Raw genomic sequence first — 62,362 nt, 5'->3', positions numbered from 1 at the left:
CAATCGGCTGGCTCAAATCTCTAAGCCTCTCGGCGGCCATAGTGAAGAATTAACACGGTGGGCAGTGATAAACCCTAGAAGGTGTACGGCCACCACCTACACCACCAAGCAACAAGCCAAAACCCTAGAGGAGCGTAAGGTTCTAGAGAAAGAAGAAGGGGAAAAGAGAGCAGCTAACGAAATTCCAAAGAGATTTGCAATGAGGGAGAAAAGAAGGGAGGGAGGGTTTAGACTTTATATAGTGAGAGAAAAAAGACAGCTTGAATTTGAAGCAGAGTTGGGGGAAGAGAGAGGGAGAGTTTGAGCGTGTGAGCGAGACGCGAGCCGATACAAACTCGGATGTTTATATACGATGATGGGTTAAAATGAAAAGCATTTGACATTTTTTAGTAAAATTTTCAATTCAAATATCCAAATATTTGAATAAAAAATAAATATCAAAAGAATTTGATTGAGGAGATTGTTTTAAAATTCCCCATGAAAAATTTTATTAATAAAAGGGACTTAAATCAAAGTATATGGGTCCTGTACAAAATACCATCACTTTATGTATATGAAAATTTATCAGCATCAGCAAAAATTTAATATGAGATTTTTCTCTAATTTTTTCAATTTTGTTTTTAATTTAAGAATATCACCTCATCTAAATTTGAATTGGTATCAATATTTTTTTGGTACTGTGAATTAATATCAATGTCAATATTATAAGTAAAAGACAACTTATGACTCTTCATTTTTAGATTCCATGCAATACTAAGTTTAAGGTTTAATTAACTAATTCTCTAGTCATTAATACATGCATTAATTTTTATTTTAAGTATAAGACCTATTTTTTATATTTATCAATTTTTTTAAGTTACCGTTATTAATATTCCCTCAACCATAATCAAGTAGCAGTGTAAGAGGATATTAAAAAGAATGATTATAATATTTTAAGAAAAATATATTATATTTCTTATAATTAACTAACTCACTTAATTTCTTTAATTTAATGAAATGAGTTAAATAAATCTTACATTAAGATTGGAGGAGTATTAACTAACACTGCTACATATTGAATATTCTATTTGGAAAAATATATATTGAATATTCTACGCGGGGAATTAAATTGGTGAAGATATTTTTCAAGAGAAAATATGCTAATAAAAGTAAGATTCACTTTGAAAAGGAAAAAAATCTCCTATTAAAAATTTTATTGGTGAGGATGACCTGATAAATTCTTATCCATAAAAAATACAAGTACTCTCTGAATTTTATGTACACAAAGCATCGCTGCTCTAATTTAAGTCCTCCTCAACAATAAAATTTTTAATGGGAAATTTTTGCCCAATTTTCCCTTCACTTTTTTCCTTGAGCTTGCTATTTTATATTATTCTAATTTGATATAATAAGCACTAGATTCTATCAGAATGGGTTAAAAATTTTGAAACTCTAGATTATAGATTTAAATAAGCAACAGAGGGAACCCTTGCTAATCAAACTAATTAGTTCCACATTTTGTTCCCTCTTTAAACAAGGACAAAATTGTTAACAAGGAAAATTGCTTTGCAGGGACTGCAAATGAATCGAGTAAAGGCATCGTCCAACTTATACTTTTATTATCCTTAATATAAAACCTAATTAAAAAATTGATATTGATAAATATATATAAGACTTATTTCATATGTTTATCAATTTTTTAAATTAATTCTATTAATATTCTCCCAATAATAATTAGTAGAAGCTGGAGGGAACGAATCAAAGAAGATGCTTAGGGTATTTTTTAAAAAATATATTACATTAACTAATTTAACTAAAATGTTAAATCTATTCAAATTAATTAATTAGGTCTTATATTATCATAAAAGTATTAAATTATGATTTTAATTATTTGTTGAGATTTGACATCAGAGTGTATAGTAATGACTTAGTCAAGCCAAAAATACTCCTTAAATAAATTTTAAACTCAAATAAACAAGGTTAGGAGAACTTTACCTTCAATTTAAAAACTTAGTGGACTCAAATTGAAAATTACGCAATAATATATAATCCCAAATAATATAATAGAATTTTTTAAGTGTTTAAGGCTTTATTTTATTTATAAAAAAAAACTACCAAAGGTTGGATCAATAGCCTTTTCTTTAGTTGAATTATTATTTTGGATTATCTATATGGTAGGATCAGAATCATCATTATCAATATCAAATAAACACTACCTCCGGTCCTAATTATAAGAGCTAGTTGACTAATTTGAAAAGATTAAGAAAATAAATTAAGTTAGTTATTTGTAATAAATAGGTATTGATTTTCTTAAAATATCCTTACTAATCAGGTGTGCTAGTTAGAATTTCCATTATTAGAAGGACTACCTTCGAAAAAAATGCATAAATATTATAGATAAAGTGAATTTGAATCTTATATTTAAGACCAAAATAAAAATCAAACAATATTTTATATTAAAGACCGAAGGTAGTATCTGACATATATATAATTGTGTGAGTGTGCGCGCGCGCGCAGAATGAATTTCTCATATTTTAAGCCATGTGCGACCTCAATTCTCTTTTTTGGGTCATCAATATCACTAGGATTAAAATGCAAGTAAACCTATACATACGGTGGCCCAAAAAAAAAAAAACACTTGTACATACATTCTTTTTTTTTTTTTTTTTACCAGCCTTGTACATACATTCATGTTATAAAAATTAGGGGGTAGAAGGATAAAAGCAAATGGCGGGGCAATAAATTGGAAAAGAAGAGAAGATAATGGATTCACTTTATTTTCTTGGCACTAATACTTCATATATGGCCTTACGGGCTATGGCTTCAACTATGAGTCTGGGAACTACAGAGAAGAATAAACCTACAATTTTAGTCCTAATCTTACTTTTCGTATATATCTAACACTCAGATTTTTTTAGCGCGATACAATTTTACTGATAATTTTTTTAGTGCATCTAGCATTGAAATCTTATTTATAGTGCATTCAAGAAAAATTGCACCTTACAATTTTACCCATAACTTAAAATTGTTGGATAAAAAGGATAAACATGCAGTTTTACCCATAACTTAAAATTATTGGATAAAAAGGATAAATGTATAATTTTACCTCGAATCTTATTTATTAGGTGTAATTTTTACTGAATGTAGTATACATAATATTAGGATGTTGGGTGTATCATAAATACCACTAAAGAAATCCAGGTGCTGGGTGTACTTGAAAAATAAGATAAGAAATAAAATTGCAGTTTTACCATTTCCTGTAGGAATCTCCTCCCAGTTTTGTCCTTGGATGAGTTGCCAAATGGAAGTTCAAGGATATTATTTTAATATCTTGTTACTATATTTTTTTTATTTAAAATCCAGATAGATAGCATATCTTTAGAATATATATATTTTTAATCTTTAGAATCTCATTAGGATTAAAAAATTTATCTATTTAAAGAGTCAGTTGTAGGCTTGTAGTAATTAATTTATCAAGTCATGAATGAGAAGTCTTTTTTAGCAAGTATTTACTTGTGAGTTTGTATTCTTGATAGCAAGTATCTGATGTCTTTTATAACTAAGGATCTAGAAATCAGAGTTTTATGTCATCAAATTTTTATTTTTATTTTTTTTAGTGGAATCATCAAAATTTTATTGTTTTCAAGTTATTTCCTAACTTTTTAGGAGAATCCGCATCAATTTTTGTTCTGATACATTAAGGAAAGGGGAAGGAAATTTATAGATTGTTAATCTTAATAAACTCCACTATAATCACAATTTACACGTGGTATCATCAATAATCAATTTCCTAATACATTATAATCGAGAAGACATCCACTTAACCATATTAGAGGGGAATATGACATTACTCTTGAACACGTCATTCTCTTTTTGTCCTTGACTATCTAACACATTCCTTTGGTACGAGGAAAAACGGAAAAAAAGAAAAAAGAGGGAAAGAAAAATTTTAATAAGTTCAATTTAAAAAATTTAAAATGTGGGGTTAAAAATTTTTAATTAATTTTTATTACTCTTTTATATTACTTCTTTTTTTAATTAAAATTTTAAAACCATAATTTTCTAAATTTTTAAATAAAGCTTGTTAAAATGTTTCTCCTCCTCCTCTCCCTTTGATTTTCCTCGTAACAAACAGAAGCTTAGTCTTTTAAATGAATTAGTTAATTAACAATCAGGAGGAGACAAAAACCCAACACTCAAGTGCATCCTGCATAAGAACGATCTCATGGCCATTTCTTGCAAGGTAATCTGCACAACTTCTCAGTGCTTCTCTATTGAGCATAGCGTTATCCAATATCCCAATCTTCATGCGATCAGTGGGTAGACTTGTTGGATTTCTCAAGCCAAAAAGTGTATACTGGGCCCCCCTCTCTCTACATTAAGTCAATGGCTTCAATGGAATCTATGCGATATAGTTGAAATTTTTAATGGAAGATGGCATTCCACCTCTGTTTTGGTCCAAGAAACAGAGATAAACAGAGCCAAAAACTCATTACTCTAAAAATGAATCATATAATCAGATCAACATGCTCCCATATGATCCTTTTCTTGTTGCCATACAATGCAAGGATGACGAAGGCAGGTTTCTTCTTATGCTTTGCCGTTGTCATATATAATCTCATGCACATATTAGCAAGAAATCCTTTTCTTGTTCCAGCAGTGTCCTAGGAATGAATTGAACACAAAGTCTAAAAGGTGGAATCTTTGAGCGGCTATTAAAGCCAAAAGGGTCCTTCTTCGGACAAAAATTATCACAAGTCACAACCCCATTAATCTCCCTCTTCCTACAACATGGAATATTGTGCCCCAGCAATACCACTACTCAGGCCCGTGAACGAAAGGGGTGTATCTGCGCCATGAATCGTGGAGAACATTACAGTCAGGCCCATGAAAGGTGTAGCAATCAAGAACATTATGCTCTGTTTCACTTCTCTTTGCCCTTCCGAATGAACTGATAAGTTTTGTTCTTTTGGGTGATAATTTTCTTTACTTTAGGAAGAAAAGTTCCGCCTTGTCACTGCTTATTCAAATCGAGTCCTTTTCGTTGCTTTCAAAGGCTTCGTTAGAGAATTACACCTCGGAAGAATTCGAAGCAGGGGCTACCAATGGCATGTTCTCATTCTCGTTCTTTTGCATTCAAATTATTTGAATTCTTTTGAGGAAAAATAGATGATGACATGCCGTTATTAATTGTAGGACTCTATCCATATATCCAACTGGTAACAAGAAAAAAGACGGGCAAGATCATGTCTCCGTATATTTGAATCTGGTTGTTTCAAGCTCAAGCTCATTTCCTGCTGGTTGGGAGGTCAATGCCATCGTAAATTTGTTTGTATATGATTTTCTTGATGAAGAGTATTTTTCTTATGAAGGTACTTTACAAGCATGCATGCCAATTGGCCTAGCGTTTTATTAGTATGTTTGATTGATTAGCCTATTTTGAGGTAAACACGTTGTCTCGTAAACTGCACAAGACCTTTTTAGAAGTTACTTTTTAATATATAAAAGTTAGATAATTAATTTAATGATATCAAATAAATTGATTGAGTTGGTTATTTATTGCAAATATGTATTGACTTTTCCAAATTATCATCTTTAATTATTTTTGGAATTACGTTTTGGTTGGAGCTTTTTGTAATTAATAGGGGTATTTTGAAAAAAAAAATTGTATACTTGAATAACAAAATATAAAAAATAATTGAAGGTTTAATTTAATTCTAAATATAAAACCCTAATTCATTTTATTTATAATATTTATTTATTTTGCCCCAAACACGTGTTAAGGAGTTTTTATTAAGAGAAAATTTTAATGCACGTAATTAGTTGGGGTATTTTGAAAAATATAATATTTGTTTATTACATATAACTAACTTAACTAATTTTATTAATATCTTTAAATTAGTTATTTTGCTCTCATATTAAGGATTAAAGGCAGTATTAAATAAGGGGGAGATAGTATTGTGCATATGTTGTTAACTGAGTTACCGAAATGCAGACGCAGGCACAAAGCGTTTTCATAAGCTGCAAACTCAATGGGGCATTCCAAAGTTCATCGACCTCCAGTCGTTCCATAACCCTTTAAACGGATTTTTGAGTGGGGATGCCTGCATTTTGGGAGCCGAAATCTTTGTGATCAAGCCTCCATCCAAACAAGAATGCCTGTCAATTATAGAGGAACCTCCTCTTCTTTCTTATAGGTGGAGATTCGACAATTTTTCAAGAGCTAATCTGGAAAAGTACGAGTCTGCACTTTTCTTTGCTGGGGACTACAAATGGTATGAAACTATGCTTCCTAATCTATTGGCCAATCGCCTACTAACGTTTTTTATGGAATATTGGGTAATGTGCCAATCTTCAAAATGTGTTTTTTTGATTAAATTTTTCATAAAATGAGTTATATTTCGATATCTTGCAATGATAAAATGGTGCAACAATAAACAATTTTTCCAAAAAAAAAAATTGACATATGTACCGCACAATTTCATCAGCATAAAATATTAAAATGTCACTCATTTTATATGAAACATAATTATGAAGGGGAAGATTGAGGTATATTGATGCATTTATTGATTTAATCCTCACCCAAAAGAAAAAAACAATGAGATTAATTAACATAGGTCTTCTTCTCGTGAGTTTCAAAAAGCTTTGGGATTTGCCTGCCATCCTTTAAAGAAGGGTTTACTTACTTACCCTTAATGAGATTTGTTGTCTCTTTTTGTTGATTAATAAAAGTTACATTATCTTCATAATTCCTTTTCCTAAATCATATTTTAAATGCATGAAATATCTTATTTTGGTATTATTGCTGCAGGAAACTCGTTGTCTACCCTAATGGGATATATGAGGGCAAAGGCAATAGTGTCTCATTGTTTCTGACCATAGACACCCCGTCAATTCCACCCAACACTAAAATATATGTGCACTGCAATTTGCGTGTCAAGGATCAGATCAAGGGGCGCCATGCGGAGACAAAATGTGAGGTCCACAACTAAATAAATTTTGTTTTATATTATCTCCAGTCTTTAATATAAGAGTTATATAACTAATTTGAAAATTAGTTAAGTTAGTTATTTGTCGCAAATATGTGTTCATCTTTCTAAACTATTTATTTTTAATCATGTGTATTAGATCGTTAAAATCATTCCTTGACAAGAACCTCTTGTAATATATAGGGATATTTAAAAAAAAAAACAAATAAACAAAGTGAATTAAAGTCTTATCTTTAGAATCAAACCTAATCCCTTAAACCAGTTCTTATATTAACAATCAGAGAGGTAGCGTTGAGATTTTTAGTATAGAATATTTTAAATTAGAAACTTCAATGGAGCACATGTTTAAGATTGATCTCAAGAAGATATGTCCATCTTTTCCCCCATTTTTCAGTCTACAGGCACTTCTCCAGCTCGGATCATACATGGGGATCAAGAACGCTGGTGCCATTGGCTGGCCTGAAGGACCCTGCTGAAGGCTTTTTATATGGAAATAGCTGCATCATGGAAGCGGAGTTTAAAGTCCTGGGCTTACTGAAAGCCCTGTGATCAGCTCATGATATATAATTAAAGAATCCATTGTAACCGTCTGAAATATATATATTTGTATATTGGTATTCGATTCAATAAAAAATTGAAAAAAAGTTTCTTATTAAATATTTTATTGATAAAAATGGTCTGATAATTTTTTATACACAGGAAGTACTGTTATTCTACAGATTACTGGTGCTCTAATTTAGGTTATCCCTATCAATAAAACTTTTGATATTTAGGAGATTTTTTTAATCAAATTTCTCTAAAAAAATTCACAGAGTCGCATAATTTAATAGTTCAAATTTATTGTGGGGACTGCTGGTAAAAAAAAATTATTGTGGGGACATGATGTAACCATATTTAATGAAAAATTCGCCAAGTAAGTGATTAATTTAAATTGGCTTAATGGCCATGATATTTTTATATAATTTGAAAAATTTTATATGTATTTTTGTATAAAAAAACTTATGATGTCGCATACCTATAGCCCAATACTTTATGAAAAATAATTCAGAATATCTTGAAATTATTTTCGACTTGAAATTAATATCTACCTGTTTCCGGGTGTGAAAAGTCAAAGTCAATGTAACTTTGTTGCGTTGTATACCCCTTTGACATAGACTTCATCAAATGTGCGGGTAAGGTGGCGAAATACGGTGCATACGAAGTGGATGGTGGAGATTGAATCTAACGTGAACGACGAATCCACATGCTCAAATCATGGGTGGCGATTCTGTGCTGCGGCCAACAGAGGCAGAGAGATGCTCCTTTTCAAAACTAGCCCTCCGATTGATCATTGGATAGCTATTATGTAATGTCACGGAAAGCCAAGACATATTCCTTCCCTTCTCACCGGAAAGCAGGCAAGAACCTCTGCTGTTGTGGCTGGGGGAATAATTCCTTTTCACGCTATTTATATTCATTTTATTTAATTAGTTAATTATTTTTTTACCAGATTATTTAATTATTGATAAAGACGAAGATTCTGGCAGATTATTAGGCCACATGTTCTATGGCTCTAATTTTATTATTATAATGTATGGAATTTGATTTGAGGATTGAGTGATTTTGAGCGTAATTTCGGTGTTATTTAGTATAGATTTTTTAACAATTATAAATTAAAACTCATTACGTTTCGTTGCCAAAATATTTTTTTGATGCACTGGAAAAAGTTGTCAAAATATCTCATTAAACATTAAAGATTACGTCATTGGACTGAGGTTTTTTTTTATAAAACAAATTTGAAATAACTAAGTTTTATTTTTTGTATTGAAATATTTTAAACACTAAGAAATAAGTTCTTCATTATACAAAACATTAGGTTGAATTTTTCAATTTTTCCACTCTGTCTAACAATAAAAAATTATTCATTCCTATAGGCGCTCTTTGATCCCAGATGCTTGCTTTGGTCCTGATGAAGAGAACAAATGCATAGGTCCAAATATTCTTTCTTTTTTTAAATTACCTTTAGGTTTAATTTTTAACATGTGAAATTAAAATAATTTTTTACGTTTTATAAGTTAAGGTGGTAGATATTTATTTTAAACCTTAAAAATAATTTAACTGTGATCATCACATGATGGCAAGAAAATTAGGACCATAAAATTTTTTAAAGTATTCAAAGCACTTGAAATTTTTTTTTTGAGTATTCGATCAACCTTAATCTTTGCAATTATTTAAATTGATATTTACAATTTATTTTTACTAAAAATTTGTACGACCTGATTTTCATTAAATTTATTTATTTATATATATTTTTAGGAACAAGTTGCTTTGGACACGCTGGGTACCAATATATTTGAAATTTGATGGTGAGGGTATTAGTCATCCAACCCTAAGAGACCCAAAACGTCACACTGTTTGTTTGGAGCAGAAAGGGAGTGGCCCAATGGCTTCATTTAATTGTGATGAATTGGATCATAATTAGCAAGTATTGGGTCAAGTTCAGAAATTAGAAGGACCATCTGATGGTCTGTCGCATGTTAAAAATTGCTCACATTCTTTTAGGTCAGTGCTACCAAAAAAAATTCTTCATCATCAACAAGTATTGATCTAAATAGAAGGAATTTAAGTACTTTAAACATCATGTTTCAAGTTTAATCTTTGAGACAGTGTATATGAAGAAAATGTTATTGGGAGGGGTTTCCACCATGGCACTTATAGTACCTTAAGAGATTAGTTTCTTATCATACAAGTGAAAGATATTTTGGGCAACCCAAAAAAAAAAAAATCTTCTTTTAACGACTAACAGAGTTGGATCTAGTAAAAAAAAAGTAAGTCCATTATAGCTCAATGAATTAAGATTTGAATTCTTATTGGAAGAGTTGACTCAGATTTAATGTCCAACAGTACCTTGAATATGATTGTTTTCAATAAAAGGATACTCATGCCTAGCATTTTTTTTTAAAAAAAAAAGCTTCCTTGAACACATGTAAAACATCCCTATTTACTTAATGAATCAAAATTTGCCGCATCTTAATTAAGAACAATCTCAATAGTTCCATTTAAGAAAAATAATTTCAATAGTTTTCTAACCTAGTGGCATGAAAGCTTTCAAGTGAAAGGTTGTGGGCTCAATCTTACTTTATATACCTTTTATGTTGTTTGTTTTATGGACTTAAAATTTAGGAAAAATCTTAAAAAATTAACTGTTGAATTTTAAAATTTCAAATCAGTATTGATTACTATACTTGTAAAGAAAATAACTACACTAAAAAAATAAATAATAACACATTTTTGTAGTAATTCCTAATCTAGAATTTTAAAATTCAACAATGATTTTTTTGGGGGATTTTTCCTAAAATTTAACACAAATTATTATGCTTTTATATATTATCTTTCACAAAGATGTGTGAAACGTTTTAGCTATTGTTTGCGTCAAATTTGATTATTGTCAGTTCTAATTAGGAATCGCTTTTCAAAGGATTTTTTCTGCATTTTTTTAACAAAAGGCAAAGTAATGAACATATATAATTATAATGTAACAAGTAACAACAAAGCTAGGGCTAATGCAGGAGTTAGTAAAACTCAAATTCGAGATCCGTCTTTAAAAGGCTAAAACTGATGTTTATAACTTGTCCCCCCCCCCCCAAAACACAAAAAAAAAAAATGAATGCTCAGATGAGTACATGGGAGACAGGGGAGAAGAGGTGGTGGGATGAAGGCAATTTCAGGTTAAAACAAAGATAATTTTGTCCCTGAATTTTTCAATCCCAGGATAGCTCCAGCAATTCCTCAGTCCTAGGGTACTTCCAGACCCTCCTACCAAACAAGACCATTTGGGCTGATCCCTGTCTCTATCCTAATGCCACCCTCTCAATCCCATGTATTACCTCCGATTATTAATATAAGATCTCATTTAATTTTTATTTTGATCCTTAATATAAGATCTTAATTCCCTTTGTCTCTTATATTTATACATTTTTTTTCAATATAATCCTTCTAATAATATTAGTTCTAGTCAATATACTTGATTAGTAAGAATATTGTAGAAAAGATAATACGTATTTATTACAAATAACTAACTTAACTTATTTCTTTAATCTCTTCAAATTAGTCAACTAGTTTTTATAAATAAAACTAGAGGTGGTACCAAACAGGGCCGCATAATTCCATGGCTATACTCCTCTACTTTTGTTGAAACAGCGCCACCGCATCCATATTCTGCATATAATTAAATTTGCGCAAATAAAAAAAAATCAACTTCTTGCTTATAAAACAAATTATAAACCGGTATAAAAAATGTTTTCTACAATTATAAGAGTATTACAAAATAGATCTTATATTACATATCAGAGAGTGCTATTAAATTTCTGACACCAATTGTTTTTTTGTTTTCAACACACTCTTCAAACTTATGCAACAAAAAAAATGCACAGGTAGTTTGAACGGATTTTAAGCGGAATAACCTTTATTTAGCAATTTGTTCTTGTATTTGTTTGTTTGTTTGTTTAAATTCGTGAGTGGAGGAAAAAAGTGCAGATACAATTTTCAGGACAGGTGGATCCAGTTTTCCAACCATAATATATGGCACAATGTCAACTTCAAAACCATTCAAAGTGATAATAATAGTTAAAGTGTTGGCAGTCTAATTATAATTAAATTGGGATAACTCAGTTATGATGATCAAAATAGTACTCTACCTCTTGTCTTTTATGAAAGAGTTATTTAATAAATTTAAGCAGATTAAAGCAGTTAGATAAATTCATTAGTTCATTATAATAAATATGACTTGATCTTGAAAACACACTTATATGTAATATTTTATTTTATTTATTAGTTTAGATTAGGTAAATTAGTTTGGAAAACAAATATTTGTGAAAATATTTGGCGGTTTTAACAATAAATTAAAATCGTCAAGTATTGTAACCTATTAATTGTCTTCTTGTATTAAATGCTTAACGATTATTGAGAATAACTATCAAGTATTTGCCAATTAATACTTGACAGTTATTGTCAATAACCGTCAATATAGGTAAACAAATAAAATAAAAAATCTCAAGTTGCTTAATGATTTTTAATCTAATTTATTTTTGTGAATTTTAATTGAAATAGTATACTACCTCTGATCTTTAATATAAAACTTTGTTTGACTTTTATTTTAGTCTTAAATATAAAATATCAATCCACTTTCTCTTTCATATTTATACTTTTTTTCTGAGAAAGTCTTTCTAATAATGATAGTTCTAGCCAATACACTTGATTAACAATGATATTTTAGGAAAGACAACACCTATTCATTATAAATAACTAACTTAACTTATTTTCTTAATCTCTTCAAATTAGTCAACTAGCTCTTATAATTAAAACCGCAGGTAGTATATTCTAATTGCATTTTTTTAAGCACGCATGGATACAAAATTGACCTGAGTTAGAAATTAATGCGCATGGGCAGAAAGATAAGATAACCACTATCTACAGATTACTTTTTGATCTTTTTAATATTTACCACATCAATGGTTTGTGAAAACCAAAGAGCTAGCTTGACAATATTCGCTGTGTTTTAATTTCTTTTTAATGCAAGGGAATATAATGATGGAGAATATAATAGAGTGTAATGCTGATTATCATGGGTTTGTTTAACACTAATTGCCGTATTTAATATAAGAGCTTGTTTAACTTTTATTTTTGATTCTAAGTACAAGACTCTAATATATTTTGTTTTGATTATCATGGTCTGTGGCATGTTAAAAATTGCTCACATTCTTTTAGGTTAATGCTGCCAAAAAAATTCTTTTTTACCAAATAAGTATTGGTCCAAATGTAAGAGGCTTGGACATCTTAAGCATCATATTTTAGATTTGATCTTTGAAACAGTGTGTATGAAGAAAAACACTATTAGAAAAGGTCTCTATTTATATGGCACTTGGCAATAACCCAAAAGATTAATCCCTTAGTACCATTTGGATGGGAAGATACTTTGGGCAATTAAAAAAAAAAACCTTCTTTGAACGACTGATAGAGTTAGATCTAGTAAAAGAGGTTAGTCTTTTATTGCTCAACAAATTAAGATTCAAATTCTTGTTGAAAAAGATGCTTCACATTTAGGTTACGTTTGGTACGGAATATTAAAAATGAGAGACAAGGATTGGGATCGGGGTTCAAAACATATGTTAAAAGGATGCTTAGCATGAGTGATTTCTCATCATATGGAATTAGGTGATCACATGTAGATAAGATTGGAGAATACCAACTCCCTTCATGGTATTCCCCAATCTTATATATATGGGTTTGTCTAATCCCAAGTATCATATAATTACTCATACCAAATACTCTTTTAATATAGTTTTACACTTTCAATCTCCATCCCCATCCCTTATTTTTAATGCTTCGTATCAAACGGGACCTTAGTATCTAATAGTGTCTTGAATATAATTACTTCCAATAAGAGAATACCTGTGCATATATAACATTAAAAAAAATGCTTCTTTGAACAACCAATCAGGTTGGGTTTAACAAAAAGAGTTAGTCACTCAAAACATGCTGAACAAAGGTTTGAATCTCCATTAGAAGAGACGTCCACACTTAGTTCCAAACAATGCTTTAAAAAGGATTAACTCCAATAAGAGAATACATGTACTTAGGGGGAAAAAATGCTTCCTTGAATGCATGTAAAATATCCCTATTTACTTAAATGAATCCAAATGTGCCTCCATAATTAATAATAATCTCAATAGTCCATTAAAAAAAAATAATTTGAATAGTTTTGCAATCTAGTGGCATGAAAGCTTCTTAAGTGGAAGGTTGCGGGCTGAATTCTACTTTATGTAGCCCTTCTACGCTGTTTGTTTTATGGACTTAAAATTTAACACAAATTATTATGTTTTTATATATTATCTTCCACAAAGATGTGTGAAGCGTTTTCTTTATATGGCTATTTGTTTGTGTCAAATTTGATCATTGTCGGATCTAATTAGGAATTGCTTTTCCAAAGGATTTTCCTGCTTTTCTTTTCTTTTCTTTTTTTTTTTGAAGACAAGGCAAAGTAATGAACATATATAATTAGAATATAACAAGTAAGAACAAAGCTAGAGGTAATGCAGGAGTTAGTAAAACTCAAATTCGAGATCCGTCTTTAAAAGGCTAAAGCCTTCCTCACTAGAACTGATGTTTATTAGTTCCTTTCTCCCCCTAATGAATGCTCATATGAGTACTATAATTCCATAGCTATACTCATCTGCTTCTGTTGAAACAACTCCACCACATCTATATTCTGCATATAATTAAATTTACGCAAATAAAAAAAAAATCAAGTTCTTGCTCATAAAACAAATTATAAACCGGGATAAAAAAATGTTTTCTACAAATATCAGAGGGTGCTATTAAATTTCCTACACCATTTTTTTGCTAACAATTTCCTACACCAATTGATTGTATAATGATTGTAAAAACCATTTTCTAACTTCTGTAAAAAGACTTTTTTGTGATCACTACTGATAGAATATGTATTTCCCTTTCGCCACATTTGTTTTGAAGATATACAATTTTGTTTGGCTAAAAAAGAAGCGATATTATTTTTAAACCAATCAATATATAATTATATTAATATATTATAAAACATCTATGAAAATTCATAATTAAAAACCAAACATTAATTTCACCACATTCTTCAAACTCTATGCAACACCAAAAAAAATGCATGCACAGGTAGTTTGAACTGATTTTAAGCGGAATAATCTTTATTTGGCAATTTGTTCTTGTATTTATTTGTTTGTTTGTTTGTTTAAATTCGTGAGTGGAGGAAAAAAGTGCAGATACAATTTTCAGGACAAGTGGATCCAGTTCTCCAACCATAATATATGGCATAATGTCAACTTCAAAACCATTCAAAGTGATAATAATAGTTAAAGTGTTAGCAGTCTCATTATAATTAAATTGGGATAACTCAGTTATGATGATCAAAATAGTACTCTACCTCTTGTCTTTTATGAGAGTTATTTAATAAATTTGAGCAGATTAAAGCAGTTAGATGAATTAATTAGTTCATTATAATAAATATGACTTAATCTTGAAAACACTCCTAGATGTAATATTTTATTTTATTTATTATTTTAGATTAGGAAATTAGTTTGAAAAAAAAAAACAAATATAATAGATATAGACAAAGTGAATTGATGTCTTGTATTTAAAATTAAATTTAACTCCAAACTAGTTCTTATTATTCATATATAAGCTGGCTGAAAAGAATATTATTTAAATAAAAAGTTATTAATTCACAAATACACAAAACATTCAGAACGTATTTATGTATAAAATACACATAATCCAACAAATAAGAGTTATTAAAACACAACTATGACCAACTCTTATTCTTTTTCATTCAAAATGGCATCGATCACTTTAATTAAACCCGGGGAGAGAAGGAAAAAAAAAATTAAAGAAATTCATGTCGATCATAGTCTGTTCAAAACTCTTGCCTGGACCAATCACAACATTGATTCACCGATCACCACCAGTTTTTTAATGTGCTAATTAAGCACCACCACTTTGCTGACCCTATATATATACTCCATTGTTTTTACTTCTTTTCTTCACCAAGCAATCACAAAAATGATAGTTATCAATAAGAGCTTCCTTACTGTGTTCTCCTTATTCCTTCTTGTTATCAACTTCACCTTCACCCATGGCGCTAGGTTTTACGTCACAAACAGATGCCCTTACACCGTTTGGGCCGCAGCTGTGCCAGGCGGCGGCCAGCAGCTGAACTCCGGCCAGACGTGGATCATCGACGTGGCTGCCGGCACTATTCGTGCTCGCATATGGGGCCGAACTAGTTGCAACTTCGACGGGTCGGGCCGTGGAAGGTGCCAGACCGGCGATTGTGTAGGTCTCCTTAGATGCCAAGCCTATGGGACACCCCCAAACACACTTGCAGAATTTGCCCTAAACCAATACATGAATCTGGACTTCTTTGATATCTCACTTGTTGATGGCTTCAATGTTCCCATGGAGTTTAGTCCGACGTCTAATCGGTGCCGTGGAATCCGGTGCGCCGCCAATATCAACCAGCAGTGCTTAAACGAGTTAAGAGCTCCAGGTGGTTGTAACAACCCTTGCACAGTGTTTAAAACAGATCAATATTGTTGCAATTCTGGGAATTGTGGACCCACTAATTATTCAAGATTCTTCAAGAATAAGTGCCCCGATGCTTTTAGTTACCCTAAGGATAATGCTAGCAGCAAGTTCACTTGCCCAGGAGGAACAACCGACTATAAGGTTGTCTTTTGCCCTTGAATTAGAATATGTACGTCGTACGTTACGTTGTATTGTGTTTTCTCACTCCAAATAAAAGACTCTATGTAATCAGACGTGCGTCAATCTTCCATATCTACGGTGCAAGCACTGGTATATTAATTTGGTGATGAGGTTTCACCAAAAAAAAAATTGCTGATGAGGTTATATTAAATTCCCAACCTATGATTACCTTATCATGAAATATAAGAGTTAAATAACTAATTTAATTTATTAAGTTAGTTATTTATATAAAATTTGTGCTAATTTTCCAAAATATCTCTTTGATTCTGGTGCAGTGCTGCATGGGATCATTAAACCATAAATACGATGATTACATCATAAAATCAGACGAACGTTAAAATAGCTTTTGCAAAAATGTATATGAACTACTCTTATTTGAGTTTTAGAAAGGTAAGAAACTTATAATTCATGTAAAAGTTATAATATACTACTTGTTATTTTTCATATAAGAACTAATTGACTAATTTAAAAATTACTTAAGTTAGTTATTGTAAAAAATACATATTGTTTTTTCTCAAAATACCCTTATTAATTATGTGTATTATTAACTATAACTATTATTTGATAAAACCTTTAATATATATAATTACTATAAGAACTACCTTAAAAAGATAAATAAATATGAGAGACAGTGAATTAGGATCTTATATTTAGAACTAATTATTGAATGTCAAATTAGCTCTTATATTAATAATAGAATGTAGTAATTATTTTTTATAGAACAATAATATGAATTAGAACTATTCTCTTGGAATTCAGTCTCTACGATTTTAGGTGTTGGTGAATGAAAAAATTGTTTTTGTTATCACAAAGTTTTTAATTGCTAAAGTAGTACAAGTTGTCAATACTTTAATTAAGAAGTTGTTGTCGTTTCATTGCTAGTGATCTTATATAATGTATTGTTGCTCAAATTCTGGCGACGGACAGTGAAGAGATTTTTTTTTTTTTTTTCAATGGAAGGATAATTAGATCATTTTACCATTTCAAAATAGTTCATAAAAATTTTAAATTTCATAGAAATAAAATTTCGAGGAACCATTTTTGGATTATGATGTTTTAGTGGACCTTGTTAGCGTACCTTTATCCTATGGTTTTTCTATGATTATTAATTAATGCTTCTAGAACCTGAAAATGGAGAGAAATTACTGTGTTTAAAAATGGGTAGGCCAAGAAGGCGGCTTTTAATTACGTCCAAATGTTGGGTTAAAATCCAATCAAATAGTTGTTGCTCCATTCTTGCTCAATCAAGATTTTTTTCCTCCTTTTTGCAACCAGACAACTAGCATATATATATATATATATATATAATTAATTTAAAATAGGATAAAGATGCATCCAACTACTTGTTCTTATTTTCCAAGTATACTCAGCACTCCGATTTTTTATATAGGGTATCCAACACTATGACATATCTTAAATGTTGCATAATTCTCATATCTTATCATATTAGTTTGAGAAAAAATATATTAGGAAATGATTAAAATCATGATTTTGTTATTATCATAACCATTAACCACAAGATCCATCGCACAATCTCAAGCTTAACCATAAGAAAAAAAGTTGCCCATAAGTTTCATGCAAGAAAATTAAACACAAAGAGGTAAAAAAAAAATCATATTTATAAGTTAAACCTGAATAGCGATAACAAGTCAAATTTTCATATTTATAAGTGGAGTTGTGTCTCTTATAAGTCAACTTTTACAAAAATAAATAAATTTTTTTGGGTACCTCTGCCCTGTATTCCTGCCTCAGAACTATATGTAATTTTGCCTAACAATAATTATTCCTTTGGTTCCTCCTTCTTCGTGTCATATGCTGCCGGGGAAATATTACCAAGAAATGGCTTCACCATGTTCCTTTTGGTCATTCATGCAAACTATGAAGAGTGTATTATTAAAAAATTATGCATAGGTATCTCGCAATTAGAGAGGTTAGCATTCTTATTCAAGATACTGTCATGTACTAAATATAGACATCTTTCTTAGTAAGAATTTAAATATTAATTCTTTATGTTGTGACAGACTAGTTTTTTTTGCTAGATCCAATCTTGTTAGTTAGCAAGAAGTTGTCGTTTACCCGCGTTGAAATGTATCTAATTTATATTAAGTTGAATATTTTTCTTCCCTAGGCATTAGTGGATGAGCACTAAAAGAATGCTCAAATAGTAAAACCGATTATATTAAATAAAATTAATTTTTATTAATCGGGACTGTCCACTGCAAATTACTTTTTGCAGCACTACTAGCGCACCAAATTCATGATCATTATAGTCATAATTATAAAGCTAAGTAATTAAGCAGCCTTCGTTATTTGCAATTGTCGATTCTTTGAATTGTTTAAAGTTGTAGTCATTATTCACTTCCATTTTTAAATGTTTAAAGAAGGGGTATTTCTGCATTAATTGGAAGACTTAATTTTGTGAAGTGAAGGATGATTTAATAAACAAATAAATATCTCATTATGTCCATGTACATTAATACCGATAAAATATTAACCTCAATTATGTGACTGACGTAAAACATCCTTTTTTCCCCCCTTCCTTTTCTATGTTGTTTGTCTAACCGATCAACATAAATTTTGGACAAAATTACTACGTTTTTATACAACTATCCTCTACTAATTGATGCAAGAAAGTCTTATCTAATTCCTCTTCCGGTCCTAAATATAAAACTCCTTTTGTAATATAAATTACACTACAAAAAGAGTTTTATATTTAGGACTGGAGGAGTAATATAGAAAGTACCATCTACAGTAATAGTTGCAATATCTTTATTTGTGGCGATGGATTGTTTGCTATGATTATTGTTATCAAACTCACAAATTCACTTTTTGAATTTAACGTTTTTACATAGACTCATGCTAATGTTTACTACTATTACCTCTATTTTTTATTATAAGATCCAATTTTTTGAATGGATTTGTTCCTTTTTATAAGATCTTTTTTGAGTTTGTCTGAATATTTAATGCAGTATTACCTATTTTGCCCATAATTTAATGTATTTAATATATTCTCTTTTTTCATTTATGTCACTATTACTCTCTCACATTTATCCATTTATATATAGAGGTATATTTGGAGAAAAATTTTACATACTAATTATTTTTAACTAATTTTAATTATTTTTTTTAAACTGTATAATTTAATTAAAAAAATCTTATAATAAGGTACGGAGTATATTCTATTATGCTGCAAAGTTATATAGTACAATAAATGTTATTCATTTTCTTTCAACATTATTGATCAAAATAGACTTTAAAACTCACAGAATTCTATTAAAAAGAGTGAAACATCAGAATTTGATCTGTAAACTTATGTAAGAAGCCAACCAACAAGAACATAGTAAAACAAGAATTGAAACCATCAAAAACCAAAAGTCAACTAAAACTCCACAAGTCTCTATGGTTTTATTACGCATCTGGTTCGACCTAGCTAGCTAGTGAAATTATTTGCAAGTAACTCCCGCAAAATTTTGTAGAGATTTATACATGTTCACTCTACACCAAAAATACAAATATTTGATGGTTATTTTTTTTATCATAATTAATGATTATAAACCATCAAATATGTAAGCATCCTATATTCACATGGTAAATAAACCTCAATATTTTGAATATTTGACGGTTTTAACAATAAATTAAAGCCGTCAAGTATTGTAACACATTAATCATCTTCTTGTATTAAATACTTAACGATTATTGAAAATAACCATTAAATATTTGCTAATCACTACTTGACGATTATTGACAACAACTGTCAATATGGGTAAACAGATAAAAAAAAAACATCTCAAGTTCCTTAATGATTTTTAATCTAATTGATTTTTGTGAACTTTAATTGAAATAATATGTATTCTAATTCCTTTTTTTTTACCACGCATGGATACAAAATTGACCTGAGTTAGAAATTAATGCGCACGGGCAGAAAGATAAGATAACCACTATCTACAGATTACCTCATTACCATCACATCATTATAACCACTATCTTTTTAATGTGTACCACATCAATGGTTTGTAAAATATCCGCTGTGTTTTAAATTTTTTTAATGCAAGGGAATATAATTATGGAGAATATAATGGAGTGTAATGCTGATTATCATGGGTTTGTTTGATAATGCCTGCCGTACTTAATATAAGAGCTTGTTTAATTTTTATTTTGGTCTTAAATATAAAATTCTAATTTATTTTGTTTCTCATATTTATTTATTTTTCACAAGATAGTTTTTATAAGAATAGTAGTTTTAATCAATATATTTGATCGATAAAGATATTTTAGAAAAGACAACATCTATTTATTATAAATAATTAATTTAACTAATTTTTTTAATCTATTTAAATTAGTCAACTAGCTCTTATATTAAAAACCGAATGTAATATAACACTGGAAATATTGAAACAAAATTAATTTTTTATATTTATTTTAGCGATCTTAAAAGTGAAAAGACCATAAAGGCCTCACAAAATTTTTTTCCCCTCTTTTCCTTCCATTCGATCTACCATAAAAATTATAGTTTCTTTCCCCTCTTCCCTTCAATCTTCCTTTCCCGAGCTGCCATAACATAATTAACCCCAACCACGCACACTCCGAAATCAATCAATTGAAAAAAAAAAAACAAAAACAAAACACAGAATCATATTGCGAACTAAAAAATAAATTTTTCATAAGATCACATTTGGAATAAATTCATGATGATGAAATCACAATGGGAGAGGAAAGACAAAGGCGGGGCTGGTGGGTCTCACAGATTTTGGTCTAATTAACGACCTTCAAATTTAAGTGGGAGGAAGATGAAGAAAATTTGGGTGGTGATCGATAAAGGCAAAGGGAGGAGTAAGAGCTAGTGGCGGCGATTTGTATGGATGAAAAGGGTGACAACGAAGGCAGAGAGGTGTCAGAGGTAGTTGACGAGGCCGACGACGAAGGCAGAGGGCGGAGGAAGGAGGCGATGAAGGTGAGGTAGAAGGAGAAGGAAGAATAATCACGAAGGTAAGAATTAAGGAATATGAATAAGGATATGAGTGTCTTTTAACATGTGATGTAATCCACATTCATGAGTTTCAAACGTATAATTCTAATGCACACGAGATTATGATTACATATAATTAATGTCGTTTCCTTCCCATTATGTATAAACCCAAGTAAACATACACAATAGAATCGATAAATATATATGTAGAGAAGATCAAACCAAACAGGCTATAAAAGTTTATGTGAGTTAGATCTTGATAATGCAAAAAGGATACAACAAATTGCTTGAGGCCCAAAAAGCATTTACAAACACGGTTTTATCATTGAGTTTCACATCAATAATAGGATCCAAAGCTGTATTATAGATCAATTGTTTCTTTATCAACTAGACTAATTCTACTTAACAATATATGTTAATAGTTCTCATCTCTATAAGGAGGATAACACAAGTTTGAATCCCAAAACACTTCCAGTCCAATAGAGATTAGTCTCAAGTCTAAAGTAACTTAAAAAGACTCTGAGTTCACACAATATATATATATATATATATATATATATTTATACAACTAATAGTTTTTAACCCGTGAAATGACTTTAACATGATGACACATAATTTGTTGCAAGAATTCTTTTTGCAACAAAATCTACCAATATAAATCGATATGTGAAATATTAGGCGATAACCAAAACAAAGTGATGCACCACATTTATTCACACACTATGAGAAGTGAAACTCAATGCAACACATAGAAAAAAAGGTAACATTTATGAATTATAACCTCTGGTTCTTAATATAAGAGCTAATTAACTAATTTGAGTAGATAAAGAATACTAGTTAAGTTAGTTATTTATAATAAATAGTGGTTGTCTTTTCTAAAATATTCTTGCTGATCAAGTGTATTTAATAGAATTATTATTATTACAAAGACTACTAGATAAATATGATAAACAAAATAGATTGAAGTCTTATATTTATGATCAAAATAAAAATTAAATGAGCATTAATGTATTAAGGAGGGGAGGTAGTAGCACTTATTTTCAATATAAATTGCTTATTTATCTTTAATATCGTTTTGCAAGTGAAAAAAATGTAGAAAAACAAGAGTGAATGTCTAGTTATATCGCACGATTATCTTCATCCTCCTCGAGATGGTATTTTATGCATGATTAAGCAAATGGAAGATATTTTAGGGCAATATCGTGACTAGACTAGCACAATATCGAGCCCCACTTCCATGACGTCAGGCCTGTTGCATCACTTTGATAACATCATCATCGTCAAAAATTTCAGAACAACCCAGCCTGATAAACGCTATATATACCCCACGTTGATATCTCTTTTCTTCACAAATCAGTCGCCTTTCCTTAAACCCTAGCTCAAAAAATGACACTCATCATCAAAAGCCACCTCCTGGTTTTACTATTCCTTCCAGCTCTCATCAACTTCACCTTCACCCAGGTCGCATGGTTTGAGGTCACAAACAGTTGCCCCTCCACAGTGTGGGCGGCCGCCATCCCGGCAGGAGGAGGTCGACAGCTAAACCTGGCGAGAGGTGGGGCTTCGGCATAGCATCAGGAACCGGCGGTGCTCGCATATGGGGCCGAACCAACTGCAACTTTGACTGGTCGGGACGTGGGCACTGCGACACCGGTGATTGTGGAGGCCAGCTCTCTTGCCAACTCTCCGGCCAACCGCCGGCCACCCTGGCGGAGTTCTCACTTAACTCAGGGGGTGATATGGACTACTATGATATCTTAGTGATAACTGGCTTTAATGTTCTGATGGAGTTCAGTCCAACCTCTAATTACCCTCTTCTCCGATGCTACGGCGATAAGTGCCCTGACGCTTATCTTTACCCACAGGACAGCAAAACTCGTAGTTGCAAATCAGGAACCAACTATAGGGTCGTCTTTTGCCCTTATTAAGATTAGATGCAAGTATGTAAAGTAGTATGTTTTCATATTCCTACCTTCAAATAAGGCAGTAAATGCAATGAGATTCATTCTCAGAACATCTGCCCATGTAGGATGTCTTTAATGCTATTGTGGTCGTCTTGTCGTCGAAGCTCCTTTGACCCCTCGAGCTTCCACATAAGTAGTATTTTTACGTTAAATTCTTATGCAACCTTTCGGTTGTCACTACATGGAGTGAGAATACGGGGGTCAACTGACATGATGTTGATTGGCTCATGACGGATTGAACCTATGCGGTGCGGGTAAACGGTATGTTTGTAGGTGGGTTGGGTTTTAGCCATCCCTAACCTGCCTTGATGAGTTGGTGGAAGTACTACCGAGAATTTCTACCTACATGTGAACTTGTATCATTGAAAATATACCCACTCCGTCCCTGTTTGTCAGGAACAATCTCTTTCATATAGTGGTTGTCCTTAAATATAAGAAACAAACCATTTTATCTAAAATTTTAAACTTATCTTTTCACTTTTATTTTTATTAAATATATGCCACTTATTATCTAGTTACACTAAATTTTTACTCACGATCTCTTATGTACTCGCTTTATAGACAAATGTATAATTTAAAAAATATGTATTTTACGTATTTATTGCTTTTAATTAAATTTAACATTTTGAAGATTTTGAAAGCTGTTTATTATAATAAGAGACTGAAGGAGAAATTAATTCTCAGCTTATGAGTAATACAATTGGGCTTAATGATATATGTGTTTATCCATAAACTTGGATTGATGTCTTTATTTTTATTGTGGTCGTCTTGTCGTCATAGCTTCTTCGACCCCTTAAGCTTCTACATAAGTAGTATTTTTACGGTAAATTCTTATGCAACCCTTCAGTTATCAGTACGTGGGCTGATAATCACTACTATAAAAAGTTAAATAAGTAGCACATGTTTTGTAGCTCTTTTTCGAACAAGTGCTACAGCTCCTATTTATATTTATATTTTTAACAAATATTAAACATTTGTAGTAGGTTTTTGAGAAAGCGCTACAGCAAACTATAAGTCTTTTGTAGCACTTCTTTAAAAATATACTGCAGGTGTTATATATATTTTTTATTTTTTAAAAACATTAAACAGCTATATATAGCCCTTTTTGAAAAAAACGCTACAACAGGTTATAAATCTTTTGTAGTACTTCTTTAAGAATGTGTTACAGGTGTTATATATATTTTTTAGTATTTTTTAAAAACATTAAATAACTGTAGTGCTTTTTTAAAAAAGTACTACGATAGACTATAAGTCTTCAACGGCTTTAATGCTGACCAATTCATGGGTTGTGAGTTTGTTTGTGACGAGTTGAACCCATACAGCACAAGTTAAAAGGTTCGTTTGTATGAGGGTTGGCTTTTAGCCAACATTGACTTGCCTTAGTGAGATGACTTTACTTTTTTTTTATTTTTTATTTTTAAATATTTTTTCCTTATGTAATATAAAAATATATAACGAAATTTTTGTTTTCCTTCAACATATTTGGTTGAAAGCATCAAATAAATGATATAGATATTTTTTAGTTTTTTATATAAGACATAACATATAATACTACCTCCTGTCTTTAATTAATACAAGACTTCATTTGAATTTTATTTTGGTTCTAAACATAAGACTCCAATCCACTTTGTTTCTTATATTTATATATTTTTTAAGGTAGTCCTTTAAATAATAGTAGTGCTAGCCAAATATACTTTATTAGCAAAGATATTTTAAAAAAGATAGTGCTTATTTATTATAAATAACCAATTTAACTTATTTTCTTAATTTACTTAAATTAGTCAACTAGCTCTTATATTTAAAATTATAGCTAATTCTATAATTATAAATTTATAATCATTAATAAAAATAAAAAATAAAAAATAAAATGCGAGTTAGCTCTTGCGAGCTAACTCATGACAAGTTGCGGGCTTGGTGGTGGGTTAAAAATGCTTACTTATTGCGAGTTGGATTTTAACCAATTCTAACCCCCTAATCTTCGATGGGTTAGACCTGCAGCTCAATTTTCTTCTTGTATACCAGTTAAGGAAGTGGAGCTGAACAAAAACGGGGGGCGATGGGTGCGAAATGAGGGAGGCAACAAATGGCTGATGAGTGACGGAATACATCATGTCTTAATCTCAAGAGTCAAGTTTATGTGTTTTATTAAATTTAATTCATTGTTTGTCCAGTCAATATAATATGTTATGATCAATGGTCAATAGTTATTATACTATAGTTAATAGCTAATATCTGTTAAAGCTAGTGCCTAGCATCAAAATTTTCTTAAACTTGTAACAAAATTGTAAACCAAAAATGAAAAGAATGGATAAATGCTACTACCTCCAGTTCTTAACATAATAACCAGATTAATTTGAGTAGATTAAAAAAATTAGTTAAGTTAGTTATTTATAATAAATAAGTATTGTCATTTTTAAAATACCCTTACTAATCATGTTTATTAGTTAGAACTGTCATTTGATGAAATTTTTAACATGTGTAACTACTATAATGATTACTTTAGAAGAAAATAGATAAATATGAAAGAGAAAGTAGATTGGGGTCTTATAATTAAAACCAAATTAAATTTCAAGCTAACTCTTATATCAAGAAGCAGAGGTAGTAGTCTGTTGTGATTAACACCTATTAAATTGTAGTTAATAATTAATTCATTGTTTGTACAATCAAAGCTTGATAGGCTTCTTATATATTACCACATTCGACTCTTAATATAAGAGTTAGATAAATAATTTATAAATATTAAAAAAATTAATTAAATTAGTTATTTGTAATAATAAATGCTGTCTTTTTTAAAATATTTTTATTAATCATGTGTATTTGAAGTACTTTTTAACAGTAACTTCTTATGCAATCACTATACAGTTACTTGAGAGTAAAATAAATAAATATTAAAGATAAAATAAATTACATTTTATATTTAAAATTAAATTAAATCTCTGATTAGCTCCTATATTTAGGAGGTTATATTTTGTATTATTTTACTAAGATGCTTTAGTGGTTTAACTAACTGCTAAGAAATGCGTGGCAGCTGGTGCTAACTTCGGCCTTGGACTGATTTGGCATTTGTTAAATAGTGGGGATTGATTTGGGGCTTACGCATTTTAAAAAGAGAGATTTTTCTTTCTCTCTCCGTTTTTTTTTTTTTTGCTCATCACAATTCGTTTCATAGTTTCAGAGGCATAATCTAATTATTTCAAATCTTAGCTATCCTCTTTCAATTCTATCCAAACATGTGGACGGATCACACAAGCAGTATAATTTTTTTAAATTGATGTGAATTTTTTACGCTACCCAGACAAAGAATTTTTAATTTTAAATGTGAGATTTTATATATAAAATTCAAATCACGTTACCTAAAAGAATTTATATGAATGCATCATCGCCGATTCATTGAACATGTGACCTTTTTTTTTAAATAAGAAAGCTTTTATGCCCAGGGCATAAATATGAAAGAGTTATTTCTTTCATTCTTTCAAAAACCTGGAGAGAAAGAAAACATATGATAACTAGAGTGGATAATAGGGCACAAAATCCATGATATATTGCACCATTTCCAAACCACATATACAGTATAGCTCATTCATCAAATTTTATACGACGAATATAATGTTTCCGGTTGCATGATAAAAGAGAGAAAATATAGTCAGCGTCGTAGCCAGAAACCAAATCACATACACTAATTATGTGGTTTCTTTTGTGAATCCTAAGCTTCTAATCCTTATAACAAACAAATGCATTATAGAATGAAATAGCTTGAAATATCCATAATTGTGCACAAAAACAAAACACAATGAGGGACTGTAAAAGCAAGTTTTTAGCAAAACGAGCACAACTCAATTGATAAGATTAAATCATACTACTTCCGGTCCTTGATATAAGAGCTAGTTGATTAATTTCAGTAGATTAAAAAAACTAGCTAAGTTAGTTATTTGTAATAAATAAGTGTTGTCTTTCCTAAAATATTCTTACTAATCAAGTGTATTGGCTAAAACTACTATTATTATAAAGACTACCTTGGGAAAAATTAGATAAATATGAGAGATAAAGTAGATTGTGATCTTATATTTAGGAACGAAAATAGTACCTCGTTATTAAAGAACTTACTTTTAAATGTTCTAAATTCATGTTAACCAAATCCAAAAGAACATTCCCAACTATAATAAAGGAGGAGTCAAAAAAGAGCGCAACACGGTGGCCATACACAAGAAAATTAAAAATTGAATACATCAGATCATCCAATTCAGAAACTAGGTTCAGACTACTGAGCATATACTGGACAACCCTAAGTGTTAGCTAAGATTTCCTCCAAATGCTCTCTCAACCTCTTTATTCACTCACAGTTCAAGCTGCATGAGGAGCTGAAGACCAAAGATCCCCTTCTGGGTAAATTGCAGCCCACGCAGGTATACAAGGAGCAAAAGCATTTTCAGCACCAAGCTCGCAAGGCTCGCAAGAATTGAAGAACCAAAACTATGATGCTCCTACAAATTTGTCCAGAGCAGATGTGTCTAAGCCTGCAAACTCCTTTACAGCTGCAGCCACAGAGAGTCCAAGCTTTACAGCGTCATCATTGCTTGGTGCCTAGATGATAATTCCGAATTAGCTGCAATGTTTCAGTACAGTGCATAACAGCTCAAGCAAAGGCTTAAGAACCTTTTACCTCAATGTTAAGGGGAAGGACAGGGTTATGGAGCGAGAGCCTGAGAAGGAGCCATCCGCCATAGCCAGAAACTAGGACCTAATTCATAACCAGAATAAGGGGAGACAAGATAAAATTATATTGAAAACATGACAAGAATACATAAACCAATTAGAGTAGGTAAGCTATTTTTATACTGGATTTGTATTTCATGGTTTCCCATTTCGATATTGAGATGCTTTTTCATAAACGCTTTGCAAAAATTCATTTTAATTACTGCCAACAGATTCAAATCTGTCTACAAATGAGGTCAGGCATACCCCTTCATAGTTTACAGGTGCCTTTTGTAGCTTTGGATCTGCGCCAATTGAGTTCTCCAAGTGCTTCAGCACAGCTTCTCCATAATCCCGAAATGATCTGAAAACTCTAGCTTCTAAGTGAGTTCACAACATCAGAATACAGGTGCACGCAAACAGAGTCTATATACAGCAACTTACCCTCCCTTAAGGTCCGGATGATTTTGGTTGATCTTTAGTCTCAGTTCCACAGCACAAGCTAGTTCCTGGAGTCCTTCTATTAAATCAGTCAAAACCTTGCTTCCCTCACCCTTTCCTGAAGCTCTTGCCGAGGCAAGTTTGTTTAAGATCTTGACCTGCATATCACAGGACCAACTATCATTTCTGTCCTCACAAGACATTTTTTCCTTGAAGTAGCATGCGATTTGCTATTATAATTCATCAAGTATTCAGATAATTTAGTTCTCTTCAATTTCTTCAATTTAATCTTTACAGCCTTGTTTGCTTAAAATGCAATGTGCCAAGGATATATGGAATAAGAATCGAGGCAAATTAATACGTTTTAGGACCAAAATGAGAGCGTACTCAATAGTCAATGATTGACTAGATGACATAGCTTCAATAAAAGCCTACCATGAGGCCTGCGCCATCATCAAGCCAGTGATTCTCCTTGAGAGCTCCGTGTCCACTGGTTTCAATTGCCAGATGTGACTCCTCGTCAATTGAATTCTGTCAGAAATATTGCTTAATGAGGCAGATATCTAGCTTATTACATAGAAATCAGAGATTCCATGTCAAAGCATGCGGAGGTAAAATAAATAAATAAATAAACAAATAAAGAATGACAAATATAAAGAATATAAATTTCTTCTGTGCATAGCTTCAGTTTCCGTTTTATCTGTTGGAAAGAGGAAAGAGGTAGATGCAATTCAACACTTTATTGATGAATATGGAAGCCTATATATAGGCCTACAATGACTTGGAGTCCACTCCATGAAAAAACTGAATATAATAATTAAAACAATGAAAGTGGGAAAGTGGGGGATATGGAATCGGATTACATGCGAGAATATGGGAAACTAACTTGACTTATTCAACTGATAAAATAATAATAAAATAAATCATCTACGTGCATGTGAAGCATCATTCAACACTCCCCTTTGCTTCAAAGCTATAGACACCCATTTGTGTTCTAAAATCTTCAACTTTTCCAATCGAAAGTGACTTGGTCATTATATCTGCAACTTGCTCTTTTGTTCCACAATACTTCAATGCAATAATGCCATCTACTACAAGATCACGAATGAAGTGGTGTCGGATATCAATGTGCTTTATTCTGCCATGAAAAGCTGCATTCTTTGTCATCACAATGGCTGATTTGTTGTCACAATAAATCTCTGTTGCATTTTGTTGTGGTTGAAGAAAATCTACCAATAATCTTCTAAGCCACACAGCTTGACAGGCTACTGAAGTTATTGCTGCATACTCTGCCTCAGATGAGGATAAAGCCACAGTGTCTTGCTTCTTCGAGCTCCATAAAATAGCACCTGAACCAAGGGAAAAAAGATATCCCGAAGTGCTTCTTCTATCATCAATACAACCTGCCCAATCACTATCAGAAAAGCCAAATAATTTGAAATTTGATTTTTTTGAGTACTAAATTCCAAAATCAATAGTGCCGGCAACATAACGAATGATTCTCTTTACAGCACCAAAATGATGTTTTGTGGGATTATGCATGAATCTGGAAACCACACTCATAGAATGTGCAATATTAGGCCTTGTATTAGATAAGTAGTTCAAACCACCTACCATGCTTCTATACCATCTTGCATTAGCAGGTTTAGTACTATCTGCAGCTCTTAATTTCTCATTCACATTCATAGGAGAACGTGCCGTTTTACAGCCCAACATACAAAACCTTTTGAGCAAATCCATAGCATATTTTCTTTGAGAAATGAAAATACCATTAGAGCATTGCTTCACTTCTATCCTAGGAAAATAATGCAATAATCCTAGATCAGACATTTCAAACTTTTGCATCACACTTAACTTAAAATCAGCAATCACCTTTTCAGAAGATCCCATATAAATCATATCATCAACATAGAGGCAAACCACTAAAAAATCAGAATCACCATGCTGTTTAAGATAAAGAGTGGGCTCATTATCACTCCTTTTAAATCCATTTTTATGAAAATAGGAGTCAATTTTATGATATCATGCACGCGGGGCTTGCTTAAGCCCATGCAAAGCCTTTTTCAACTTATAAACTTTACTTTCTTGGCCAGTAATAACAAAACCTTCAGGTTGAGAAACATATACTTCCTCTTTCAACTCACCATTCAAAAAGCCTATTTAATATCAAATTGAAATACAGGCCATTTAAGTTAAGCAGCAAAAGCTAGAAAAGTTCTCACCGTTTCAAAATGAGCCACAGGAGAAAAGGTTTAATCAAAATCAATACCTTGTTGTTGAGCATAGCCTTTAGCTACTAAGCATGCTTTATGCTTTTGCACACTATTATCTGCATTATACTTGATTTGAAACACCTACTTGAGCCCAATTACTCTCTTACCTTTTGGAAGATCAACTAACTCCCATGTATCATTCTTCTTGATACAATTCATCTCTTCAATCATTGTATTTTTCCAAACTTGCTCTTTTTCAGCATCCACATAAGACTCAGGATCTGAAATGAAAAGAGCATAATTACAAGATTCATAAATCTTTATCAAAGATCGAACCTTTCTAGGAGGAGTTTCACTTGAGGAGCTAGTGAATGAACTTGCTGGTGAAGATGTAATTCTGTCAGCACTAGAAGGTGATGACTGTGGTGTTTGTGAGCTACTACCACCTGATGTAGATAACTCTAAACCTGTTTGATCTGGTTCAGAATTCCCTGCTTCAAAACTTGTTGGAACAGAAACAGATTTTTCATCTACCTTGCTACTCCAATTCCAACTAACTTCTTCATTAAAAACAACATCCCTACTAATAATTATCTTGCCACTAACTGGATTATACAGCCTATAAACTTTGGATTGCAGGCTATAACCAACAAAAATGCATTTTTTAGATTTTTCATCAAGTTTTTGATGAGATGATTTTACCAAAGCATAGGCTATACAACCAAAAACTTTTAAGTGGCTTACCCGGGGCTTTACACCTCTCTATGCTTCATAAGGTGTCATGTTAGGGACTGCTTTTGTGGGAGAAAGATTAAGTAGATACACTGCTGTAGCTACTGCTTTTGCCTAAAACTGATTTGGAAGCTCTCTGGCTTTCATCATGCTTCTAGCCATTTCAACCATAGTTTGATTCTTCCATTCAGCAATGCCATTTTGCTCTATCATGTGTGGTGAAGTGAGTTCCTTGTGAATACCATTCTCCTCACAAAAGCTAGCAAATTCGTTAGAACAAAATTCTCCTCTATTTGTACGCAAAACCTTTATGCAACAATCACTTTGCTTCTCTACAAGAACTTTGAATTTCTTAAAATTTTCAAACACTTCATACTTTAATTTCAAGAAATAAACCCAGCTCATTCTGCTATAATCATCAATTAACAACAAAAAATATCGACTGCCATTCAAAGATTCAGTATTCATTGGCCCACACAAATCTGCATGTATCAATTCAAGCCATTGAGAAGCCCTCCAAGACTTCCCTACAGGAAAAGATTTTTTTTACTCTGTTTTTCAAAACACAGCCTTCACAAAAATCAATAGCATCAATATTTGGCAGCCTAAAAACCATATCCTTTTTACTCAACAATTGCAACCCATTAAGATGCAAATGGCCATATCGTAAATGCCACAAATAAGAACTACTAACTTCTTTAACAGCCAAAGATCTTTTTTCAACAGAAGAGATGTCAAGAGGAAACATTCTATTTTTAGTCACGGGAACTTTTGCAACTATTTGACCAGACTTCTTATCAAAAACATCACAACAGAAATCATCAAATGTGACTCTAAAGCCATTTTTCATCATTTTTCCCACATTCAATAAATTATTAGCCAAACTAGGCACAAGCAAAACATCATTCAACAACTTCTTTTTACCATGGTCATTATGAATAGCAATCGTACCTCTACCTCTGACTTGAACTTGCTTATCATCACCAAGTCAAACATCAGATTTGTGTGATTCATCTAGCTCTTCAAGCAGTGAATGTGAGCTAGTCATATGATTGGAGCGTCCGCTGTCAATAAACCATATATCTTTTGAAGATTGAGTGTCTGGGAAATGTGCCATAAACAAGGTCTCTCCCTCTGTCTCTGCAAAGTCAGCATGCTTTTTCTCACCTCTCTGCTTTGCCCAACAGTCTACCTCTTTGTGCCCAAGTTTCTTGGACCAATGACATTGAATAGAGCCTTTTTGAAAAGCTCCATATTGCTTTGGCTCATTCGACCGCGCCTCTGCCATTACCACAGCCTCTGCCTCTACCTCTTCCACGAGAACCACCTCTACCATTGCCTCTACCTGCAGAATCCCCCTTCACCTGAAAAGCCTGCTCTTTACTTTTCTCTTGAAATTGATTAATCTTGTCCTCATGAGGTTGCAAGGAACTCATTAATTCATCAAAAGAATACTTTGACATATCATGTGCCTCCTCAATTGCAGCAACAACAAAAAATGAAGAGTAAGAGTTCATAGAATTTTTGCAACAATTGTTTCATCAGCAATTTTTCCCCCATAGGACCTCATTTTATTAACCACAGAACTGGCTCTAGACAAGTAATCTTGGATAGACTCAACCTTTTGCATTCTGAGATTCTCAAATTCACGACAGAGTGATTGGAGTTTTGCAGAGATTACCTTGTCAGAACCCTGAAACTCAATCTTCAAAATCTGCCATTCCTCTTTAGAAGTCACTGCAGAAGCGATTTTGGAAAAGAGACTGTCGTGCACTGCTTGCTGGAGGAAAAATAAAGCTTTTGCATCACGCTTTCTATTTTCCTTCAAATGTTGAAAGTCTGTATCTGAGTCTGCGAAACCGTCCTCAACCAAATCCCATAAGTCTTGAGAGCAGAAGAGGGTCTTCATTCGGATAGACCAAAACTCATATTTATCACCATATAATATAGGAATGAATGGTTGGGAGATTGTAGAAACCCCGTTGGTTGCTGAAGAAATACCGTTGGTCGCCATATATAGCTGTAGCGGAAGACGCCCAGTACAATGAGAGAACAAAGCTTTAGTGCTGTCAGTTAGTGAAGATGAGGAAGTACGCTGCAATGCGATTTCTGGTTCAGTTCACTCAAGGTATCTCTCACTCACAAGAATTGTATTGCACTCTCACATAGGTCGCTCGCTCACAGGAAGGCTATTTCACTCTTGCACTATGTATATATCTCATAGGCTTAGATACCACGATTGTTGGAAAGAGGAAAGAGGCAGATGCAATTCAACACTTTATTGATGAATATGGAAGCCTATATATAGGCCTACAATGACTTGGAGTCCACTCCATGAAAAAACTGAATATAATAATTAAAACAATGAAAGTGGGAAAGGGGGGATATGGAATCAGATTACATGCAGGAATGTGGGAAACTAACTTGACTTATTCAATTGATAAAATAATAATAAAATAAATCAGCTAGGTGCACGTGAAGCATCATTCAACATTATCTACTTGTCAATGAGCAGCAATAACTAGATAGGATGCGTACTAGGATTCATTGTCGAATAAATTCAATTAAAATTTATGACGTTCAAATCTCAAACAATGGTGAAGTATTCTTGATATGTAATTATGAACTATGATAAGATTTGGTTAAATTTATTACTTATTTAGATTGTTATCAGGATTTATTTATATTAGTGAGATTTGGATAAGATTAGTAGATTTATTTATTCAGATTTATGCCCATAAATAAATGCGGCACACGGACCTGATTTGCCTTGCAATAAGATTCATATTTTCCCAGAGTATTCTCTTACTCTCAAACCCTTATGTTTTCTCGACATCTCTCTTTTCTCTCTCTTTCATGATCAAATTCCATAACAATTCCGCTCCAACGACAGGGGTGCCTCATATGACAAAAATCATCCATATTATCCATGGAAAAGCCATGATAGAGAACTTCTCATCTCACCAGTCGAATAGCTTCATCAATCACATTTTTGTAGCCCCTCCTGAACCGATGATGTTTCCCACCTTAACAGAAAGTGCAGTTAGCATGTTACGGACACCATCTAAAAGCAAAATTACTTTGAAATTCAAAATGAAGCAAGGACAGGTTTGGATTATTCATTCCATAAGTGGTTTTTTTGAAGGCAAAGCTACTTTGAAATTCAACTAACAAAGAATAGGTCCGAGTTATTCTAACACCAAGTCACCAAGGGGGCTGTCAGAGGCTAAAGATCATGCCCAAATTAAATTCGTTCATACCAAGCTTCTTCTCAATAAATGAGGTGAGGCCATCAGACGTCACACTGTCTGTGACAATTGTTGTTAAGGCAAAAGGTTATACTTCCTCCAGAACAATAGCTGACATTCAAGCAATCAAGCGATTCCGGTTCAATTCACGGCCAGTGGAGTCCACAGCAGCAGATCTAGACGAAAGTGATAGATGTTGATTTTGCTTTTAAAAAAAAATAATAAGCACATGAATGAAATAAATAAGAAAAATCTTTACCTGTCAACATCAGTATCAAAGATAATTCCAAGATCAGCTTTATTATCAAGAACCGCCTGTGTTATGGCTTTCATTGCTGTCTTATCTTCTGGGTTAGGGATATGATTTGGAAACAAGCCTGAACACAAAACATTGAGTTAAATTTTGACTACAATACACAGCTCAAATCAATTCCCAAGAGATAGATATTACCATCTGGCTCCAAAAATAGACTTTCAGTAGTAATTGCACCCAGTGGTTCAAGAACTTTAGCCTGGTTAATCATTGATGAAATGTATGAATTTCTTATGTGGATGTTATGCATAAGATAAAAGGAATTTATGTGGATGCTATGCATAAGATTCAAGCTAAGTGGTCATAATGGAGGAAGGCAATGAGAGCCATTTATGATTGCAATGTACCTCCTAAGCTTAAAGGAAGTTTTATTTAATAGCTATAAAGTTAGCAACGTTATATGGCAGTGAATATTGGGCATTAAAAGGATAACAAGATCAAAAAAATTAAGATAGTGGAGAAAAGGATGTTGAGATGGATGTACAATCATACAAGAAAAAAGAAGATCCGCAATGACTGCTTACAAAGAAAAGTTGGCATGGCATCTATACCAAAAAAGATGGAAAGAAATCGTTTAAGGTGGTTTAAACATGTGCAAAGAAGCATGATAGTCAGTGAGGAAAGTTGAGCAAATAGCTTTTAGCCTTATGAAAAGACGTAGAAGGAGACTGGAAAAAATACCAAAGAAATCTCTTGGTGAAAGGTATATATGAAGAGTTGATTTTTGATAGAGCATAATGATGTAATGTAATCCATATAGCCAACTTCATTTAACAAGATAAGGTTTGTTGTGGTTGTTTTTAGCCCTCCTATTGTTTCGTCTGATTTCACTTTGCCAATCTGAAGCTTAGGAGTAATGCAGTTAGTGCTTTGCAAGAGCAGTGATTGTTGTGATCCAACATCCACCCCTTGTCTTCCTCCCGTCAGATTTCAAAAAAGACTGTGTGTGAATGTCATAGGCACTTCTAAACACTATCAATTTGTCCGTAGAAAACTGCATGTTTGTTAATGGTTTAATGAGTATATATTTTGTTCCTTTAGTTTGCAAGTTCATTTTGATGGATCTTTCTGACATAAATGCCTTAATACTCAAAATATTATTTGAAAAAGAACAAGGAGCTAATAAAGACCATTTACCGCAAAAAATCCTCCTGCTCCATTGCCTGCGTCCACAACTATGTGGAATCCCTCCAATGGCTTCTCTGTGGATTGATAATATCATGCGATAGTTAGTGAACAATACATATAGGGAGAAAAAATTGGCAAACCAGAGAAGTACTTACAACACTATAAAGAGTCTCTAGAGGCAAAGAGTCTCTTTTCTTATCTACACTTCATTTAAGAACTTAATATCTATATCTCCTAAATATACTTACTGTCATGCGGTATTTCAGGGAATTCATACCTATATTTCCAGCCGCTTTACGAACTGCCTTCACCAAATCAGATGTATACACAGCCATGTAATCAACTTTCTTAATGGATTTTGAAGCCTTTCCCTCCGTATTCATCAAACTCTCTTTTGTAAATTTTGTGTATATGTCTGCAGCTCGGTCTAAGATGTCTGTAATGTCAGCCTTCCCAAGCCCATCAGAGTTTGTGAAAAATTTAAATCCATTCCTGTTGAAAGGCAGATGACTTGCTGTTCATAAACATGAAAATTTATAATCAGTGGATGTAATAATATTAAAAGGTGATGTGTACATGAAACTACTTTAGTTACCACAATCCAGATAGAAATTTACTCTAGAATGTAGTTTGCACCACACACAGAGTAGTTAACAGGAAAGTGTCAAATCATGCTTGCAGAGTTTGTATTAAATATTCAACCTAACAGCTTGAGTTCTTGTGTTAAAGTAAAAGTTTGTCTTACCATAGTTAATTTTTGTAAGTTTTTAAAAGCTTAACTATTTTTCCTCTTCCTTATTTTCCTTTTGGTGTCAGATCCTTGTTCGTAACCGTCAAAACTTCAACAGAGAGGCAGATGCTGTTGGCTGTGCATCTCTACACTTGAAGCCAAAAAGGATTTCAAGCAACAAAGCATGTTAAAGGTTCTTATGGCATTCTTGCGATTCTGTCTAACAACTCAAACTTTTATGTTTGATGGTTCCTAAACAATAGGACAAGATTTCCATTACCTTGTCCAAAGTTTTAAAAAGTTGAAGAAGATAAAATGCATGTAATTGATTGGGGTATTTTGGGAAATATAATATTTATTTATTACAAATAACTAACTTAATTAATATTGTTAAATTAGTTATCTTGCTCTTATATTAAGGATTGAAGGCAGTATTAAATAAGGGGGAGATAGTATTGTGCATATGTTGTTAACTGAGTTACCGAAATGCAGACGCAGGCACAAAGCGTTTTCATAAGCTGCAAACTCAATGGGGCATTCCAAAGTTCATCGACCTCCAGTCGTTCCATAACCCTTCAAATGGATTTTTGATTGGGGATGCCTGCGTTTTGGGAGCCGAAATCTTTGTGATCAAGCCTCCATCCAAACAAGAATGCCTGTCAATTATAGAAGAACCTCCTCTTCTTTCTTATAGGTGGAGATTCGACAATTTTTCAAGAGCTAATCTAGAAAAGTACGAGTCTGCACTTTTCTTTGCTGGGGACTACAAATGGTATGAAACACTAATGCTTCCTAATCTCTTGGCCAATCGCCTACTAACGTTTTTGATGGAATATTGGTTATTATATGCTCGAGTTTGAGTCCTGAATGTGCTTTCTCCTAATATTTTCTTGTTTTGGGTAAAGTGCCAATCTTCAAAATGTGGTTTTTTTAAAATTAAATTTTAAGTGATATTGCGATATCTGGCGATGATAAAATGGTGGAATTATGAATCTTTAACAATTTTTCAAAGAAATTAAATCGGCATACGTACCGCAAAATTTCATCAGCATAAAATATTAAAATATCACTCATTTCATATGAAACATAATTATGAAGAGAAGATTGAGGTATGTTGGTGCCTTATAAAAAACAAGAGGTTAATTAATATGGGTCCTCTTCTCATGAGTTTCAAAAAGTTCTGGGATTTGCCTGCCATCCCTTAAAGAAGGATTTACTTACTTACCCTTAATGAGATTTGTTGTCTCTTTTTGTTGATTAATAAAAGTTACATTATCTTCATAATTCCTTTTCCTAAATCATATTTTAAATGCATGAAATATCTTATTTTGGTATTATTGCTGCAGGAAACTCGTTGTCTACCCTAATGGGATATATGAGGGCAAAGGCAATAGTATCTCACTGTTTCTGACCATAGACACCTCGTCAATTCCACCCAACACTAAATTATATGTGCACTGCATTTTGCGTGTCAAGGACCAAATCAAGGGGCGCCATGCCGAAACAAAATGTGAGGTCCACAACTAAATAAATTTTGTTTTATACTATTTCCGGTTCTTAATACAATAGTTATATAACTAATTTGAGAATATTAAAAAAATTAGTTAAACTACTTATTTATCAGAAATATGTATTCATCTTCTTAAACTAGCATTTTTAATCATATACATTATATCGTTAGAATCATTTCTTGATAAGAATCTCTTTTAATCGATAGGAATATTTTAGGAAAAGCTAGTAAATAAAGTGAATTAAGATCTTATCTTTAAAATCAAATCCAACCCTCAAACTAGTTTTTATATTAATAATCAGAGAAGTAGCGTTGATATTTTTAGTAAAGAATATTTTGCTAAAGTTTCGTATTAAATATTTTATTGATAAAAAGGGTCTGATAATTTTTTATACACATAAATCACTGTTATTCTACAGAGTACTGGCGCTCTAATTTAGGTTATCCTTATCAATAAAACTTTTGACATGTAGGAGATTTTTAAATCAAATTTCTCTAAAAATTTACAGAGTCGCATGATGTATTTTATTTTAATTTAACTGTTCAAATTTATTGTGGGGACTGCTGGTAAAAAAAGAAATTATTGTGGGGACATGATGTAACCATTTTTAATGAAAAATTTGTAAGTGATTAATTTAAATTGATTTAATGGTTATGATATTTTTATAAAAATTTTATATGTATTTTTGTACAAAAAAACTTATGATGTCGCATACCTATAGCCAAATACCTTATGAAAAATAATTCAGAATATCTTTAAATTATTTTAGACTTGAAATTAATATCTGCCTGTTTTTTAGAGCGTTAAAAGTCAAAGTCAATATAACTTTGTAGCGTTGTCTACCCCTTTGAAATAGACTTCATTAAATGTGCGGGTAAGGTGGCGAAATACGGTGCATAATAAATGGATGGTGGAGATTGAATCTAACGTGAACGAGGAATCCACATGCTCAAATCATGGGTGGCGATTCTGTGCTGCGGCCAACAGAGGCAGAGAGATGCTCCTTTTCAAAACTAGCCCTCCGATTGATCATTGGATAGCTATTATGTAATGTCACGGAAATTCCTGCCCCTCTCACCGGAAAGCAGGCAAGAACCTCTGCTTTTATGGCTGGGGGCATAACTGCTTTTCACGCTATTTATATTCATTTTATTTAATTATTTAATTATTTTTTTACCAGATTATTTAATTATCGATAAAGACGTAGATTCTGGGAGATTATTAGGCCACGTTTTCTGATTTTCTGTGGCTCTAATTTTATTATTATAATGTATGGAATTTGGTTTGAGGATTGAGTGATTTTGTGCGTAATTTCGGTGTTAGTTAGTGTAGATTTTTTAATAATTATAAATTAAAACTCATTACGTTTTGTTGTCAAAATATTTTTTTGATGCATTGGAAAAAATTTTCAAAATATTTTATTAAACATTAAAAATTACGTCATTGGACAAAGGTTTTTTTTAATAAAAAATTTTGAAATAACTAAGTTTTATTTTTGTATTGAAATATTTTAAACACTAAGAAATAAGTTCTTCATTATACAAAACAGTAGGATGAATTTTTCAATTTTTCCACTCTGTCTAACAATAAAAAATTATTCATTCCTATAGGCACTCTTTGATCCCAGATGCTGGCTTTGGTCCTGATGAAGAGAACAAATGCATAGGTCCAAATATTCTTTCTTTTTTAAAATTACCTTTAGGTTTAATTTTTAACACATGAAATTAAAATAATTTTTTACGTTTTATAAGTTAAGGTGATAGATATTTATTTCAAACCTTAAAAATAATTTAAATGTGATCATCACATGATGGCAAGAAAATTAGAACCATAACATTTTTTAAAGTATTCAAAGCACTTGAACAAAAATTTTTTTAGAGTATTCGATGAACGTTAGTGTTTGCAATTCTTTAAAGTGATATTTACAATTTATTTTTACTAAAAATTTGTAAGACCTGATTTTCATTAAATTTATTTATTTATATATTTTTTTTTTCAGAATTGAAGTGCCGTCTCTTATGTTTTTTTTTTTATAATAAAATTTTTGGAAAGAGGTTGAGCTCACCTACGATCCAAGGGTAGGGCGAAATCTCCTTTCCTCCTAGGTCATACCAATGTTGGGCAAGGCGAGCCGTCAATTACTCTCAGGCATTTACCTGAGCACCTAGGAGCTAGGATGCCTCCCCAAGCGTCACGACTGGAACCACAATAAAGTAGTACTCTTCAGGGATCGAACACATACCAACTTAGTTATATGTCTCACCCTTTCACTAACTGAATCCACGGATGATGGGTAAGTGCCGTCTCTTATTTGAAAAGGAACAAGTTGTTGTGGACACTCTGGGGACCAATATATTTGAAATTTGATGGTCAGGATATTAGCCATTCAACTATAAGAGACCCAAAACGTCACACTGTTTGTTTGGAGCAGAAAGGGAGTGGCCCAATGGCTTCATTTAATTCTGATGAATTGGATCATAATTAGCAAGTATTGGGTCAAGTTCAGAAATTAGCAGGACCATCTGACGGTCTGTCGCATGTTAAATTCTTTTAGGTCAATGCTACCAAAAAAAGTCTTCTTTACCAACAAGTATTGATCTAAGTAGAAAGATCTTGAGTACTTTAAAAATCATGTTTCAAGTTTAATCTTTAGAGCAGTGTGTCTGAAGAAAATATTATTGGGAGGGGTTCTCGCCACGACATCTGATAGTACCTTAAGAGATTAGCTTATTATCATTCGGGTAGAAGATATTTTGGACAACCCAGAAAAAAATCTTCTTTTAACGACTAATAAAGTTGGATCTAGTAAAAGAAGTTAGTCCTTTATAGCTCAACGAATTAAGATTTGAATTCTTGTTGGGAGAGTTGACTCACATTTAGTGTCTAACAATGTTTTAAATATGATTGCTTCCAATAAGAGAATACCCGTGCCTAGCATTTGAAGGAAAAAAAAAGCTTCTTTGAACAATCAATCGGGTTGGATTTAACAGAAAAGGTTAGTCTTTCAAAACGTGGTGAACCAGGGTTTTAATCTTCATTAGGAGAGGTGTCCACACTTAGTTTCAAACAATGCTTCAAATAGGACTGCGTTAATAAAAGAATACATATGCTTAGTTTTTTTTTTTTAAAAAAAAAAAGCTTCCTTGAACTCTTTATATGAGTACATGGGAGACATGTGAGAAGAGGTGGTGGGGTGAGGGAATTGGATTCTCTCCATTACCTTCCCATCCTCTTCCCCTTCACTACCCTCCTTTTCTCTTCACAACCATTAGATCAAAACTCCAATGGTCCAGATTTAATGTTTTATAACATTTTATAAAAATAAATATTATGATAAAAAATAGATAAATAAATTTAAACTGTTAAAATCTAATCTGAACAGTTCACAACTACAGATTGTTATTATAGAGCAATTTTTTTAATTTTTTTTATTACAATTGTAAATTGTTCAGACCAGATTTTAACAGTTTAAATTTATTTATTTATTAATTTTTTTAATAACATTATTTTTATAAGATGTTAAATCTGGACCATTGGAATTTTCATCCAATGGTTGTGAAGAGAACAGAAGGATAGTGGAAGGGAAGAGGATGGGAAGTTAGTGGAGAGAATTCAACTCCGTGGGGTGGGACGAAGGCAATTTCAAGTTAAAACGAGGATAATTTTATCCCTGAATTTTTCAATCCCAGGGTAGCTTCAGCAATTCCTCAGTCCGAAGGTACTTCCAGACCCTCCTACCAAACAAGACCATTTAGGCCAATCCCTGTCCCTATCCCTATCCTAACGCCAACCTCTCAATCCCATGTACCATATCCACCTCTCAATCCCATGTACCATATCCGATTATTAATACAAGATTTTATTTAATTTTTATTTTAGTTCTAAATATAAGATCTTAATCTACTTTGTCTCTCATATTTAGATATTTTTTCTCAATATAATCCTTCTAATAATATTAGTTTTAGCCAATATACCTGATTAGTAAGATATTTTAGGAAAGATAACATGTATTTATTACAAGTAACTAACTTAACTTATTTTCTTAATCTCCTCAAATTAGTTAACTAGGTATTATAAATAGGACCGGAGGCAGTACCAAGTAGGGCCACATAATTCCATGGCTATACTCATCTACTTTTGTTGAAACAGCGCCACCACATCCATATTCTGCATATAATTAAATTTACGCAAATATTAAAAAAAAAAATCAAGTTCTTGCTTATAAAACAAATGAAAAACCGGTATAAAAAATGTTTTCTGCAATTATAAGATTATTAAAAAATGGATCTTATATTAAATATTAGAGAGTGCTATTAAATTTCCTACACCAATTGTTTTTTTGCTTTCAACACACTCTTCAAACTCTATGCAACAACAAAAAAATGCACGGGTAGTTTGAACTGATTTTAAGCGGAATAATAACCTTTATTTGGCAATTTGTTCTTGTATTTGTTTGTTTGTTTGTTTAAATTCGTGAGTGGAGGAAAAAAGTGCAGATACAATTTTTAGGACAAGTGGATCCCGTTTTCCAACCATAATACATGGCACAATGTCAACTTCAAAACCATTCAAAGCGATAATAATAGTTAAAGTGTTAGTAGTCTAATTATAATTAAATTGGGATAACTCAGTTATGATGATCAAAATAGTCCTCTACCTCTTGTCTTTTATGAAAGAGTTATTTAATAAATTTGAGCAGATTAAAGCAGTTAGATAAATTAATTAGTTCATTATAATAAATATGACTTAATCTTGAAAACACACCCAATGTAATATTATATTTTATTTATTAGTTTAGATTAGGTGAATTAGTTTGGAAAAAAAACAAATATAATAGATATAAACAAAGTGAATCGATACCTTGTATCTAGTTCTTATTATTCATATGTAAGCTGGTTGAAAAGAATACTATTTAAATAAAAAGTTATTAATTCACAAATGCACAAAACATTCAGAACATATTTATGTATAAAATACACATAATCCAACAAATAAGAGTTATTAAAACACAAATATGACCAACTCTTATTCTTTTTCATTCAAGATGGCATCGATCACTTTAGTTAAAACCGCGGAGAGAAGGAAAAAAAAAATTAAGAAAATTCATGCATCTTGATTACTCTGTTCAAAACTCTTGCCTGGACCAATCACAACATTGATTCACCGATCACCACCGGTTTTTTAATGTACTAAGCACCACCACTTTGCTGACCCTTTATATATACTCCATTGTTTTTACTTCTTTTCTTCACCAAGCAATCACAAAAATGATAGTTATCAATAAGAGCTTCCTTACTGTGTTCTCCTTATTCCTTCTTGTTATCAACTTCACCTTCACCCACGGCGCTAGGTTTTACGTCACAAACAGATGCCCTTACACCGTTTGGGCCGCAGCCGTGCCAGGCGGCGGCCAGCAGCTGAACCCCGGCCAGACGTGGAGCCTTGACGTGGCTGCTGGCACCACCGGTGCTCGCATATGGGGCCGAACTAGTTGCAACTTCGACGGGTCGGGCCGTGGAAGGTGCCAGACCGGCGATTGTGTAGGTCTCCTTAGATGCCAAGCCTATGGGACACCCCCAAACACACTTGCAGAATTTGCCCTAAACCAATACATGAATCTGGACTTCTTTGATATCTCACTTGTTGATGGCTTCAATGTTCCCATGGAGTTTAGTCCGACGTCTAATCGGTGCCGTGGAATCCGGTGCGCCGCCAATATCAACCAGCAGTGCTTAAACGAGTTAAGAGCTCCAGGTGGTTGTAACAACCCTTGCACAGTGTTTAAAACAGATCAATATTGTTGCAATTCTGGGAATTGTGGACCCACTAATTATTCAAGATTCTTCAAGAATAAGTGCCCCGATGCTTTTAGTTACCCTAAGGATAATGCTAGCAGCAAGTTCACTTGCCCAGGAGGAACAACCGACTATAAGGTTGTCTTTTGCCCTTGAATTAGAATATGTACGTCGTACGTTACGTTGTATTGTGTTTTCTCACTCCAAATAAAAGACTCTATGTAATCAGACGTGCGTCAATCTTCCATATCTACGGTGCAAGCACTGGTATATTAATTTGGTGATGAGGTTTCACCAAAAAAAAAAAAAACTTGCTGATGAGGTTATATTAAATTCCCAACCTGTGATTACCTTATCGTGAAATATATGAGTTAAATAACTAATTTAATTTATTAAGTTAGTTATTTATATAAATTTGTGCTAATTTTCCAAAATATCTCTTTGATTCTGGTGCAGTGCTGCATGGGATCATTAAACCATAAATACGATGATTACATCATAAAATCAGACGAACGTTAAAATAGCTTTTGCAAAAATGTATATAAACTACTCTTATTTGAGTTTTAGAAAGGTAAGAAATTTATAATTCATGTAAAAGTTATAATACACTACTTCCTATTTTTCATGTAAGAACTAATTGACTAATTTAAAAATTACTTAAGTTAGTTATTGTAAAAAATACATATTATATTGTTTTTCCTCAAAATATCCTTGTTAATTATGTATATTATTAACTGTAACTATTATTTGATAAAGCCTTTAATATATATAATTACTAGCTATAAGGACTACCTTAAAAAGATAAATAAATATGAGAGACAGTGAATTAGGATATTATATTTAGAACTAATTATTGAATGTCCAATTAGCTCTTATATTAATAATAGAATGTAGTAATTATATTTTATAGAACAATAATATGAATTAGAACTATTCTCTTGGAATTCAGTCTCTACGATTTTAGGTGTTGGTGAATGAAAAAATTGTTTTTGTTATCACAAGGGTTTTAATTGCTAAAGTAGTACAAGTTGTCAATACTTTAATTAAGAAGTTGTTGTCGTTTCATTGGTAGTGATCTTATATAATGTATTGTTGCTCAAATTCTGGCGACGGACAGTGAAGAGATTTTTTTTTTCCCCAATGTAACGATAATTAGATCATTTTACCATTTCAAAATAGTTCATAAAAATTTTAAATTTCATAGAAATAAAATTTCGAGGAACCATTTTAAGATTATGATGTTTTGGTGGACCTTGTTAGCGTACCTTTATCCTATGGTTTTTCTATGATTAATAATTAATGCTTCTAGAACCTGAAAATGGAGAGAAATTACCGTGTTTCAAAAATGGGTAGGCCAAGAAGGTGGCTTTTAATTACGTCCAAATGTTGGGTTAAAATTCAATCAAATAGTTGTTGCTCCATTCTTGCTCAATCAAGATTTTTTCCTCCTTTTTGCAACCAGACAACTAGCATATATATATATATAATTAATTAATTAAAAATAGGATAAAGATGCATCCAACTACTTGTTCTTATTTTCCAAGGATACTCAGCACTCCGATTTTTTTTTAAATACCGTATCCAGCACTATGACATATCTTAAATGTTGCATAATTCTCATATCTTATCATATTAGTTTGAGAAAAAATATATTAGGAAATGATTAAAATGATGATTTTGTTATTATCATAACCATTAACCACAAGATCCATCACACAATCTCAAGCTTAACCATAAGGAAAAGAAATTGCCCATAAGTTTCCCGCAAGAAAATTAAACACAAAGAGGTTTAAAAAATTCATATTTATAAGTTAAACCTGAATAATGATAACAAGTCAAATTTTCATATTTATAAGTGGAGTTGTGTCTTTTATAAGTCAACTTTAAAAAAAAATGATTTTTTTTGGGTACGTCTACCCTGTATTCCTGCCTCAGAACTACATATAATTTTGCCTAACAATAAATATTGCTTTGGTTCCTCCTTCTTCGTGTAATATGCTGCCGGGGAAATATTACCATGAAATGGCTTCACCATGTTCCTTTTGGTCATTCATGGAAACTATGAAGAGTGTATTATTAAGATTTTTTTTTTTGGCTAAGCATAGGTATCTCTTTATTAGAGAGGTTAGCATTCATGTTCAAGACACTGTCATGCACTAAACATAGACATATTTCTTAGTAAGAATTTAAATATTAATTCTTTATATTGTGAGGAGCTAGTTTTTTCCGCTAGATCCCATCTCATTAGTTAGCAAGAAGCTGTCGTTTACCCACATTGAAATATATATAATTTATATTAAGCTATTCAAAGCGATAGAAAACAAGCCAAATTAAATTCATCTCATCATTTATCATATACCTTTTGTTTTCCATTCTGAGCACATTTCTCACACTCAACACACAAATAATTCAAGAATAATGAACGCTTAACACTTAAAAACTGAGGGAAAAAATTTCCATATAGCATGAAAATTTAGTTAATCTCGTTTATTCTTTTTATTTCTTAAAAATTAACTAATCATATATAAATAATTACACTGGATGGTGAGAGGATAAATTAATTAATTAGAGGCAAGATACGTACTACCTCATTAACCCCGAATTATTCCTCCCAAGTTGAATATTTTTCTTCCCTAGGGATTAGCGGATGAGCACCCAAAAATTGGTCAAATAGTAAAACCGATTTTATTAAATAAAATTAATTTTTATTAATCGGGGACTGTCCACTGCAAATTACTTTTTGCAGCACTACTAACCCACCAATTCATGATCAATATAGTCATAATTATAAAGCTAAGCAATTAAGCAGCCTTCCTTATTTACAATTGTCGATTCTTTGAATTATTGTTTAAAGTTGTAGTCATTTTTCACTTCCATTTTTAAATGTTTAAAGAAGGGGTATTTCTACATTAATTGGAAGACTTAGGTCCTATTTGGAACAGCTTATAAGTAGCTTTTTAATGGTAATTTACAGAATACAAGGCAAGTATGTGAGAGTAGTTTTGTCTCAACTTATGTAAAACGTGCTTATAGGAGATTTCTTAAGCTCTTCCAAACAGGCACTTAGTTATGCGAAGTGAAGGATGATTTAATAAAGAAATAAATATCTCACTATGTCCATATGCATTAATGCCGATAAAATAGTAACCTCAATTATGTGACTGACGTAAAACATTCCTTTTTTTTTCCCCTTCCTTTTTTATGTTGTTTGTCTAACCGATCAACATAAATTTTGGACAAAAATTACTACGTTTTTATACAACTATCCTCTACTAATTGATGCAAAAAAGTCTTATCTAACTAATATAGAAAGTACCATCTACAGTAGTAGTTGCAATATTTTTGGTTGTGGCGACGGATTGTTTGCTATGATTACTGTTATCAAACTCACGAGTTCATTTTTGAATTTAACGTTTTTACATGGACTCATGTCAATGTTTATGTTCTATTATGCCCTAAAGTTATATAGTACAACAAATGTTATTATTTTTCTTTCAACATTTTTTTTCGTCACAACATTATTGATCGAAATAGACTTTAAAACTCACAGAATTCTATTCAAAAGAGTGAAAGATCAGAATTTGATCTGTAAACTTATGTAAGAAGGCAGGCAACAAGAACATAGTAAAACGAGTTGAAACAATCCAAAGACAAAAGTCAACTAAAACTCCCCAAGTCTCTATGGTTTTATTACGCATCTGGTTCGAGTTAGCTAGCTAGTGAGATTATTTGCAAGTAACTCCCGCAAAATTTTGTAGATATTTATACATAATGTTCACTCTACAACAAAAATACAAATATTTGATGGTTATTTTTTATCATAATTATCGATTATAAACCATCAAATGTGTAAGCATCGTACATTCACATGGCAAATAACCCTCAAATATTTGTGAAAATATTTGACAGTAAAACCGCCAAGTATTTTAACGTATTAATCATCTTCTTGTATTAAATACTTAATGATTATTGAAAATAGCTGTCAAGTATTTGCCAATCAATACTTAACGGTTATTGACAATAACGGTCAATGTGGGTAAACAAATAAAAAAAAATATCTCAAGTTCCTTAATGATTTTTAATCTAATTGATTTTGTGAACTTTAATGGAAATAATATATATTTTAATTCCATTTTTTTAACCACGCATGGATACAAAATTGACCTGAGTTAGAAATTAATGGCCGTGGGGAGAGAGATAAGATAACCAATATCTGCAGATTACCATCACATCGTTATAAACACTATCTTTTTAGTACATACCACATCAATGGTTCGTGAAAACCAAGACCTAGCTTGACAATATCCGCGTGTTTTAATTTTTTTTTAATGCAAGGGAATATAATGATGGAGAATATAATGGAGTGTAATGCTGATTATCATGGGTTTGTTTGATGCTACCTGCCGTACTTAATATAAGAGCTTATTTAACTTTTATTTTGGTCTTAAATATAAAATTCTAATTTATTTTTTTCTTATATTTATTTATTTTTCATAAGATAATTCTTATAATAATAGTAGTTTTAAATTTTAATTAATATATTTGATTAGTAAGGATATTTTAAAAAAGACAACACCTATTTATTATAAATAATTAATTTAACTAATTTTCTTAAAATATTACTAATTTAAAGTAGTATGTTTACGTTAAATTCTTATGCAACCTTTCGGTTGTCACTACATGGAGTGATAATACGGGGGTCAACTGACATGATGTTGATTGGCTCATGACGGATTGAACCTATGCGGTGCGGGTTAAACGGTATGTTTGTAGGTGGGTTGGGTTTTAGCCATCCCTAACCTGCCTTAATGAGTTGGTGGAAGTACTACCGAGAATTTCTACCTACATGTGAACTTGTATCATTGAAAATATACCCACTCCGTCCCTGTTTGTCAGGAACAATCTCTTTCATATAGTGGTTGTCCTTAAATATAAGAAACAAACCTTTTTATCTAAAATTTTAAACTTATCTTTTCACTTTTATTTTTATTAAATATATGCCACTTATTATCTATTTACACTAAGTTTTTACTCACGATCTCTTATGTACTCGCTTTATAGACAAATGTATAATTTAAAAAAATATGTATTTAACGTATTTATTGCTTTTAATTAAATTTAACATTTTGAAGATTTTGAAAGCTGTTTATTATAATAAGAGACTGAAGGAGAAATTAATTCTCAGCTTATGAGTAATACAATTGGGCTTAATGATATATGTGTTTATCCATAAACTTGGATTGATGTCTTTATTTTTATTGTGGTCGTCTTGTCGTCATAGCTTCTTCAACCCCTTAAGCTTCTACATAAGTAGTATTTTTACGGTAAATTCTTATGCAACCCTTCAGTTATCAGTACGTGGGCTGATAATCACTACTATAAAAAGTTAAATAAGTAGCACATGTTTTGTAGCTCTTTTTCGAACAAGTGCTACAGCTCCTATTTATATTTATATTTTTAACAAATATTAAACATTTGTAGTAGGTTTTTGAGAAAGCGCTACAGCAAACTATAAGTCTTTTGTAGCACTTCTTTAAAAATATACTGCTGGTGTTATATATATATTTTTTATTTGTTAAAAACATTAAACAGCTGTAGCCCTTTTTTAAAAAAACGCTACAACAGGTTATAAATCTTTTGTAGTACTTATTTAAGAATGTGTTACAGGTGTTATATATTTTTTATTATTTTTTAAAAACATTAAATAACTATAGTGCTTTTTTAAAAAAGTACTATGATAGACTATAAGTCTTCAACGGCTTTAATGCGGACCAATTCATGGGTTGTGAGTTTGTTTGTGACGAGTTGAACCCATACAGCACAAGTTAAAAGGTTCGTTTGTATGAACATTGACTTGCCTTGGTGAGATGACTTTACTTTATTTTTTATTTTTTATTTTTAAATATTTTTTCCTTATGTAATATAAAAATATATAACGAAATTTTTGTTTTCCTTCAACATATTTGGTTGAAAGCATCAAATAAATGATATAGATATTTTTTAGTTTTTTATATAAGACATAACATATAATACTACCTCCTGTCTTTAATTAATACAAGATTTCATTTGAATTTTATTTTGGTTCTAAATATAAGACTCCAATCCACTTTGTTTCTTATATTTATGTATTTTTTAAGGTAGTCCTTTGAATAATAGTAGTGCTAGCCAATATACTTTATTAGCAAGGATATTTTAAAAAAGATAGTGCTTATTTATTACAAATAACTAATTTAACTTATTTTCTTAATTTACTTAAATTAGTCAACTAGCTCTTATATTTAAAATTATAGCTAATTCTATAATTATAAATTTATAATCATTAATAAAAATAAAAAATAAAAAATAAAATGCGAGTTAGCTCTTGCGAGCTAACTCATGACAAGTTGCGGGCTTGATGGTGGGTTAAAAATGCTTACTTATTGCGAGTTGGATTTTAACCAATTCTAACCCCCTAATCTTCGATGGGTTAGACCTGCAGCTCAATTTTCTTCTTGTATACCAGTTAAGGAAGTGGAGCTGAACAAAACGGGGAGCGATGGGTGCGAAATGAGGGAGACAACAATGGCTGATGAGTGACGGAATACATCATGTCTTAATCTCAAGAGTCAAGTTTATGTGTTTTATTAAGTTTAATTCATTGTTTGTCCAGTCAATATAATATGTTATGATCAATGGTCAATAGTTATTATACTATAGTTAATAGCTAATATCTGTTAAAGCTAGTGCCTTGCATCAAAATTTTCTTAAACTTGTAACAAAATTGTAAACCAAAAATGAAAAGAATGGATAAATGCTACTACCTCCGGTTCTTAACATAATAACCAGACTAATTTGAGTAGATTAAAAAAATTAGTTAAGTTAGTTATTTATAATAAATAAGTATTGTCATTCTTAAAATACCCTTACTAATCATGTTTATTAGTTAGAATTGTCATTTGATGAAATTTTTAACATCTATAACTACTATAATGATTACTTTAGAAAATAGATAAATATGAAAGAGAAAGTAGATTGGGGTCTTATAATTAAAACCGAATTAAATTTCAAGCTAACTTTTATATTAAAAAGCGGAGGTAGTAATCTGTTGTGATTAACACCTATTAAATTGTAGTTAATAATTAATTCATTGTTTGTACAATCAAAGCTTGATAGGCTTCTTATATATTACCACATTCGACTCTTAATATAAAAGTTAGATAAATAATTTATAAATATTAAAAATGAATTAAATTAGTTATTTGTAATAATAAATGCTGTCTTTTCTAAAATATTTTCATTAATCATATGTATTTGAAGTACTTTTTAACAGTAACTTCTTACGCAATCACTATACAATTACTTGAGAGTAAAATAAATAAATATTAAAGACAAAATAGATTACATTTTATATTTAAAATTAAATTAAATCTCCGATTAGTTCCTATATTTAGGAGGTTATATTTTGTATTATTTTACTAAGATGCTTTAGTTTTAACTAACTGCTAAGAAATGCGTGGCAGCTGGTGCTAACTTCGGCCTTGGACTGATTTGGCATTTGTTAAATAGTGGGGATTGATTGGGGCTTACGCATTTTAAAAAGAGAGATTTTTCTTTCTCTCTCCGTTTTTTTTTTTTTTTGTTCATCACAATTCGTTTCAGAGTTTCAGAGGCATAATCTAATTATTTCAAATCTTAGCTATCCTCTTTCAATTCTATCCAAACATGTGGACGGATCACACAAGCAGGATAATTTTTTTAAATAGATGTGAATTTTTTACGCTACCCAGACAAAGAATTTTTAATTTTAAATGTGAGATTTTATATATAAAATTCAAATCACGTTACCTAAAAGAATTTATATGAATGCATCATCGCCGATTCATTGAACATGTGACCGTTTTTTTTAAATAAGAAAGCTTTTATGTGGAGTCCACAGCAGCAGATCTAGACGAAAGTGATAGATGTTGATTTTGTTTTTTAAAAAAATAATAAGCACATGAATGAAATAAATAAGAAAAATCTTTACCTGTCAACATCAGTATCAAAGATAATTCCAAGATCAGCTTCATTATCAAGAACCACCTGTGTTATGGCTTTCATTGCTGTCTTATCTTCTGGGTTAGGGATATGATTTGGAAACAAGCCTGAACACAAAACATGGAGTTAAATTTTGACTACAATACAGAGCTCAAATCAATCCCCAAGAGATAGATATTACCATCTGGCTCCAAAAATAGACTTTCAGTAGTAATTGCACCCAGTGGTTCAAGAACTTTAGCCTGATTAATCATTGATGAAATGTATGAATTTCTTATGTGGATGTTATGCATAAGATAAAAGGAATTTATGTGGATGCTATGCATAAGATTCAAGCTAAGTGGTCATAATGGAGGAAGGCAATGAGAGCCATTTATGATTGCAATGTACCTCCTAAGCTTAAAGGAAGTTTTATTTAATAGCTATAAAGTTAGCAACGTTATATGGCAGTGAATATTGGGCATTAAAAGGATAACAAGATCAAAAAAATTAAGATAGTGGAGAAAAGGATGTTGAGATGGATGTACAATCATACAAGAAAAAAGAAGATCCGCAATGACTGCTTACAAAGAAAAGTTGGCATGGCATCTATACCAAAAAAGATGGAAAGAAATCGTTTAAGGTGGTTTAAATATGTGCAAAGAAGCATGATAGTCAGTGAGGAAAGTTGAGCAAATAGCTTTTAGCCTTATGAAAAGACGTAGAAGGAGACTGGAAAAAATACCAAAGAAATCTCTTGGTGAAAGGTATATATGAAGAGTTGATTTTTGATAGAGCATAATGATGTAATGTAATCCATATAGCCATCTTCATTTAACAAGATAAGGTTTGTTGTGGTTGTTTTTAGCCCTCCTATTGTTTCGTCTGATTTCACTTTCCCAATCTGAGGCTTAGGAGTAACGCAGTTAGTGCTTCGCAAGAGCAGTGATTGTTGCGATCCAACATCCACCCCTTGTCTTCCTCCCGTCAGATTTCAAAAAAGATTGTGTGTGAATGTCATAGGCACTTCTAAACACTATCAATTTGTCCGTAGAAAACTACATGTTTGTTAATGGTTTAATGAGTATATATTTTGTTCCTTTAGTTTGCAAGTTCATTTTGATGGATCTTTCTGACATAAATGCCTTAATACTCAAAATATTATTTGAAAAAGAACAAGGAGATAATAAAGACCATTTACCGCAAAAAATCCTCCTCCTCCATTGCCTGCGTCCACAACTATGTGGAATCCCTCCAATGGCTTCTCTGTGGATTGATAATATCACGCGATAGTTAGTGAACAATACATATAGGGAGAAAAAATTGGCAAACCAGAGAAGTACTTACAACACCATAAAGAGTCTCTAGAGGCAAAGAGTCTCTTTTCTTATCTCCACTTCATTTAAGAACTTAATATCTATATCTCCTAAATATACTTACTGTCATGCAGTATTTCAGGGAATTCATACCTACGTTTCCAGCCGCTTTACGAACTGCCTTCACCAAATCAGATGTATACACAGCCATGTAATCAACTTTCTTAATGGATTTTGAAGCCTTTCCCTCCGTATTCATCAAACTCTCTTTTGTAAATTTTGTGTATATGTCTGCAGCTCGCTCTAAGATGTCTGTAATGTCAGCCTTCCCAAGCCCACCAGAGTTTGTGAAAAATTTAAATCCATTCCTGTTGAAAGGCAGATGACTTGCTGTTCATAAACATGAAAATTTATAATCAGTGGATGTAATAATATTAAAAGGTGATGTGTACATGAAACTACTTTAGTTACCACAATCCAGATAGAAATTTACTCTAGAATGTAGTTTGCACCACACACACAGTAGTTAACGGGAAAGTGTCAAATCATGCTTGCAGAGTTTGTATTAAATATTCAACCTAACAGCTTGAGTTCTTGTCATGAACTAAAAGTTTGTCTTACCATAGTTAATTTTTGTAAGTTTTTAAAAGCTTAACTATTTTTCCTCTTCCTTATTTTCCTTTTGGTGTCAGATCCTTGTTCGTAACCCTTAAAACTTCAACAGAGAGGCAGATGCTGTTGGCTGTGCATCTCTACACTCGAAGCCAAAAAGGATTTCAAGCAACAAAGCATGTTAAAGGTTCTTATGGCATTCCTGCGATTCTGTCTAACAACTCAAACTTTTATGTTTGATGGTTCCTAAACAATAGGACAAGATTTCCATTACCTTGTCCAAAGTTTTAAAAAGTTGAAGAAGATTAAATGCATGTAATTGATTGGGGTATTTTGGGAAACATAATATTTATTTATTACAAATAACTAACTTAATTAATATTGTTAAATTAGTTATCTTGCTCTCATATTAAGGATTGACTGCAGTATTAAGTAAGGGGGAGATAGTATTGTGCATATGTTGTTAACTCGGTTACCGAAATGCAGACGCAGGCACAAAGCGTTTTCATAAGCTGCAAACTCAATGGGGCATTCCAAAGTTCATCGACCTCGAGTCGTTCGAGGACCCTTCAAATGGATTTTTGATTGGGGATGCCTGCGTTTTGGGAGCCGAAATCTTTGTGATCAAGCCTCCATCCAAACAAGAATGCCTGTCAATTATAGAAGAACCTCCTCTTCTTTCTTATAGGTGGAGATTCGACAATTTTTCAAGAGCTAATCTAGAAAAGTACGAGTCTGCACTTTTCTTTGCTGGGGACTACAAATGGTATGAAACACTAATGCTTCCTAACCTCTTGGCCAATCGCCTACTAACGTTTTTGATGGAATATTGGTTATTATATGCTCGAGTTTGAGTCCCTAATGTGCTCTCTCCTAATATTTTCTTGTTTTGGGTAATGTGACAATCTTCAAAATGTGGTTTTTTTAAAATTAAATTTTAAGTGATATTGCGATATCTGGCGATGATAAAATGGTGCAATTATGAATCTTTAACAATTTTTCAAAGAAATTAAATCGGCATACGTACCGCACAATTTCATCAGCATAAAATATTAAAATATCACTCATTTCATATGAAACATAATTATGAAGAGAAGATTGAGGTATGTTGGTGCCTTATAAAAGAGTATAAGATTAGAGGGAGGTAATCCAAGCCCTTATTGATTTAATCCTTACCCAAAAAAAAAAAAAACAAGAGGTTAATTAATATGGGTCCTCTTCTCATGAGTTTCAAAAAGTTCTGGGATTTGCCTGCCATCCCTTAAAGAAGGATTTACTTGCTTACCTTTAATGAGATTTGTTCTCTCTTTTTGTTGATTAATAAAAGTTACATTATCTTCATAATTCCTTTTCCTAAATCATATTTTAAATGCATGAAATATCTTATTTTGGTATTATTGCTGCAGGAAACTCGTTGTCTACCCTAATGGGATGCATGAGGGCAAAGGCAATAGTATCTCACTGTTTCTGACCATAGACACCTCGTCAATTCCATCCAACACTAAATTATATGTGCACTGCATTTTGCGTGTCAAGGACCAAATCAAGGGGCGCCATGCCGAAACAAAATGTGAGGTCCACAACTAAATAAATTTTGTTTTATACTATCTCCGGTTCTTAATACAATAGTTATATAACTAATTTGAGAATATTAAAAAAATTAGTTAAATTAGTTATTTGTCAGAACTATGTATTCATCTTTTTAAACTATCATCTTTAATCATATACATTACATCGTTAGAATCATTTCTTGATAAGAATCTCTTTTAATCGATAAGAATATTTTAAGAAAAGTTAGTAAATAAAGTGAATTAAGGTTTTATCTTTAGAATCAAACCCAACCCTCAAACTAGTTTTTATATTAATAATCAGAGAAGTAGCGTTGATATTTTTAGTAAAGAATATTTTAGTAAAGTTTCTTATTAAATATTTTATTGATAAAAAGGGTCTGATAATTTTTTATACACATAAATCACTGTTATTCTACAGAGTACTGGCGCTCTAATTTAGGTTATCCTTATCAATAAAACTTTTGACATGTAGGAGATTTTTAAATCAGATTTCTCTAAAAATTTACAGAGTCGCATGATGTATTTTATTTTAATTTAATAGTTCAAATTTATTGTGGGGACTGCTGGTAAAAAAAGAAATTATTGTGGGGACAAGATGTAACCATATTTAATGAAAAATTTGTAAGTGATTAATTTAAATTGACTTAATGGTTATGATATTTTAATAAAAATTTTATATGTATTTTTGTACAAAAAAAACTTATGATGTCGCATACCTATAGCCAAATACCTTATGAAAAATAATTCAGAATATCTTTAAATTATTTTAGACTTGAAATTAATATCTACCTGTTTTTTACAGCGTTAAAAGTCAAAGTCAATATAACTTTGTTGCGTTGTCTACCCCTTTGAAATAGACTTCATTAAATGTGCGGGTAAGGTGGCGAAATACGGTGCATAATAAATGGATGGTGGAGATTGGAGCTAACGTGAACGAGGAATCCACATGCTCAAATCCTGGGTGGCGATTCTGTGCTGCGGCCAACAGAGGCAGAGAGATGCTCCTTTCCAAAACTAGCCCTCCGATTGATCATTGGATAGCTATTATGTAATGTCACGGAAAGCCGAGACATATTCCTGCCCCTCTCACCGGAAAGCCTACTTCTTCTCCCATCCTCTTCCTTTCCATTATCTTTTTTAGCCCTTCATAATCATTGGATCAAAACTTCAATAGTTCAGATTTAATATTTTACAATATTTTATAAAAATAAATATAATTATAAAAATAGATAAATAAATTTAAACTGTTAAAATCTAATTTGATCAGCTCATATCTACAGGTTGTTATTACAAGCAAATTTTTTTCAATCTTTTTTATTACAGTTGTTAACTGTTCAGACAAGATTTTAACAATTTAAATTTATTTATTTATTTTAATAATATTATTTTTATAAGATGTTAAATCTGGACTATTGAAATTTGGATCTAATGATTGTGAAAGGAAAAAGAAGATAGTGGAGGGGAAGAGAATGGAAGAAGAAGTGGAGAGAATCCAAATCCCTGCTTTTATGGCTGGGGGCATAACTGCTTTTCACGCTATTTATATTCATTTTATTTAATTATTTAATTATTTTTTTACCAGATTATTTAATTATTGATAAAGACGTAGATTCTGGGAGATTATTAGGCCACGTTTTCTGATTTTCTGTGGCTCTAATTTTATTATTATAATGTATGGAATTTGGTTTGAGGATTGAGTGATTTTGTGCTTAATTTCGGTGTTAGTTAGTGTAGATTTTTTAATAATTATAAATTAAAACTCATTACGTTTTGTTGTCAAAATATTTTTTTGATGCATTGGAAAATTTGTCAAAATATTTTATTAAACATTAAATATTACGTCATTGGACAAAGGTTTTTTTTAATAAAACAAATTTGAAATAACTAAGTTTATTTTTGTATTGAAATATTTTAAGCACTAAGAAATAAGTTCTTCATTATACAAAACAGTAGGTTGAATTTTTCAATTTTTCCACTGTCTAACAATAAAAAATTATTCATTCCTATAGGCACTCTTTGATCCCAGATGCTTGCTTTGGTCCTGATGAAGAGAACATATGCTTAGGTCCAAATATTCTTTCTTTTTTAAAATTACCTTTAGGTTTAATTTTTAACATGTGAAATTAAAATAATTTTTTACGTTTTATAAGTTAAGGTGGTAGATATTTATTTTAAACCTTAAAAATAATTCAATTGTGATCATCACATGATGGCAAGAAAATTAGAACCATAAAATTTTTTAAAGTATTCAAAGCACTTGAAAATTTTTTTTAAGAGTATTCGATGAACCTTAATCTTTGCAATTATTTAAATTGATATTTACAATTTATTTTTACTAAAAATTTGTAAGACCTGATTTTCATTAAATTTATTTATTTATATATATTTTTTTCAGAATTGAAGTGCCGTCTCTTATTTGAAAAGGAACAAGTTGCTGTGGACACTCTGGGGACCAATATATTTGAAATTTGATGGTTAGGGTATTAGTCATTCAACCATAAGAGACCCAAAACGTCACACTGTTTGTTTGGAGCAGAAAGGGAGTGGCCCAACGGCTTCATTTAATTCTGATGAATTGGATCATAATTAGCAAGTATTGGGTCAAGTTCAGAAATTAGCAGGACCATCTGACGGCCTGTCGCATGTTAAAAATTGCTCCCATTCTTTTAAGTCAATGCTACCAAAAAAATTCTTCTTTACCAACAAGTATTGATCTAAGTAGAAAGATCTTGAGTACTTTAAAAATCATGTTTCAAGTTTAATCTTTAGGGCAGTGTGTCTGAAGAAAATATTATTGGGAGGGGTTCCCGCCACGACATCTGATAGTACCTTAAGAGATTAGTTTCTTATCATTCGGGTGGAAGATATTTTGGACAACCCAGAAAAAAATATTCTTTTAACGACTAATAAAGTTGGATCTAGTAAAAGAAATTAGTCCTTTATAGCTCAACGAATTAAGATTTGAATTCTTGTTGGGAGAGTTGACTCACATTTAGTGCCTAACAGTGCCTTAAATATGATTGCTTCTAATAAGAGAATATCCGTGCCTAGCATTTAAAAAAAAAAAAGCTTCTTTGAACAATCAATCGGGTTGGATTTAACAGAAAGGGTTAGTTTTTCAAAACGTGGTGAACCAGGGTTTTAATCTCCATTAAGAGAGGTGTCCACACTTAGTTTCAAACAATGCTTCAAATATGATTGCCTTAAAAAAGAATACATATGCTTAGTTTAAAAAAAAAAAAAAAAAAGCTTCCTTGAACGCTTCAGATGAGTACATGGGAGACATGCGAGAAGAGGTGGTGGGGTGAAGGCAATTTCAAGTTAAAACGAGGATAATTTTGTCCCTGAATTTTTCAATCCCAAGGCAGCTTCAGCAATTCCTCAGTCCGAAGGTACTTCCAGACCCTCCTACCAAACAAGACCATTTAGGCCAATCCCTGTTCCTATCCTAACGCCAACCTCTCAATCCCATGTACTATATCCGATTATTAATATAAAATTTTATTTAATTTTTATTTTAATCTTACATATAAGATCTTAATCTACTTTGTCTCTTATATTTAGATATTTTTTTTAATATAATCCTTCTAATAATATTAGTTTTAACCAACATACCTGATTAGTAAGATATTTTAGGAAAGATAACATGTATTTATTACAAATAACTAACTTAACTTATTTTCTTAATCTCCTCAAATTAGTCAATTAAGTCTTATAAATAGTACCGGAGGCAGTACCAAGTAGGGCCACATAATTCCATGGCTATACTCATCTACTTTTGTTGAAACAGCGCCACCACATCCATATTCTGCATATAATTAAATTTACGCAAATATAAAAAAAAAATCAAGTTCTTGCTTATAAAACAAATTATAAACCGGTATAAAAAATGTTTTCTACAATTATAAGATTATTAAAAAATGGATCTTATATTAAATATTAGAGAGTGCTATTAAATTTCCTACACCATTGTTTTTTTTTTTTTTGCTTTCAACACACTCTTCAAACTCTATGCAACAACAAAAAAATGCACGGGTAGTTTGAACTGATTTTAAGCGGAATAATAACCTTTATTTGGCAATTTGTTCTTGTATTTATTTGTTTGTTTGTTTAAATTCGTGAGTGGAGGAAAAAAGTGCGGATACAATTTTTAGGACAAGTGGATCCCGTTTTCCAACCATAATACATGGCACAATGTCAACTTCAAAACCATTCAAAGCGATAATAATAGTTAAAGTGTTAGTAGTCTAATTATAATTAAATTGGGATAACTCAGTTATGATGATCAAAATAGTCCTCTACCTCTTGTCTTTTATGAAAGAGTTATTTAATAAATTTGAGCAGATTAAAGCAGTTAGATAAATTAATTAGTTCATTATAATAAATATGACTTAATCTTGAAAACACACCCAATGTAATATTATATTTTATTTATTAGTTTAGATTAGGTAAATTAGTTTGGAAAAAAACAAATATAATAGATATAAACAAAGTGAATCGATACATTGTACCTAGGTCTTATTATTCATATGTAAGCTGGTTGAAAAGAATATTATTTAAATAAAAAGTTATTAATTCACAAATGCACAAAACATTCAGAACATATTTATGTATAAAATACACATAATCCAACAAATAAGAGTTATTAAAACACAAATATGACCAACTCTTATTCTTTTTCATTCAAAATGGCATCGATCACTTTAGTTAAAACCGGGGAGAGAAGGGAAAAAAAAAATTAAGAAAATTCATGCATCTTGATTACTCTGTTCAAAACTCTTGCCTGGACCAATCACAACATTGATTCACCGATCACCACCGGTTTTTTAATGTCCTAAGCACCACCACTTTGCTGACCCTATATATATACTCCATTGTTTTTACTTCTTTTCTTCAACAAGCAGTCACAAAAATGAGTGTTATCAATAAGAGCTTCCTTACTGTGTTCTCCTTCCTTTTTGTTATCAACTTCACCTTCACCCATGGCGCTAGGTTTGACGTCACAAACAGATGCCCTTACACCGTTTGGGCGGCAGCCGTGCCAGGCGGCGGCCAGCAACTGAAACCCTGCCAGACGTGGAGCCTCGACGTGGCTGCTGGCACTACCCGTGCTCGCATATGGGCCCGAACCAATTGCAAATTCGACGGGTCGGGCCGTGGACGGTGCCAGACCGGCGATTGTGGAGGTCTCCTTAGATGCCAAGCCGATGGGACACCCCCAAACACACTTGCAGAATTTGCCCTAAACCAATACATGAATCTGGACTTCTTTGATATCTCACTTGTTGATGGCTTCAATGTTCCCATGGAGCTTAGTCCGACGTCTAATCGGTGCCGCGGAATCCGGTGCGCCGTTGACATCAACCGGCAGTGCTTAAACGAGTTAAGAGCTCCAGGTGGTTGCAACAACCCTTGCACGGTGTTTAAAACGGATCAATATTGTTGCAATTCTGGGAATTGTGGACCCACTAATTATTCAACATTCTTCAAGGATAAGTGCCCCGATGCTTATAGTTACCCTAAGGATGATGCTGCCAGCGTTTTCACTTGCCCAGGAGGAACAACCAACTATAAGGTTGTCTTTTGCCCCTTGAATTAGAATATGTGCGTCGTACGTTGTGTTGTGTTTTCTCACTCCAAATAACCACTATCTTTTTAATGTATACCACATCAATGGTTTGTAAAATATCCGCTGTGTTTTAATTTTTTTTTTTTAATGCAAGGGAATATAATGATGGAGAATATAATGGAGTGTAATGCAGATTATCATGGGTTTGTTTGATACTACCTGCCGTACTTAATACAATAGCTTATTTAATTTTTATTTTGGTCTTAAATATAAAATTTTAATTTATTTTATTTCTCATATTTATTTATTTTTTACAAGATAGTTCTTATAATAATAATAGTTTTAACCAATATATTTGATCAGTAAAAAATATTTTAAAAAAGACAACACCTATTTATTATAAATAACTAATTTAACCAATTTTTTAATCTATTCAAATTAGTTAACTAGCTCTTATAATAAGGACCGAACGTACTATAACAGTGGAAATATTGAAACAAAATTAATTTTCTATATTTATTTTAGCGCTCTTAAAAGTGAAAAGACCATAACGGCCTCACAAAATCCCCCCCCCCTTTTTCCTTCCATTCGATCTACCATAAAAATTATGGTTTCTTTCCCCTCTTCCCTTCAATCTTCCTTTCCCCAGCCGCCATAACATAATTAACCCCACCCACGCACACTCCGAAATCAATCAATTAAAAAAAATAAAAAATGCAAAACACAGAATCACATTGCGAACTAAAAAAATAAATTATTCATAAGACCACATTTGCAATAAATTCATGATGATGAAATCACAGTGGGAGAGGAAAGACAAAGGTGGGGCTGGTGGGTCTCACAGATTTTAGTCTAATTAACGACCTTCAAATTTAGGTGGGAGGAAGATGAAGAAAATTTAGGTGGTGATCGATAAAGGCAAAGGGAGGAGTAAGAGTGGCAGCGATTTATAGGGATGAAAAGGGTGACAACGAAGGCAGAGAGGTGTCGGAGGTAGTTGACGAGGCCGACGACAAAGGCAGGGGGCAGAGGAAGGAGGCGATGAAGGTGAGGTAGAAGGAGAGGGAGCAATAATCACGAAGGTAAGAATTAAGGAATATGAATAAGGATATGAGTGTCTTTTAACATGTGATGTAATCCACATTCATGAGTTTCAAACGTATAATTCTAATGCACATGAGATTATGATTACATATAATTAATGTCATTTCCTTCCCATTATGTATAAACCCAAGTAAACATACACAATAGAATCGATAAATATATATGTAGAGAAGATCAAACCAAACAGGCTATAAAAGTTTATCTGA

The 62,362-nt window shown here is 31.8% G+C and overlaps 5 protein-coding genes and 2 pseudogenes across 5 annotated transcripts; 6 read left to right on the top strand and 1 right to left on the bottom strand.

Moving 5' to 3' along the window:
* Positions 1-4,974: 4,974 nt before the first annotated feature.
* LOC114726928 (uncharacterized) lies at positions 4,975-7,585 on the top strand (the record flags this gene model as incomplete). The annotated part of the gene is made up of 5 exons (XM_028913645.1): positions 4,975-5,087; positions 5,176-5,351; positions 5,975-6,254; positions 6,791-6,954; positions 7,363-7,585. Coding segments are annotated over 5 exons (888 nt in total), but the record flags the coding sequence as incomplete, so codon positions are not given.
* A 7,966-nt stretch (positions 7,586-15,551) lies between these two features.
* Positions 15,552-16,235, top strand: LOC114726969 (protein P21-like). Its single transcript, XM_028913680.1, has one exon. It carries the CDS (start codon positions 15,552-15,554, stop codon positions 16,233-16,235), a length of 684 nt encoding a protein of 227 aa, XP_028769513.1.
* Positions 16,236-22,608: 6,373 nt separating this feature from the next.
* On the top strand, positions 22,609-23,150 carry LOC114726917 (thaumatin-like protein; annotated as a pseudogene).
* Positions 23,151-27,655: 4,505 nt separating this feature from the next.
* On the bottom strand, positions 27,656-37,252 carry LOC114726907 (phosphomannomutase/phosphoglucomutase-like; annotated as a pseudogene).
* A 6,209-nt stretch (positions 37,253-43,461) lies between these two features.
* On the top strand, positions 43,462-44,145 carry LOC114726962 (protein P21-like). The gene has a single exon (XM_028913672.1). It carries the CDS (start codon positions 43,462-43,464, stop codon positions 44,143-44,145), a length of 684 nt encoding a protein of 227 aa, XP_028769505.1.
* Positions 44,146-53,428: 9,283 nt separating this feature from the next.
* On the top strand, positions 53,429-55,499 carry LOC114726898 (uncharacterized). The gene is made up of 4 exons (XM_028913622.1): positions 53,429-53,511; positions 53,993-54,099; positions 54,399-54,678; positions 55,319-55,499. Exons 1-4 carry the CDS (start codon positions 53,429-53,431, stop codon positions 55,497-55,499), a joined length of 651 nt encoding a protein of 216 aa, XP_028769455.1.
* A 4,896-nt stretch (positions 55,500-60,395) lies between these two features.
* LOC114726889 (protein P21-like) lies at positions 60,396-61,082 on the top strand. Its single transcript, XM_028913611.1, has one exon. The coding sequence runs from the start codon at positions 60,396-60,398 to the stop codon at positions 61,080-61,082; it is 687 nt and encodes a 228-aa protein (XP_028769444.1).
* The last annotated feature ends 1,280 nt before the right edge of the window (positions 61,083-62,362 follow it).

Source organism: Neltuma alba, unplaced genomic scaffold (genome assembly GCF_004799145.2).
Source record: "Neltuma alba isolate B1F8T4 unplaced genomic scaffold, ASM479914v2 tig00002421_pilon, whole genome shotgun sequence".
Classification (NCBI taxonomy): Eukaryota; Viridiplantae; Streptophyta; class Magnoliopsida; order Fabales; family Fabaceae; genus Neltuma; species Neltuma alba.
Note: the sequence above shows the minus strand (reverse complement) of the source record. Positions and strands in the feature narration are given on the sequence as shown.

Bases quoted from the DNA above. Each gene is read 5' to 3' on its own strand.
- LOC114726969 (XM_028913680.1), top strand. From the start codon at position 15,552: ATGATAGTTATCAATAAGAGCTTCCTTACTGTGTTCTCCTTATTCCTT.
- LOC114726898 (XM_028913622.1), top strand. From the start codon at position 53,429: ATGCAGTATTTCAGGGAATTCATACCTACGTTTCCAGCCGCTTTACGA. The intron at 54,100-54,398 runs GTTCTTATGGCA...ACCGAAATGCAG, and splicing joins AGCAACAAAGCATGTTAAAG to ACGCAGGCACAAAGCGTTTT. The intron at 54,679-55,318 runs GTATGAAACACT...TTATTGCTGCAG, and splicing joins TTTGCTGGGGACTACAAATG to GAAACTCGTTGTCTACCCTA.
- LOC114726889 (XM_028913611.1), top strand. From the start codon at position 60,396: ATGAGTGTTATCAATAAGAGCTTCCTTACTGTGTTCTCCTTCCTTTTT.
- LOC114726962 (XM_028913672.1), top strand. From the start codon at position 43,462: ATGATAGTTATCAATAAGAGCTTCCTTACTGTGTTCTCCTTATTCCTT.